This window comes from Rhinatrema bivittatum, chromosome 2 (genome assembly GCF_901001135.1).
Source record: "Rhinatrema bivittatum chromosome 2, aRhiBiv1.1, whole genome shotgun sequence".
Taxonomy (NCBI): Eukaryota; Metazoa; Chordata; class Amphibia; order Gymnophiona; family Rhinatrematidae; genus Rhinatrema; species Rhinatrema bivittatum.
The window spans coordinates 640,984,866-641,056,954 of NC_042616.1; positions in this window are offsets into that span (position 1 = coordinate 640,984,866).

Sequence of the window (72,089 nt, forward strand, 5' to 3'; positions counted from 1 at the left end):
TATATCAAGTCCACATAAACACAAACAAAGAATGTGATGTCCCATAGGAGTCCTTTCCTTTCCCTGGTACTATTTAATACATTTTAAGGCCTGTGAAGGAGTCTATAGGAAACTCCCTCAGACTACCTTAAGGGACTGGGCACAGCTATCTTGCTTGGTGTTCCTTAAGATACAGACCCACAAGGAATCCTGAGTGAAGGGAGGGGCTCTTCAGCAGAGTATAACAACTCAGGGTCTAGAAGACAAACAGGTCCTGGGGAGCTGGTAGGAAGCCACTCTAGGAGAAAATCTGCTTTGTGTAATGTTTATGTGCTATCTGAACTTTAAGGTGAGTTGCATCATTTGTTTTGCCTTGTACTTCACTTTCCACTGTAAATAAATTGCACAAAGGGAAACAGCCAGAGTTTGCCTCCTTATCCCTTCTGACTGCTTCCCAAGCCACTATCGCCCAGTTACCACAAGGCCCTTTGGGAATACACTTTAACAGTCTGGGTTAGGTTTCCATTTCTAAACTTATGATGTACAGCTTCATATTACTCTGGGGCCAGACAGAAATCAGATCATTGACAAAATTAATGCTTGTATTTCAGCCATCTGGGACTGGGCTTTAACTAATAACCCCAATAAAATGGAGGTCCTAGCAATGGGTAAGTCTGCATCTTTTGATGAATGGGTTTCCTCTACCTTGTAAGAGTCTTTATTCTCATATCACAAAGGTCTTATGTATCATTTTCTAACCTTTGCACTGAATTAAGAAACTTAAGCTTTGGTTTTGTAGCAAGGATCTAGCCACAGTAACTTTGAGTCTGAGTTACTTTTGATCTTCCCATTAAAGTTCTTACTACTGCTACTAATACTAATTTCTAAAGTGCTACTCAGTATACTCAGTGCAGTACAAAAATGCATAAGAGACATTCCCTAATCAGTAAAGCTTAAAATCTAGTCAAAATCTGGGGATAGGAAAATACCTACAGTACCTGAATGTAATCCACTTTGAAGCGCTGAAAAAAAAAGATGTGAAAAGTGGAATATAAAAATAAGTAAATAAATAAAACAAGCTTCCAGGGTAAAACAGACTTTGGGAATTTAATTTGTTAAAAACCAGATTTCTGAGATCAATTCACATAAATTCATAACAATTTTAATTTTACATTTATTAACCTTAGTTATTATTACATTTCAGCATAATCAACCCTTAAAATTGCCCATAAAATCACACACCCACTGATACACACAAAGGGGCGGATTTTAAAAGAGTTACATGCGTAAATCCTCAGGATTTACGAATGTTACCGCTCCTGTGCTCGCCAAGCCTATTTTGTAGAGGCCTAGCGGTGCACGTAAAGCCCCGGGACACGCGTATGTCCCAGGGCTTTGTGAAAGGGGTGGGGCATGGGTGGGGTGTGGATGTGACGCCGATCCAGGGGCGGGACCGGGACCGAGGCCAGAGGCAGACATAACTTACAAAATAAAGGTAGGTGGGTTTAGGTAGGGCTGGAGGGCGGGTTAGATAGGGGAAGGGAGGGGAAGGTGGGGGGGAGCGAAAGGAAAGGGGGGATCGAAAGGAAATTTCCCTCTGAGACCGCTCCGATTTCAGGGTAGACTCAAAATCAACATCAGATAAGATAATTGCCCAGATAATTTCCCCGTTCCCTCCAAGGCCGGCCTTGGAGGGAACGGGGAAAGCCATCGGGGCTCCCCTAGGGCTCGGCGTGCGCAAGGTGCATAAGTGTGCACCCCCTTGCACGCGCTGACCCCAAATTTTATAATATGCATGCGGCTGCGAGCGCATGTTATAAAATCGGGCATAGATTTGTGCACGCTGGGTTGCGTGTACAAATTTACGCCCGTGCATACCTATTAAAATCTGGCCCTTAGAGTAGGTTAAACCCAGGGCTTCATTTCCATCCTCTTGCCACTAGAGATCCTCTGTGTTCATCCCGTGCTTTTCTGAATTCCATAGATATTTTTATCTCCACCAGCTAATCCAGAAGGGTATTCTAGGCATCACCATCTTTTCTGTGAAAAAAAAATGTTTTAGGATGTGATTTGTAATTCTCACAAGAACTTCGGTATATCAAAATAAAAAAAAAATAAAATAAAATAAATAAATAAATGTTGATTTTGAGTCTATCCCATGATTTTCATCATTTGATTCTGACTATTGTTGATTATACCACCCGGGTTCAATCCCCGGCCCTTTCCACCATTGCCGAACATACTGCTGGTATGGAAATATACCAGCAGGCCCCAGAACACAAACCTGGGACCTTGAAGGCCAGATGCCAAAGAAGAAAGCTATAAAACTGTTTTTGCAGGAATTCACGGACACCAGAGACTCAACAAATTAAGCCACAGAATGGGGCAGGAGATATCGCAGAGGGTACGCAAATAGTCTGTGGAAAAGAATGCAGGGGGGAGAAAGATAAGGGGAGACAAATAACAGCTGCCTGTAGGCAGACAGCAACTCTGATTGTTTCTAGTGAAGTGTAGAAGATTCACGTTCTTTGGTGATTCCCCAGGGCTCGGACTGATCAGCCGTGGCCTGGGAGTAATCAGTTTAAAGCCAAGGTCCTGTGTGAATCTTGCTGAACGGTGCACCTAAGGGGTTTAGATTCACGTTCCCAGCAGAGGCTGGGTCCTGAGTGATTCTTGGTGATAGTTTAGATTCACGTTCTCAGCAGAGGAGGCTGAGTCCTGTGTGAATCGTGAATTGAAAAAAGGCGCCAAAAGTTTTAACAATGCAGCAATTGTTGTTTTTCTTGTGGGTACCCAGGGTTAAAATACTGCAGAAAAGATTGCAGTGATATTTTTCTTGTACTTATTGTGTGGTTTGCTATTAGCGTGTATATATTTTTTGTGTCTATTTTGCATTTGTTACTATATCCAGTTACTAGTGCGTAGGAAACGTAGGCAGGATTCCGTTATGGCAGACCGGGTTTCAGATGACCAAATAGGACAATCTAGTACGCTACATACCTTATATGTTGATAGTGCTGATGCATGCACGGCTGTCCAACATGTTATTAATTTATTTCCATTCGTTAAAGATTTGATATATATGATTAATAAGAAATGGCTGAAATATTCGTTGAAAGACTCCTTTCTCTCTCCATTACTTAACTTTCTAAACGATAGAATAAAAGAGGGACAGTCTGAATAAACACTTACATGTGTGGAATCTGTTCTCTGTTACTGGAGATCTTTACCATGCAGATGTGGAAATAAAAGCACGAAATAAAATTATTACTGAGATTAAAAGTGACCATACCAGGAGGTCAGACAATAATTGGGGAACCTCCTCCATATGTGACTACGTGTGTTGTATTTAAAAAAGCCAACTGTGGAGAAACACTATATATTCCTTTAAAAAAAAAAAAAGTCTCCACAATAGTAAAAGTCATTCTAAATATGAGATTTCATTTTCATCATGTGACTTTCTTCTCTAGCCTCAAGGTCACATTTGCTCTGTTCATTGGGGTTTTCCCTCACAGTCAGAAGCTTTAGTTAAGTTATTCCTTTCATTTTTGAAATCAGACACATGTTTAGAAATTAGAAGCTCACTTGGGTACCTGGTATACAGGTCTATGAAATCATCTTTTGGATGCCTGCCTTGAATGAGAAACCTATTGCGTGGTTTATCTGATCCAAGCAGAAAAGAGGTTATCTGAGCGCTCTGGGCAATTATCTTATCTAGGGAACTGTAATACAGTACGATTAGAAGATGTGAGATTAATAGCCTGCCTAAATGTATATTTCAGATGGGCTTTGCTTCTAAAATATGAAAGACTTTATGTTATACTTAAAATCTCAGTACCAGCATTTTACATACTGGGAGCCTGATCTATCAAAGGCTTTTTTGAATAATTACTGCGTGAGAGAAAATCTTTGATAGCTCAGCCCAAAAAGGTGACCCTCAACTGCAGTCCTACCTTAAGAACATTTAACAGCATTTGAAATTCAAAGCATGTCACATGAGAGGAGCCAAAAATCTTAAATCAGGAAAAAGTTGGTTATTGAATGAGATCCTAAAATGATCATCTTCAATAGCGATTTATGCACCTATCTTAATAATACTTAAAACAATGCTATCTGCTTGATCAATTTTGATCCAATTTAAGTGAAACCTACTAGGGATGTGAATCGTTTTTTGACGATTTAAAATATCGTCCGATATATTTTAAATCGTCAAAAATCGTTAGGGCCACGATACAATACCAATTCCCCCGATTTATCGTCAAAAAATCGTAAATCGGGGGAAGGGGGAGGGCAGGAAAACCGGCACACTAAAACACCCTAAAACCCACCCCCGACCCTTTAAATTAAATCCCCCCACCCTCCCGAACCCCCCCAAATGCCTTAAATTACCTGGGGGTCCAGCGGCGGTCCGGAACGGTCTCCTGCAATTGAATCATATTGTCTTCAGCCGGCGCCATTCTGCGCCGCCATTTTGCAAAATGGCGGCACAAAATGGCGGCGGCCATAGACCATTTTTTAAATAAGGGATCCGCATAATTCTTCTATGAATTTTACAAAAAAAAGCACGTGCGTATATTTTACATGCAAAATAATTGTAGTTTACGCGTGGAGGAAGATAGTTTATCAAAAACCAACTCTCAAAGAAATGTTGAGACAGTGGTAACAGCCATATCAGTAGTAACCAAAAACAGCAACTGTTAAACCACACAGAATTTAGAATCAATATGAACACCAAAGGTGAACCAGATTTTTTTCTCTCTCATTTAGCAGACCTCATACATGGGCATTATTGTGATGCTAAATAGCATGATACTTTATGCACCAACAAATATAATCATAGGTCATAGATGAGTATTTTTTAAATTTGCTTCGTGAAACAGTCCAATGTACAAAAAAGTTCCCAATATATCAAGATATCAGAAACAATTCTTAAGGGAGAATTTCCAAGTTCCAGCAATTTTTACTTAACTTCATATAGCGCGAAGAAACGCCATGTTCTTCGTGTAGGAGGCTCAGGTGATGGAAGCCCGACATGGACCCATGTTTCAGCTGTGCCTTCGTCAGGGGGCCAAAATTAGCTGCAAAAAATGAACAAACATAAATGTACAACCAATACTGAGATTTAGAAATACTTGCAGAGCGATATCACAGTGATGGGGCACCAACATGTTGAACGCGGATTTTCTTGCCGGCCTGCCGGTAGTGCGTTTCTTCTGCCGGAGGGGACCGCTCTCACGCCATTATTTAAAGAACCCACAGCCAATCCAGAAATGCCACATGGGCAAACAATGATGTCAATAGTTGCTATGGGCTCCCCCATACCTTTAAATCAGGGAATACCATTCCACAGCTGCATTTAAACCATGGGGCTGTACAGTGTATAAGTAGAAAATCCATTGTTGCTCCTTCAGGTTCAGGAGATTTTGTGGATCACCCCCCTCACAAAAACTGCTGAACCTGAAGGAGCAACAATGGATTTTCTACTTATACACTACAGCCCCATGGTTTAAATGCGGCTATGGAATGGTATTCCCTGATTTAAAGGTCCGGGGGAGCCCATACATTTAATTGTACATTCAATGGGCAATTTTACAAGCAGGTCCATGGGACTGACACCATGGCCCCTAGTTTGGCTAATTTGTTTATGGCCAATTTTGAGGTTACCCAGCTATACCCATCCACTAATTTCCAATATGTATCACATTGGGTCAGATATATCAATGACATTTCTTTCCTTTGGCATAGCAATATACAGAATCTACAATTATTCCTGAATTGGCTCAATTCTCTTGACAACAATTTATTTTTTTCTATGAATTGTCATCATGACTATATCAGTTTTTTGGACATTCTGATCATCCGACAAGAGGACCATTTTGTGACTTTGTTGTACAAAAAAACCAACTGATAAAAACATGTTATTACATTTTTCCAGTTACCATTCTTTCAGTTTAAAAAAGAATCTACCTTTTGGACAATTTCTACATCTCCGCCGTCTATGTTCTGAGAAATCAGATTTTTACATTCATGTGCAACATTTAGCCACCCGCTTGTTACAAAGTGATTATCCATCTCGAATCATTAGAAAAGTGTTAAAAAGAGCATCCAATGCTCATTGACAATGGCTTCTATTGGATAACTCGGCCGATTCAGAAGACTTTCCCTTGGTTTGCATGCTTAGATTTTCTACTAAATCTTTCAACATTGCATCCATTATTTGTAAATATTGGCATATTTTAAAGATACACCATGTTTTTTCTGACCTCCCAATAATCGTATACAGTTGGGGCAAAAATTTGAGAGATATACTGATGCATTCTTTTCTTCCACCGGACATCAACATGGAGTCTGACTTGCCACCCGGTCATTGGCCTTGCAAGAAATGTTCCTTATGTGCTCAAATTATGTCTGGTCCATCTTGGACGGACAATTCAGGGAGAACTCGATTGGCAAAGTTCTATTCCGATTGCCAAACTTCTCATGTCATTTACATCATTGTCTGTCCGTGTGACAAAATTTATGTTGGTCGGACAATCCAATCCGCACTAGGCTTATCGAACATCGCAGTTGCCTCTTGACTGAGAAAACTCAAGCTCCTATTGTAACACACTGTCTTTTAGAAAAACATAAATTTGTGGATCTTAAATGGAGAGTGATAGATTGCATTCATCTATCAGGGAGGGTGGGTGATCCACAAAAACTCCTGAACCTGAAGGAGCAATAATGGATTTTCTACTTAAACACTGTACAGCCCCATGGTTTAAACGCGGCTGTGGAATGGTATTCCCTGATTTAAAGGTCTGGGGGAGCCCATAGCAACTATTAACGTCATCGTTTGTCCACGTGGCATTTCTGGATTGCCTGTGGGTTCTTTAAATAATGGCGCGAGAGTGGTCCCCTCCAGCAGAAGAAACGCACTACCGGCAGGCCGGCAAGAAAAGCCACGTTCAACATGTTGGTGCCCCATCACTGTGATATCGCTCAGCAAGTATTTCTAAATCTCAGTATTGGTTGTACATTTAAGTTTGTTCATTTTTTGCAGCTAATTTCGGTCCCCTGACAAAGGCACAGCTGAAACACGGGTCCGTGTCGGGCTTCCATCACCCGAGCCTACTACACGAAGAACATAGCGTTTCTTCGCGCTATATAAAGTTAAGTAAAAATTGCTGGAACTTGGAAATTCTCCCTTAAGAATTCTTTCTGATATCTTGATATATTGGGAACTTTTTTGTACATTGGATTGTTTCACGAAGCAAATTTAAAAAATACTCATCTATGACCTATGATTATATTTGTTGGTGCATAAAGTATCATGCTATTTAGCATCACAATAATGCCCATGTATGAGGTCTGCTAAATGAGAGAAAAAAAATCTGTTTCACCTTTGGTGTTCATATTGATTCTAAATTCTGTGTGGTTTAACAGTTGCTGTTTTTGGTTATTACGGAAGATATTTTATAATATATATAAACACATTTAAACACTACTTTGCCAAAATCTCCACCAAATCACCTAGACTTCCACCAGTTCTCCGTCCCTGCTAAATGTGGGCGCATATTCCTTGGCTGCTACTTAGGCACATAAGTCTCGCTTATCCAGCTAAATAGCACTGAATGCACTTTGAATATTAACCTTGTTATTTCTTTGTATATATCAACAAAATTCACCCTTTTCTTTCAGAGCACACTATTAAAACCCTTATCCACTATTTTATCACCTCTCACTTGAGTATTGCAACTCCCTCCTCATAGGTCTGCTGCTCAACTGTCTTTCTCCACTACAGTCTATTCAAAATTCAGCTGCACAACTTATCTTCCTCCAATGTTATTATGACTAGAGGTTTGCATTCATTTTAAACAAAATTAATATCACAATGCAACACATGTGGGGGGGGGGGGTTTCCATTTAAAAACAAATACCTCAAAATGCTTTCATTTCTGTCAGCTTTTGTTTGATAAAGTCAATGAAAAATAAAACCTTTTGTGAAATTTCCTTCCCACCATTTTCTCCTAAACGTCTCCACCCATTCTAGACCATGCTCACTTCTCTGATGTAAGTTAGGGCATGTGTGACCCCCAGATACTCTAGACCTGCCAGCTCACAATTTGAAAATAGCACTGGCTGGCCCTAAGGCCAACACTATTTTGTTTTATGGTCAAACAGCATACAGCCATGAAACAAAATAGCACAAGCCATAGGGCTGATAGCAGAGCAGGAGCAACTGGCAATTGCATTTGCTCTTTTCTACATCAGAGACTCCCAAGGAAAGGGTATATGTAGTCCAGGGATGGTGGGGTTGGAGGGATTATTTCTTATTGCATTTTCCTTTGTGTTGTGGCAAGCAGACTGCATACTGATAAGCTCTAGATCCTGGGAATGCTGTCACGAGGAGGAACCTCTGAGTTTTATCCATTTTCCTAAATTTGCAGTTAATCTTTACTGTATACATTTAAGAAATATAAGGGCCTTGTTGGACATCAAAACTTTGGAATAAAGAGACATATAGCAGCATACACAAAAGTCAAAGGATCAGCATGCAAGTCCATTCTAAGATGTAAATCTTATTGAATGCTGATAGCAGTAAGGAAGAACTGGCACATATCAAGCTCACAGAACAAGAATATACAGGCCACAAGCCCCAGGAATTTGTTTCAATAATGCTTCTTCCTGGGATGGCTGTTTTCTTAATAAACATATAACTGGTGACTAGAAAGAAAGTCCTGGACAATTCTAGGGTTCTTTTAAATTGTAGTCGATCAGTTGGTACAGTGGACTGCAGTTGAAAGCACCCAACGTAAAGAGGGACCACTCTTTTCAGCAGCACAATTCACTTTTATTAGAATCCAGAGTTATGGCAGACTACTCCAAATTTGTGGTTCTGAATATGGGCTGACTTTCATCTGCAGGAAAAGTTTTTTACAAGGGCACATTTATTTATTTATTTTATGTATTTATAGTTGTATTCCACCAATACCATTTATAGTTGTATTTATAGTTGTATTCCACCAATACCATGGTCCTAGGCAGTTCACAATACAACATAGATGATCGATGGTTAAAATAATAATTCAAAAACAAATAAAGAAAAGAACAAACCCTCCCTTTGCTTTCTCACCACACTTCCCACAATACTCAGGAATGTAAGACCTTCAAAATATGAAAAAAAAGGAACTTTCGTGGTTTGAAATGAGTCAGTTCAACACCCTTGTATAAGAAAAAGCAGAGGCTTCCATAACGAAGACTTATTCAAATGTTAGTCTGAAGCATAGCTTTAAACATCTTTGTGCAGAAGACAATTCTCAGCTTGTATGGGATGGAGTTCCAAAGCTCTGATGCTGCCACAGAGAAGGCACGCTCACGTGAATTGGCAAAACATGCTTGACGTACTGATGGCATATCAAGCAAGACTCTCTGTGAAGATCTCAAAGCACAAGATGGATTGCATAGATGCCGTAAGGCATTCACTCATGGAAATGAATCCATTGCCACCAGCTTGTGTACCAGCATCAGAATTTTGTATTTAACTCTGAATGTAATTGGGAGATAAATTAGATCTTTCAACACAGGAGTAATCTATTCCCTTATTGATTGGCCTGAAATCAACTGAGCTGTGGCATTTTGCAAAATTTGAAGTGCCTTCAGAGCATATTTTGGTAGGCCGACATATAGACAATTGCAGTAGTCAAGTAAAGGCATGATTTACACCTGTTCCACAGAATGAACATTAGATGCAGGTGACAAGGCTTTAAAGTTCTTTACCAAAAATAATTTGTACACCCGAGATCATACAACCAATTTAATTTGATTGTTGAAAGAAAGGGCAAAATCAATCATGACCCTCAAGCTTTCGGCAGAGTGTGCGACTTGAATGATTACATCTTCAATCATAGTGGACTGAGGAGGAACAGTCGGGCCAAAACAAAGTAGGACTAATACTTCTGTTTTTGACAATTTCAAAGCCAATTTATGTGCTTCTAACTGTAGCAACACAACAAAAATCATTTGAATGTACACAGTTCTCACTTATCTGTGCTGAGCACTTCACAGTCCAAACATGAGTCATCCCTGAAGTTATTGGAGATATCGCCAATCGTCGTCTCTTAGGAATGGCACGAGGATTTTAAAAGTGTGCCGCTTATTATGGCCTTTTTTTGAGAATTTTAGATCCTTCTCCTTTCGCACAGACAACTAGTAATAAATGGACCTTAAATATAGATAAGACTAGGATCATTAAAATAAGCAAATGGTCTTCTACACCTTTTTCACAAAATTTGCAATTTGAAGGATACATGATAGAAATTGTCAATGAAGCACAAAGTGTGGGTGTGACATTTGATTCTGGGCCATACTTTAAGGCTCACTTAAGAGCTGTAGTGTGTAACTTGTTTTTCAGGTATCATATGCTGCATAAAATCAAACTGTACCTGAATCAAAACAACTTTCACAGAGTCCTTCAGTCTAGTTCTATCGGGTCTGGATTACTGCAATGTAGTCTATCTAGGTCTTCCAGCATCTAACCTGTAAGTCTTACAAGTAATTCAGAATTTGGCTGCATTAGTCTTTTTAGGATCTAGTCATTGTGATATCACATCAGTTTTGTTTTCCTTACACTGGTTACCAATTTAATGGAGAAAGATAATTAAAATCTTGACATTAATCCATAAGACCATGAAGATGGCCATGAGAAATGCCTACAATATCTGAACGTAATCTGCTTTGAAGCGCCTTAAAAATAGCGGAATATAAATCAAATAAACAGTGAAGCCCCACGGTGTATCCGTCCACTATTGAAAATTTACAGACCTCTTAGGAATTTGAGGTCCGTAGGATGGTGTCTTTTTGATATATGTTTTGTAAAGTTGTCTGAATCATGTGAAAGAATGTTTGCTGTAGCAGGCCCTACATTATGGAATAGCTTACCAGACACTCTCAGGAAGAATGGGTGTTTTAAAACCATTAAAATAGCCTTAAAGACACATCTGTTTAATGAGGCGTTTAAAGGTCTGTAGAGCAGCAGTGAATTCCTCGGTAATAGAGGAAATACTAGCATTTGAATAGGTTCATAAATTATTTGAGATATGATGAATTTAAATTAACTTGTTTTTTTTGTTTCCTTGCAGAGACGTCAGAGCTTAGTTTGTTGAACGTTTTATTTTACATGTTCTATTTGTGAATGTGACTTTGTGAGCTGCTTATAGTATTAGAAACAGAGAAACTTTAAAGGCAAAAAAAGATGGTCTGGCCCATCTAGTCTGCCCATCCATCCAATTTATTTAGCAACATTTTCATAGAGATCCCCTGTATTTATCCCATGCTTTCTTGAAATCAGAAACTATTTTTGTCTGTACCACCTCCATTGGGAGGCTGTTCCATGCATTCAGCACCCCCTCTTTAAAGAAATATTTCCTAAGATTGCTCTTGAGTCTACTCACTTTTACCCTTGTTCTAGCGCTGCCTTACCATTGAAAAAGGCTCACCTCAATGCATGAAAACCTTTGAGATATTTGAATATCTCTATCATATCTCCCCTATCTAGCCTTTCCTCTAGGCTATACATGTTTAGATCTTTAAGTCTATCCCCATATGCTTGGGAACAAAGATGACCATTTTAGAAGCCATCCTCTGGACCGACTCCATCCTGTTTATATCCTTTTGAAGGTGCGATATCCAGAATTGTACATAGTATTCCGTGAGGTCTCACCAATGGCAAAATCACCTCCCTTTATCTGCTGACCATTCCTCTCCCTATGCAGCCAAGCATTTTCTGGCTTTGCCCATCACTTTATCCACCTGTTTGGCCACTTTAAGATCATCAGATACAATTACTCCCAGATCCCCCTCTTCCTTTGTGCTTAGAAGAATTTCACCTCCTATACTGTACTTGTCCCTTGGGTTTTGCATTCTAAGAAGATTACTCTGCATTTTTTTAGCATTAAATCTTAGCTGCCGGCCATAGACCATATATATATTTTTTATTTACTCTTTATTAAGTTATTAAATCAAACATTTACAAAGATTACTTTGTTACAGAAACATGTTGCATTAACTCAAGACTGAAAATTTTCAGCAAATAAAATATTTTCAAGTAAAGGACCTTGATTAATACATCCGTTAGACCACTATAATGGGTGGGGGGTGGTGTACTGCACAAAGTAGGGAGATACAGGAAAACAAAATTATAGAATGAAAATAACAGACATCATGCTTCAGGTATTTCTACTTAGACTATTAGAATCACCACTCATCTGATGTTCCAGCTTCTTAGCATCAACAAAGGCCTTCAGCTGCTCTGATTGAAAAAAAATATAACTCTCCCTTCTATACTTAAGGACACATTTTCATGGGAACCTAAGTATGAAGGAGGCCCCAAGATCTAAAACCTCCTGTCTTAAAGCTAGAAAGCTTTTTCTTGTTTGTTGAGTCTCTTTTGTCAAATCTGGAAATATACCCAGACAGGATCCCATAAAAGGTACATTAATCTTTTTAAAATATGCCCTCATAAGTACACCCATATCGTTTTCATTGAAAAAAGAAATCAATAAGGTTGATTTTTCAGCAATTTCATAGGTGGATGATTCAAAAAATTCAGTCGTTTTCAAACATATTCTGAGTTGGTGGTATGTGCTGGTTCTTTCGTACAGGGAGAAAGTAGACCTTTTCCAGGGGTGGAGTCTTATCTGCGGAAATCTCCAAAATATCACGTATATACTGATTCACGGTTATCCTAGGCAACTCTCCTACAACCCTGGGAAAATTGATAATTCTCAAATTTAAATGTCTTAGTGTATTCTCAATTTTCTCCATTTTTCTTTTAATCATCCCACAATCCTGTATCAATACAGTCTGTACGTCTTTAACTTGTTTCAGTCCTGTCTCCAATTCAGTTATTTTTCCAGAAACTTCTTTTTTATAACCATCAAAGCTGTTATTTAAGGTGTCTGGCTGACTGCATACCGAATTAATTTTAAGAGAGCAGTCTGTTATGGCCTTTGCCATTGCCGATGATAAATTCCACAAGCAGTCTAAAGTGACTACTTGTGGCTTCTCCGCTATTACCTCTCTCAAGGTGAGGGGGAGGGTGTCCTGTTCCGAGGTCTCACCTCCGGTAACCGGCTGCTCTTCTCTCCTTCCCGAAACTCTCTCACCCAGCGAGGTCTCTCCATGTTTCACAGAGGTCTGCACGCGCTCTTCCAAAGGCACCGCCCCCTCAAGCTGCACACCGGGAGTTAACCCTTCGGGGCTCTCAGGCAGCCACGGCGTCGATGTTGCTCGTGCCGCTGGTGGTGATCAATCGTCTAGCGGACTGAGGGAAACCTTTGAGGTCGAGTCCCCAGCTCCCCTCTGGGACATGACAGCCGGAACACTAAGCCCTGTTGCCCCAGAAGCGACGACGCACTGCATGATTGTCCTCTGTCCAGCTGGGATCGCCGAGGGGCAAGCTCTGGGTCTCCCCTTATGTTTAGCAGGCATTTTTCCTCTCTTCTTCCACAGAAGTTACGATGAAATAGTTATAAAGTCAAAAAAGATGCTGGAACAGGAGTGCTATGCATCCGCAGTGTCCGCCATCTTGACTCCACCCCCCACCAACATATATATTTTTAATAAATAAAACTTACAATGGTAGTCAAATTCTCTTAAAGGTGAATTTTCAAAATTATCGAGTGAATTTTAAATCCCTCCCCGAGCGTAAAATCCAGGGTTTATGCGTGCATCCGGGCCTTGAGCGCAACACTCGCATTTGAGAAGGCGCCCAGCCATGGGCGTAACCCCTGTTACACACACAAAAGCCTCACCTCACAAAAGGGGCAGTCCGGAGGGCTGGTCCAGAGGATAGGGCGGAGCAGAGCTGAAGGTGGCTGGTACAGTGGCCATTTGCCGCTGTGTTGGGGGATCACATGCCAGCAGGCTGCCGGCGTGCACAACTTACACCAGCTCAGGAGCTGGCATAAGTTCTTAAAGGAAAAAAAATAAGGTATAATCTTTTAAGGGGTCAGGGAGGTCAGGGGAAGAGGGAGGGAGTTTGGACAGGGGAAAGGGAAGTTCCCTCCCAGTCTGCAGCCGTCCATTGCTCCTACCATGTGACAGGGGCCGGCCAATGGCACCCGCTGGCGCGCGCAGAGTTATACCTGCCTCCGGCAGGCGTAACTTTAACAACAGAGGTAGGGGGAAGGTTTAGATAGAGCCGGGGGGGTGGGTTAGGGAGGGGAAGGGAGGGGAAGGTGCGGGGGAGTAGAAGGAAAGTTCCCTCCAAGGCCGCTCTGATTTTGGAGCGGCCTCGGAGAGAACGGGCAGCGCGCTCAGGGCTCAGCGCACTCAAGTTGCACAAATGTGCACCCCCTTGTGCACGCCGACCCCGGATTTTATAAGATACACGCGGCTACGTGCGTATCTTATAGAATCCGGCGTACTTTTGTTCACGCCTGGTGTGCAAACAAAAGTACGCGCGCGCGTAGATTTATAAAATCTACCCCTTAGTTTTTGGGTACTTGCCAGGTTCTTATGGCCTGGATTGACCACTGTTGGAAACAGGATGCTGGGCTTGATGGACCTTTGGTCTGACCCAGTATGGCATGTTCTTATGTTCTTACGTGTTATGTACTCTCTGAAGGCAAAATCTGGATAAAAATGGAGACTGTACCATTAACATTTGGTCTGATTATTCTTTTTTCAAAAGACATTGTGTGAATTGAGTGTTTTAGGAGATAATTAACCAATGCATGTGCACATAATATTTGGTAAACAAGTTATTTATTGATATAATCTCAAGCATTTTAAAATGCTAAGGCATGCCTTTTCCCAAAGAATCTGATAGTCATTTACACTTGTGAAAGGATTATTAATTGTAGGTGTAAATAGATGCATCGTTTTGGCACTGTATACCCTAATGAAGTCACATTCCATGCTGATATGTGATGCGTGCCATTTGAAGTGGATTTTTTTTGTTTTCATTTTTATTTGTGAGTTACATTAGCATGGCCATCAGTTTCTGCCTACATGTCACTTCATGGCTAGTTGCAAACATAATTATCTTGAGATTGTGACTCATCAAGAATCTCCACAAAGCAACATGACTGTAGAAGTTGTTTACTGATCTCAATGTTCTATAATTACAGTGCACATAATTACCATTTAATGATTGTCTTAAAAAAAAAAAAACTGGCCTTGCAACAGAATGGAAAGGAAATGTCATGGCCAGATAGAATCAATCCCATACAGTAATTACATAGGAAGGTAAATGCCTGGAGCTAGAAGTTTATCAAATCTAAATACCTTGATGCTCAAATTTGTATCTGAACTGTTTTACAGAATGCCTGCAGCTGCATAAAAACCTAAAACTAACTCATTTTTCATGGCCTTATATGTGCAAAAATGTTTAGATTAGTAGCTGCAGTTAAATAGTATCTTGTCAGATTAGTTTAAAACCATAAGAGCCATAGCTATTCTATGGCCAATGTGGCCATAGCTATAGGCACCAATGCTCTAAGAGCACCATAATATTGTGCTACCCCATGGGTCCAGAAATTATAATTACCCTGGCTACCTGTTGACATGGGGGGCACTGGTGAGCTCCAAGGAAGATGGCCACTTAATATTTTAGCTCTTCAGATCTCCCTACTATTTTTCAGCTTTTGTTGCACCTTTCTACCACTATTGGTTTTTTGGCTTGCCACCAAATCGAGAAACTGAAACAGTATTCGCAGTTGTTTCAATGACTAAGAGGACCAAGCATGATCCACCCCCTCCTGGAGAAAATGCCAGCTGGGCAGGCCATTCTGCTTCAAGATTCTATACTCCGTGAGCTACAGCAACTTAAGGATATGCTCCATCAAAATACCGAGACTACTTGTGCAATTAAGTTGGAACTCTTGGATCTTGCCTCTAATGTGGCTGCTCTGGTGCCAAGTTTGGACATGGTAGAGCAGCAACTTGACTCTTGAGAAGCAGCTGTTGCCGACCTTCAACGTGTTTCACGGCAACTTACATTTCTGCATCTGGATTTTAAGGATCTTTCTAATCAGAATCTGCGCAATAATCTTCGCATTCTTGGTGGGCCTGAGGGTCGCGAAGGCTCTGACATGCTGCCCTAATCTTCGGCAGCAGCTTATCCCTAGTCTGGATCTCCACTTTGAGCTGCCACTGGAAATTGAGCAAGCCCATAGGATCCCTTCACGGCCGATTCCCCAAGCCTCCCACCCGTGGCCCATTATATTGAATCCTACGATATCAACATGTACTGAAAATCTTGGTGGCTGCCAAGACTAAGTCACCTGTTACCTTTGATGGCATGCAACTTCTTTATGTTCCTGATGTGGCTAAGATCACCACTACCCTCAGGAAGGCTTTTTTGGATCTGTGACAGTGGCTTCAGGAGGTGGGTGCACAATATGGCTTGCTTTACCCTGCCAGAATGCGAGTCACCAACAATTCGACCCGATCGTACAATGACCCAGCTGTGCTGTCTGCCCACCTGGATGAAGATTGGCTGACTTCTCCAATGGTTAATTGAACATTCCCCAGTCGCCATTATTTTTTTCTCTTTTTCCCAATTAGCACACTCTGTGCCTTGGCCTCCATTTTGGGGGTGCGGTGTGGCAGAATGGCATTTCTTTTCTTACTGCTGGATCGGTCTTTCTCAATTTTCTTTTTTCCCAATTAGCTTTTTTATTTTTTGTGGCTTTTTGCTTTTTCTGTTGGACTTACATTATTCTGAAACTCTGTCGCTGGATGGACCTCACCCCTTCTGCCTGTTTATCTTCTGATATTTTTCATCGTTTACTGTTTTTCCATGTGGCACGCTCTCTGCATTTCTGACTAGCGTGGTAACCTTTCAGGACTTTATTTTTCATTTTTCCCTAGTTGTAACTTTTTGTGCATTTGTGCTCTCATTTTCCTTTGGTTACCAGACTGTAATATTCTACGGATGTTTTCCTTTGTCCTTGCTATTTTGCCTTTATGACACGATGACCTCTCTGTTTTTGTGGTATTTCTTTCTAACTTCATTGAGTGTTCTTTTGTATTTGCTGAGTTGGGTAACTGTCTTCATAGTTCATTTTTCTTTTTGAGAAGATTGGAGCAGCATTTTTCCTTGTCCCACCACCTCCTTCTCTCCTCATTCCCCTGCATTGGGGAACATGGAAGCGCTCTCTTTTTTGTGCACTTTTCTTTTTCTATTTTGTTTTGCTTATGCTTCCTCTTTGTACCACTCAGAGCTTCCCTCAGACTTTTATGCTATGGTTTTTCTGATTGTATGCATTTCCCTGGATGCTCTTTTTTATGGTTGGCTGATTTGCAGTTTTGTTCATGCTTGTCTCTGTTCTCATGGTGACTGATTTAAAACTTTTTACCCTGAATGTTAAAGGCCTGAACCACTGTATTAAGCACAAGAAAGTTTTAACTCACTTGAAATCCTTATGCCCTGATCTTGTTGTTTTTTTGCAAGAAACCCATTTATCTTCTGCAGCATTGCTTAAATTGTGAAAGGATTATGTGGGTCAGGTCTTTTTCACTCCTGCGGCTCATAAGAAGTGGGGGTGTTGAGATTTTAGTACATAAAGCATTACCCCTGCAACTTATTCAGCAAGAGTCTGCCACTGATGGGCATTGGGCACTCAACTGTAATTGTTGAATGTTTATGCACCTAGTACAGATGTTTCCACCTTCTAGGCTGACATCTGTTCCTTGTTATGTAATTATGCTGATGTTCCAGTCATTGTGGGGGGATTTTAATCAGCCTATTGATTTTGTTATGGATCGTCAATCTACAAGACCTGCTACATCTACTATGTCTCATACTGCTGTTCACATTTTTATCTTGGCCTTTCATCTGGTGGACCCCTGGAGACTTTTATATCCCACTGCCAAAGATTACAGCTTTATTTCCTTTCCCCATCATTCTTACTCTTGCATTAGAATATAACAACATGCCATACTGGGTCAGACCAAGGGTCCATGAAGCCCAGCATCCTTTTTCCAATAGTGGCCTATCCAGTCTATAAGTACCTGGAAAGTACCCAGAAACTAAGTCTATCCCATGCTACTGATGCTAATAATACCTAGGGATATGCATTCGTTTTTCACGAATTAGACAATGTCAACGATTTTGTCTAATAGAGATGTGCAATTGTTTTTGCTGAATTGGAATATTTCAAAATGGCGCGGGCCGTCCATTGCTCCTTCCATGTGACAGGGGCCGACCAATGGCAAGGTAGCCCCTGTCACATGGTAAGGGCAAAGGACCACCGGCGCCATTATGTTTACTGGCTGCCGACGGCCCGAGAGCGGGAGATCGTTCCCGGGACCCCTGCTGGACCACTACGGATTTTAGGCAAGTTTTTCGGGGGGGGGGGGGGTCCGGAGGGTGGGGGGTTGTAAATAACTAAATTTTAAGGGTTGGGTGTTGTTTTTTTGGTGAAAATTGCTGAGAAAAAAAAATGACCCAATGGAAAACGAAGTTTTCCACAGGTTGGCCGACACATAGCCCGACTCGAGATACAAAAACAAAGCACATGTCTATTGTCTAATTCATCATGGTTCGGTAGCACCAATATACGAAGTGATTTTTGCTGAAATCTCTTAGTGCGCATTAATACCAATTAGTGCACTGTTTTTTCCAGCTAACGAACTCCTCTGAATTGATACTTTTTAATTTTTTAGTTACAAAAGTACACCGGATTTTAAAAGATACGCACGTATCCATGCATATCTTTTAAAATCTGGGGTTGGAGCGCGCAAGGCTGCGCAAAATCGGCAGCCTGCGCACACCGAGCCGCGCAACCTGCCTCCATTCCCTCCGAGGCCGCTCCGATTTCAGAGCGGCCTTGGAGGGAACTTTCTTTCCTGCACCTCCCACCTTCCCTTTTCTTCTCCTAACTAACCAGCCCCTGGCCCTAACTAATTCCCTGGAACTCCCCTGGGCCGGAACCATGCCTGAGCCCCGCCCCCGGAATGCCCCGGTGACGTTGATGCAAGATAGGCTCGGCGCACGCAGGGGGTGGGAGGGCCAGCTTTTCAGGAGTTACGCGCATATCTTACGCGCGTAACCCTTTGAAAATCTGCCCCATAGTGTATTTAGATTTTCAGAAGAAATTTGACAAAGTTCCCCATGAGACACTCTTCAGGAAATTAAAAAGTCATGGGTTAGGAGGCAGTGTCCTATTGTGGATTGGTAACTGGCTAAAATATAGGAAATAGAAAGTTGGTCTAAATAGATTTCCAAATACAGAAAGGTCATTAGCGGAATATCAGAGGGATTGGTACTGGGATCTGAGCTGTTTAACTTTCAAAGTAATGTGATCAAATTTGGGGATACCAATAAAATAATTTATAGTTATTAAAACAGCAGCAGTGTTAGGATTTCGCCTGCTGCACAGCCTTATCCTACCTTCCTGTCTCCTGCAATGATGCCTCTCTACCAGCAGAGGCCCTCAGTAAGCTTCACCTCTAGTCTTGTCAAGCTTTTCCTCCTTTCTGCCTTTGCCACACTTCTGCCTCAGTCCTATGTAAACCTGTCTTGCCAGTCTAGCCTCGTCTTCACATGGTGTAACTTTGTGAACTGACACTTGTTCTATCTTTCCTTATGGCCTGTGGGGCTTCTGCCTTGCTTTGCCTTGCCTTGCAGTCTTCAGGCCTTCATGCCTGCTTGCTTCTATCGTGCCTTGCGGCCTACAGGCCTTCTGTCCTTTCTTGCCTTCAGCCCTTCAGGCCTATCCTGCTTTTTTCTCTGCCTTGAGGCTTTTGGGCCTACTACATCTACCTGTCTTGTTGACTTCAGGTTTACTTGATCTTTGTTGTCTTATTTGACTTCTGCCCTAGTCTGTCACCTTGGCTTTGTCTTGTCTGCTCAAAGTATATTGTCTTGCCTGTACTAGAGTTTTATCCTTGCCTCATCTCACCCTTTTCTTGTCTAGTTCCAGGTCCTGCTTAGTATCCAGCTTTGCTTTGTCCTGCCAGCTAAGCCAGACTCCTTTGTCTTCAGCCTTGCCTGTCCGGCTTTGCCTGCCCAGCCTTGCTCGCCTTGTCTTGCCTTCATCCAAGTCTGCCTTGTCTAAGCCTTGTCTAAGCCTTGCCTGTGAGGACTCTCCACTATGATATATTCCTGCCACAGAGACCTACAGGCCCCCAGAACCTAAGGACCCAACCTGTAGGGGAGGGGGCTGGCTAGGCCCCCTCCCCTACAGGTTGGGTCAAGTCCTACAGGTCTTGGGACAAGACAAGCCCTTGTCTTGTCCCAAGTCCTGCTTTGCAGTCCCATGTCGCTTCCCAGGTGGGATCCCAGACTCCAGGGCCCATAACAAGCAGATTGTTAGGAACTGCAGAAAGACCTTGTGAAACTAGGAGACTGTATATCTGAATGGCAAATGAAATTTAATGTGGAAAATACAAAGTGATTAATATAGAGAAAAAATTATCCCAACTATAGATATGCTGGGTTCTCTGTTGGGAGTCACCACCCAGGAAAATGACCTAGAAGTCCTCGTGAATAATAAATTAAAATCCTCAACTCAGTGTGCAGAAACAGTAAAAAAATGAAATAGAATGCTAGACTAAGCAATCACTAAGCAATCAGTTTCTTTTTTAAACATCACAAAATACATATTTGCACTAGACCTGAATTGTTTTACCAGTTTTTCAACCGACATTTAAGCTTTATTCATCACATAGCTATATTATTAAAATTATGTTACCGTTCCATGTTGGCACATGTATAACTTGTAATCTATCCCAATTAACCTTGAATATCTTTTGGTGCCTTTATGTAAACCGTTGTGATGGTGAAATAACTTAATGACGGTATAGAAATGTTTTTAAATAAATAAAAAATAAAAATAGACTGATCCAAAAAGGAATGGAGGATAAAATGGAAAATATCATATTGCCTCTGTACTGATTGATGGTGTGACCACACTTTGAGTACTATGTGCTCATCTCATCTCAAGACATAACAGAACAAAAATGATAAAGTTTGGGATGGCTCCTCTATGATGAAAAGCTATGTAGGTTAGGTATCTTCAGCTTGAAAAAGAAATGGCTGAGAGGAGGCATGATAGAAGTTTATAAGATCATGAAGGGGTGGAATAGATGAATAGAGGATTATTTAGCCTTTCAGATAATGCTAAAACAAGAGGATGCTCCATGAAACTAACAAACCAGCACATCTAAACAAATCAGAGAAAGTACTTTTCACTAATAGATGAATTTTAAAAGCCCGGCGTGCGCCAAAAGCAGGAGATACATGCACGAGTCAGGCCAGCACTAACTGAGCAGCTTTTATAAGCCGCCCGCGTACACGTGCATCTGCTGCTGTGCGCACAAATAAAAAGTTTAGGTAAAGGGGCGGGGAATGGGCGTGGTCTGGGCAGGCCATGGGCTTTCCAAGGTTCACACTTGAAATTTGCCCTAGGGTGCGCTGAGGTCCCCTGCTGTGTAACTTTACTTCTGCTATGGATGATGTATAAGCAAGTCAGCGGGGTTTTAAGGATCAGGGCTAACAGGGGTGGAAGGGAGGCTACTAAATTAGGTGGGGGGTGTTGGAAATCCTATCCTTTAACTGGGCAAACTGGGAAAAGCACCAATGGCGTCGGGGTGTGTCCCTTGTAAAGCTTCCTCACTTAATCAGTAGATGCGGGATTTGTGCACACAGCCATTTAAAATTGAGTGCACATATACTCATGTCTGTCCAGGCTATTATATAACATCTGCACATATACTCACATATGTTATAAAATGACCGTAACCCTGAACATGTGTGCCCATTTAAAAGTTACTGTTTTAGTGCTCAATCAAGTTATGGAATCTGTTGTCAGAGGACTTGGTCATGGTCGTGGACCCTTGGGCTGATTGGTACAGAAGATGGAGTGCTGTAGAGGTCCACAGCGACTGTCCCAACCAGGAGGCGGTTCGGAGGCTCGGTGCTGGCTGACACACTGGACTAAGGTGAAGTCCTTTGCGACCTAGGACTAGATACCCACTGGACGGATGGACGATGTTGGACCTGGGCGGTAGAAGACTCTTCACCCTGGAGACCGGTACTCCTTCGGGAGGAGCCCTTAGGAGTCCAGCCTCTGGGACTTTTGGAGATTCACCCTGGAAGCCGAAGTCCCCCCAGGAGGAGCCCATAGGGACCCGGCCGCTGGGACTTAGGCGACTTCCTGACGATGAGGGTGGTCCGGATGCAGGCGCCTCCTGCAGGTCGTGGTTCCGGACGGCTGGCACCTCCAGCAGGTCGAGGTAATCCAGAAGTCGATCCAGGAGTCGAAGACCAAGAGCAGTCCGCAGCCAGTCCAGGTGTTGAAGCCAGAGAATGATCCAAAGCCGGTCCAGCGGTCAGAGCCAGAGAACGATCCCAAGCCGGTCCAGGGGTCAGAGCCAGAGAACGATCCAAAGCCAGTCCAGGGGTCGGAGCCAGAAGAGTCAATCAGCGGAGGGAAGGCAGAAGCGGGACAAAGAACCAAACAGGAACACTGCACAACACACCAACACCAGGAACCTTGTTGCAAGGTGCTGGAGGATCCTAGATGCAAGGTACTTATCCCTGATGGCGTCTGACGTCATTCCCAGCTGTCCAGATGATTTTCCCGCGCTGGCCCCTTTAAGGGGAGCTCCTTCCCGTGCGCGCGCGTCAGGGGGCGGGGCCAGCCGCGCCGAGCCGTCGGCATCTCTCCCGAGGAGGGAGAGACGCGCTGGAGGGCCTGCAGGCCCGGGGAAGCACCAAAACAGCCCGGGCCGCCCCCAAGATAGGTGGAGGGATCGGGGCACGGCCCGGGACCGTAACAGTGATTAGTATAGCGGGGTATAAAAGAGGTTTGTATAAGTTCCTGAGTAAAAGTCCAAAGAAAATTATTAGCCAGATAAACTATAGAAAGCTATTGCCCTCCTTGGGCGTGAGCAATAAGATATAGATTTATACTTAGGGATCTGCTGGATACTTGTGACTCAGATTGTCTACTGTCAGAAACAGGACACTAGGCTCAATGGACTTTGGTTTCATCCAGCATGGCATTTATGGGTTCCTATGTTTTTGCAAACAGAAGATAACTGAGAGGGCTTAACTGCCCAAATTATTTTCTATTCTCCAGCTCAGATAAAAATCTTTCAAAAATAGTGTCTGGTCTAGATTTAATGTGATGATACATTTTTATGCCTGCACCTCATGAAGATTTAATCAGTTTTGACACATAAGTAATGTAAAGAAATAATAATTTATTACTCTCTAGAAAAGGTAATAAGTAATATATAACACAAGTTTCTTGACACACAGCTTCTTCCTACCCATGATGCACTGCGTAGATGAAATGACATAGAATGGCAGCTGCTTTCTATGGAATGACACTTTTCAAAACATATGCATCAGATCCAAATTTCACATACATGTATATTTACAGAAGACATGCTAGACATAAACACAAAACCCATCATGTGTATGTAGCTCTTTGCAATATGATGTGCTGCATAGACAAAATCACATGAAAATATTAAATAATTCATTTCCAGTGCAATGTATAGCACTAAATATCCAACACATAATTTCAAATTCTTTTCATGGATGCTGTTATCTGTTGGTTAAAAACATTTTGATCTCTGCCTATAGAAATAGCATCACGTGTTCCCAATAAACTGTGCATGTTTCTGTGACTGCAGTCTAACCATCTGGTGAAGCTCCTGCAATCTCACAATTTGAACAAGACAGCTGGATCAGCAGCAGACAGTTAAATAGTAAGCCAGAGGCTCCCTCCTCCCCAACCCTGGCACAGGTTAGTGGAAACATTGGGCACTACATACATTTTCAAATAATAATTCAGTCTTACATAAACAGTTCAGAGATAGGAAGCAGGTTTAGTAAGTTAGGAAATAACAGCTGATAAAAACCAAGTCATCTATCCAGTTTGCCCAGCAAGCAAGCACTAAAACAGTAACTTCTGCTGGAGGAAAGGTTACACCCTTGACTTCTTGTTCAGGGATATAATTGCCACTCTGTGCAGGTTACCTTTTTCAGAAAAGTTACTGTGTTACTCCAGTGCTTCATTTCTATCCTTTTATTAATTTTATTTGCATCCAACTTACTGTATATTCCGCAATTTGCACAATGTTGAACACAGAATTACATAAAAACATATATAAATAAAACAATGTAACATAAAAACCTCAGAGAACAACAATAAAACATAAAAATAAAACATTTCAATCACTTTTTAAACCATCACCAACCCATCACTGCCATCTGTCCTGGACTAATCTGAGTATCACAAGGAATTCCTCTGAGATAGATATTCATACCAAATCTACTGTAGGTAAGTTAGCCGAATAAGATTTATACTGCTAACTTACGAGGGATATTCAGCAGCATGTCTATATCATTGAATATTCCCAAACAAATTGTTAATTAGCCAGATAACTCTTATCTGGCTAACTTTAGACTCCTCCTGGGTTGACATTCCAGGCATCCACACCCTTTCCGTGAATAAATATTTCATAATATTGTTCCCGAATCTATCATCCTGGAGTTTTATGTCATGATTCCTAGTTCACAGAAACCAATAAATCTCTCACAATATTTTTTAAAGGGGGATACTAGCCATATATGCACAAGACAAATAAACAGAATGGCTAAATGTCCCAACAATGTGCAATTGAATTAAATCATCATGTGTTACAGATTTTTTATCTCATTTGATGGGCCTCATATGTGGGCATAGGTAAAAGTGCATATTAGCAGAGACTCTTAATGCCGGTAATATAATCATAGGACCAAAATGGTTTTTTTATATGCTCAGTGAATTTACCATCCATTTGTGATATGTTGTTCAAAATGTTTTTTCATAATTTATCATTAAATTAGTAATATATTGTATTAAATGTTACTTAACTGAATTGTGCAAAGAAACACTTTTTTGTCCAGAATCAAGAAGCTAGAGATTTAAAAGCCCGACCCAGACCGTGTTTCGGTGTCTGCCTTCTTCAAGGGGCCTTGTTCTATTTGAGTTAGAAAATATTGAAGTGAGCCATGATCAGCCCCGGTATAATTTATCTAAAGATTAGAACCAAGCACTGTTTGAATTGAAAAAAACTTCTTCAGTAGTTATTAAACAAACTGACAAAGGTGGGGCAGTGGTGCTGATGGATAAATCTTTTTATGTTGATACAGTTAATAACCATGTATCGGACACTAACAGTTATCAATTGCTTTCCCATGACCCTGGACCTGCCTTATTGACCAAAATTGAAGAAATAGTGGAAGATGGTTTTATTACAGGTTTTCTGTCTGCTAAGGAGTGTCTTTTCCTGATTAATATCATGTACAAAGCACCCACACTTTATATGATCCCAAAAATTCTTAAGAGTATCATTAATCTACCTTGTAGACCTATTGTGAGTACTATTGGCTCATTGTTAGAACTAGAGATGTGAATCGGAACCGGAATCGGTTCCGATTCCGGTTCCGATTCACATTAAATGTTTTTTGTGTGGCCCGATCGCGGTTTTGTTTATCGGCTGTACCCGAGCCGATAAACAAAAAAACCCACCGACCCTTTAAAACTGTTCCCTTAGCTTTCCCCACCCTCCTGAACCCCCCCAAAACTTTTTACAAGTACCTGGTGGTCCAGTGGAAGTCCCGGGAGCGATCTCCTGCTCTCGGGGCCGTCGGCTGCCACTAATAAAAATGGCGCCGATGGCCCTTTGCCCTTACCATGTGACAGGGTATCCGTGCCATTGGCCAGGCCCTGTCACATGATAGGAGTAATGGACGGCCGGCGCCATCTTTAAAAATGGCGCGGGCCATCCATTTTATACATGACAGTAGCTGTACTCGCATTATTCTGACTCTATGCACTTTTTTTGGGGTTTTTTTTCTTAGCCAGCCTCTTCACACATAAAATGTCACTGCTTTAATGCTGTTTTTACTTTGATCTGCTGTACTCGCATTACTCTGACTCTATGCGGTTTATCTCTTAGCTAGCCTCTTCACACATACAATGTCACTGCTTTTATGCTGGTTTTACTTTGATCTGCTTTATCTTTTATAAAATATTAAGTTGCCCAGCACTAGTCAAATTTCACATTTTTTGAGTCTCTCTGTTACTTTATAAGTTAGTTTACAAGTTCACTGACCTTTGGATTATTTTTATAACCCTTATTTTTCAACTCTTACACTAAAAGTATGTTATTGTTTACAGTATTTTATTTTTTATTTTTAAGAACAGTAGTTTGCACATTACACTTTCATTTCTAACAGTATCCATTCACAGGCCATGTCTACCTTAATAAGTTTGCACTGATAAAATAGCTATAAATTATATTTATCCTTTTTGAATCCTTCATAGTATGCGGCACCATTTGAGAATGGAACTGGGAGAAGCTTAAGCGCTACATTATTTATTCAAGGTGTGCTTTATCTACATAATAATAATTTTTTACATTCATTTTTCCAAGTTTTCTTCTTTTTCCTTTTTTCCCCTTTTTTTCTCCTTTTAATCTTGGATTTGATTAATTGTTTTCGGTTTTACAGATACGTCTATAATGCGGATGTTGTTGGAATTAACTAATAGTTATTCAGTGTGCTCTCATTTAAGGTAATGATTTTACCTTTCCTAAAATACATACAGGTCTCCTATTTTCTAATAACAATAGTTTTTAGATTGATGTTGCTCACATGCTTTTTTTACTCAGTTATTAGTCTGTATGTTTTTTTACTTAGTTATTGTTCAGTTATTAGTCTGTATGTCTTTTTTTATGTATGCTATATTTTTTTATATGCATGCTATATTGATTTTGACATGTTACTTTGATTTTTATATTTTAATGTATGTTCTAATTATTTATTTATTATTTATGTGAGGTTCTTTTTACTATATTTTAACTTTATTGACTGTTTGTTTTAAATGTTTTGCATTTTATTAATTTTTTGACTTATTTTATGGCAAAATCCATATGGCAAGAACTTATTCTGATTGTTTAACATCCCATGTAATTTACATCATTACATGCCCCTGCCACAAAATATATGTGGGCAAGACTAAACATCCGATTCACATTCGTCTTACGGAACACTGAAGCTGTTTGTCCACTGGTAAAATTCAAGCACCTATTGTTCAACACTGTTTACAATATCAGCATCAATTCATGGATCTTAAGTGGTGGGTGATTGTCAAAATATTTATGTCATCTAGGGGGAGCGATCCACAAAATATTCTTAATTTTCATGAACAGCGATGGATTTTTTATTTGAACAGTATGCAGCCCAATGGCCTGAAGAGTGAATGGTACTCTGTCATCTAACATATCTACCTATATAGCAACCACTGACATTATTACCTTGATTCCACGTGCCATCCATCCATTGGTCTTTTGTGCTTTAAAAATGGCGCATGTATGGCACCTTTGGTAGAGGAAACGCATTACTAGCTGGAAGAAATGCAGTTGATACCTCTAAACGTTAGTACCACACTGTTTGACTTGTTGATTATCATGTAATATTTCTTTATCATTATGTTTACCTTAATACTTGCAGATGAATTCAGCCCCTTGAAGAAGGCAGATGCAGAAACATGGTCCATGTCGGGCTTTTACATCTCTAGCCTCTTGACTCTGAATAAATAGCATTTCTTTGCACAATTCAGCTAAGTAACATTTATTACAATATGTTACTAATTTAATGATAAATTATGAAAAATAATTTTGAACAGCTTATCACAAATGGATAGTGAATTCACTGAGCATATAAAAAAAATCATTTTGGTCCTAGGATTATATTACCGGCATTAAGAGTCTCTGCTAATATGCACTGTTACCTATGCCCACATATGAGACCCATCAAATGAGATAAAAAAATCCGTAACACACAGTGATTTAATTCAATTGCACATTGTTGGGATGTTTAGCCATTCTGTTTATTTGTCTTATGTTTCCTAGTTCTACAGCTTTCTGTCCATTGGAAAAAATGTGTCTCTTGTGTATCTATAGCCGCAATAGCGGGAGAGAATTGGAGTCTTAATGTAGGGGGTTCATTCTTCTTGGGATGGGGAGGTGGGACAGGGGCCTCCAGAGCCACAGCTTCTCTGGATAATCTCACCTTCTAATTACTTGCAGAGTCACATTTATAGCTTTGGACAATTGACGCAATCAAGAGGGCATGAACCTTAACTATTACTCAAAAAACAATTTCACACCCATGGAACTTCCCAAAAGAGGAATATTCCATACTTTGCAGCTATAGTGAAGCATAGTGGGCTTTACAAAAATATAACAATGTGTTTTGCCTGATAACAGCCTCTTTCAAGGCATTATCACTTTTACTGTTCCAACATCTGGCAATTCCTTAATGGTTTCCACCAAGTCTGCAATCCAGATAACCAGGAAATCAATATAGATGTTCAATTCTTGGTCCACATTGAGAGCCTTGAAGAACAGAGTATACTCAGGTACCAATGAAATTATCAAAAAGAATCACCTATGTCTAGGCAGCAGGAAAAACACCTAAAAGAACTCTGTGCAGCCAATAGCACTGAAACCACGCTGGCACACAATGCAGCAAGGCAGACTCAGACCCTCACTGAATTCACAAGCTTAGAAGAACAACTGCTGCTAAATGGACTCAAACTGAGATAGAATCGTGGGTAAAATTGCCAGAAAAAGGAAAAGAGCAGATCTATAAGAACATAAGAAATTGCCATGCTGGGTCAGACTAAGGGTCCATAAAGCACAGCATCCTGTTTCTGACTGAGGCCAAACCAGGCCACCTTTACTCATCAGCCCTAGTATAATAGGGGCTGATGAGTAAAAGTGACCGGCGCCATCTTTAAAGATGGCGCCGGCCAGCCAGTGCTCCTACCATGTGACAGGGGCTGGCCAATGGCACGGATACCCTGTCACATGGTAAGGGCAAAGGTGCAACGGCGCCATTTTATTTTTAGAACAGCTGATGCCTGGGAACGGGAAATCTCTTCCCGAGGCCCCCCTGGATCTCTCCTCTCCCCGAGGCCCCCCTGGATCTCTCCCCGAGGCCCCCCCTGGACCACCAGGTAATTTTAAAAGGTTTTGGGGGGGTCAGGAGGGGGGGTTCGATTTAAAGGGTCGGGTGGGTTTTTTTTTTTAGCGGCACGGGCCTCACTTTAAAAAAAAGGGTCGGGAGGGTGGGTAAAGGGTCGGGTGGGTTTTTTTTTTTATCGGGCCATCGGTGCCATTTTAATTAGTGGCAGCCAAAATGGCGCCGATGGCCCGAGAGCGGGAGATCGCGCCGGGACCCCCCCCCCCCCCCCACTAGACCACCAGGTAACTTAACATTTTGGGGGGGTTCGGGAGGGTGGGGGACGGTAAGGAATTGGTTTTAAAGGGTCGGGGTGGGTTTAGGGGTTGTTTTGGTGTGCCGGTTTTCCCGCCCTCCCCCAAATAATTCCCGTGCCCTATTTAACGATACAATACAAATGCCCCTGACGATAAATCGAGGGCATTTGTATTGTATCGTGCACTCTAACGATTTTGGACGATTTTAAAATTATCTGACGATAATTTTAATCGTTCAAAAATGATTCATATCCCTAAATGCAACACCTTGCTCTTGTCCACATTAAATTTCATCTGCCATTTGGATGCCTAATCTTCCTGTCTCATAAGGTCCTCCTGTAATGTATCACAATCTGCTTGTGATTTAACTACTCTGAATAATTTTGTATCATCCGCAAATTTGATAACCTCATTCATCATATTCCTTTCCAGATCATTTATACATATATTGAAAAGCACAGGTCCAAGTACAGATTCCTGAGGCACTCCTCTATTTACTCTTTTCTACTAAGAAAATTGACCATTGAATCCTACTCTCTGTTTCCTGTCTTTTAACCAGTTTGTAATCCACGAAAGGACATCGCCTCCTATCCCATGACTTTTTAGTTTTCTTAGAAGCCTCTCATGAGGGACTTTGTCAAATGCCTTCTGAAAATCCAAATATACTATATCTACCGGTTCACCTTTATCTACATGTTTATTAACCCCTTCAAAAAAATGAAGCAGATTTGTTAGGCAAGACTTCCCTTGGGTAAATCCACGTTGACTGTGTTCCATTAAACCATGTCTTTCTATATGCTCTATGATTTTGATCTTTAGAATAGTTTCCACTATTTTTTTCCCAGCACTAAAGTTAGTCTCACTGATCTATAGTTTCCTGGATCGCCCCTGGAGCCCTTTTTTTAATATTAGGGTTACATTGGCCACCCTCCAGTCTTCAGGTACAATGGAGGATTTTAATGATAGGTTACAAATTTTAACTAATAGATCAGAAATTTCATTTTTTAGTTCCTTCAGAACCCTAGGATGCATACCATCCAGTTAAGGTGATTTCCTACTCTTTAGTTTGTTAATCTGGCCTACTATATCTTCCAGGTTCACAGTGATTTGGTTCAGTTCATCTGACTAATCACCCTTGAAAACCATCTCTGAATTAGTATCTCCCCAACATCCTCGTTAGTAAACACGGAAGCAAATAATTCATTGTCTTTCTGCAATGGCCTTATCTTCCCTAAGAGACCCTTTAACACCTTGGTTATCTAACAGTCCAACTGACTCCCTCATAGGTTTCTTGCTTCAGATATATTTTTAAAAGATTTTATTATGAATTGTTTCCTTTACAGCCAACTTCATTTCAAATTCTCTCTTCGCCTGTCTTATCAATATTTTATACTTAACTTGACAATGCTTATGCTTTTTCCTATTTTCTTCTGATGGATCCTTCTTCCAGTTTTTGAAGGATGTTGTTTTGGCTAAAATAGCCTCTTTCACCTCACCTTTTAACCACATTAGAGACAAATGCATTTTAGCTAGGTCAAATCACATCATTTTCTGTATAGGTTGCCCTATAATGCAATCCATTATCCTTGGCATGTCCTCCTCTCAACCCTGGTTACTGCATTTATTTTTTATAATAAAGGTTTGGTAATTGCCGTGAGCTACAACATGACTGGTGGGGGTTGGGAGATGGGGAAGGTGCAACTTTCAGTATCTCACTTGATATAAAGTTTGGGTACATTTGTACCTGTGGATCTTGTAGCTTATTTTCAAAGTAAAACAACCCAGGTCATTTCCTTTCAAAGAAAAATAACCCAGGTTATTTCCTTTCAAACTGCCTTCAAGGTACTTGGGTCCTTTTCACCTGATATTTCTATTGGTAGAGAAATGGAGGGAAATCACTAATGCATAGATACAAATATGTGATGTAACACTTTTCTTCAGAGGGGGGCGTTTTTTCCAAGGGTATACAAAAATAATTTATATATCTGGGGGCTATCTTCCCCTGCCACTTGACCCCTCCAATATTATTATTACCCCAAGAGTAAGACCTTTCTGCGAGGGTGAGAAGGGGGTGAGGGGGATATGGAAGCTAATGCTTATGGCCCATAAAAGGGTGAATCCCTTTTCTGTGTGCAGCTGTATAGTGTGGTGCTGATGCTTGGTTGGGACAAAAGATGCAGGACACAGGTCTAGGTGTTCAAACAGTAAAACTTTATAGATTTCTTCATAAGTAATCAAGTTCAAGGTGAAATAGGTAGTTTTACAGATGAGTGTCCTTTTCCTCTGTGTAAGTGCTGATGACTCAGGTTCCTGGGGAAATCATAACTCTTCTAGAATGAGAGGTTCATGGTCCCCTACTTTAAAAGGATCCTATTCTGTCAGGGAATCCTCTTAAAGATTTACACAGTCCTACCTGAGTTCCACCAGTCTGTGCCTGGGTCCCTGGGGGAAGATCCTGTGGAGGGTCTTCACTTCTGCTCTTCTCTCTCCTTAATCGTTTTATTGGACAACTCTGAAGCAAAGGCCTTGGACAAAGATCAGGCACCCTCCCTAATCTCCAAATGAGAGGAAAGGGTGACCAAAAGACCTCCTCCCAACCAAAAGTGAATGCTTTACAAAATATCCAAACCTTCTGGGATATCATTGTGACTGCAGTTCTTCTCCGGCCTTCACCAAGAGCACCAGAGCTACAAACCTAGCAAAACAATTCTCAAAGTATATATTTCTATAATTGGAAGAGTATCCAACCTGGTAGGGCGTGCACAGCTACTGGGTGAGGGCTGGTACTGAGTGAGGGCTGTAGGCCTCATTAAAAAGAAACCACTCAAAATGAGCTCCTCTCTCCTCAAAACTCCAACTCAAATGCCACACTTGATCTATCCCTACGCCCTAGTTATAAGCAGGGTCCACCCACTCAGCTGCCTCTAGAGGAAGAGCTGCAAAATAGCATTCCCCCTAGTCTAGCTAGTTATCATCTATAAGGACTGGGTGACATCTAGTGGTCAACACAAAGAAAGTATCTGCTCGCTTGATGACTGTGTGCCTTTTTTTTTTAAGTTAATCTTTCAGTGACTGCACTGAACTTCACTGTGTGGATATGAGGCACTCATCTTTTGATGGTAACTACATCTTTTACCTCAGTAATCGATATTAATTTTGGAACAATGCTTGCACGTGTGGACAGTGGACATTTTTTTCCTCCAGTATGGTGAATGTGTCCTAACTCTAGGGGTCCCATGATATTCCTTCTCCCCAGCTAGCTGATACCCTGCAAGCACCCAAATATGGCAAGAGTGCCATGGATGGAACAGGAGTTACAAACATTTCCTTTTTTAGAATCAATATTTATGCCTTTTTTTTTCTGTTTTATATAGGGACTATCTCTTGGGGTAGTTCTAGTTTTATAATTCATATCACCAGATAAAATGTAGTCCAACTTTATGTTCATTAATTTCTGGATGCTTGTGAAAAATGAAAAAAGTATTTTACAATTCATTTTGTCTGTATCACTTTTTTGTTTGCAATATAAAAAGCCAGAGATATTGTAATCTGGAATGTTGATATCATTAAGGTGAGCAGGATAACTGGTACATTGAAATTAGTCCGCATCTGCAGTCTAAAGTTTATCCCCTTTTTCCCATAATACTGCTACTGAATGAAAAATTATCTAATTTAGTGGTTTTATATGCTGGTCATTTTGTTCTTCCTATAGGTCAGGGGTGGGCAATTCCGGTCCTCGAGGGCTGCAAACCGGTCGGGTTTTCAGGATATCTCTAATGAATATGCATGAAAAAGATTTACATATGACTGAGGCAGAGTGCATGCAAATCTCTCTCGTGCATATTCATTAGGGATATCCTGAAAACCCGACCGGTTTGCGGCCCTCGAGGACCGGAATTGCCCATCCCTGCTATAGATCCTTTTTTTTTCAGGTTGTCCGAAATACATTTTTATGAGATACACTTGTATATATTTCTTCTATGAACCAAAGCACATACAAATCTAACAATAGACTTATTAACAGTGGTGATTTTCCTTTAAAAAATAATACCTGGTCAGGACCCCGATCCAGTCAGAATCATTTATGTATTTATAATTTTAAGTTGACATTGACCATCTTAAAATAGCTCTGATATTGTCTCTGGCTGAGGTGGGGGAGGTAGCCCTCCAATGATGCAGCTGTGCAGGAGATGCCAATGATGTAATGAGAAAATAATAATACCTGGTAAGTAGCGGGAAATGCTTGAATCAAAACCTTATAAAAGTATTCCGCTGCGTGAGTAGGCTCATGCCACATTTATATAAATATAGAATGAGTGAGCATCATACAGCACCCTTCACGACTTGTGGCTTTTTTGTCAGAGCCTTTTCAAGCGCTGGGGCTTTTTAATCATAGGTCACGTTCTTCATGTGTGCTCGTATGAGAGCTGTAGTAGTGCATTCCCCTAAAAAGGAGCTATACTGTGTGCACTTATCTTTAAAGAAGTTATCCACAATGCAGCGATACTTGATCCTTCCGACACCGCAATGTTTCGGAATTACTTTACTCCTTCTTCAGTATCGCTGCATTGTGGATAACTTCTTTAAAGATAAGTGCACACAGTATAGCTCCTTTTTAGGGGAATGCACTTCTACAGCTCTCATACGAGCACACATGAAGAACGTGACCTATGATTAAAAAGCCCCAGCGCTTGAAAAGGCTCTGACAAAAAAGCCACAAGTCGTGAAGGGTGCTGTATGATGCTCACTCATTCTATATTTATATAAATGTAGCGTGAGCCTACTCACGTAGCGGAATACTTTCACAAGGTAATGATGTAATGACAGCAACAGCCTCATACACTGGTGCTCTCCCATCCTCGCCTGCCATCTCACCTGCTTTTCTGATGGCCTTGTATGTTAGAATGGGAAAGTACTGTAATCACGAAAAGAAAATTTGCCTTAGCGGCACCCAGCCTATCCTTACCAGTATCTCTCTCACATCCTAGCCCATTCCCATAATCTCTCTCTCTCTCTTTTACTCCCCCAGCACTCTATTTCCCATAAACCTATCCCACCAGTCAGTTTCTCTCTGGCTTCCCCACTTCTTCATTCCCACTTCTCCATTCCCACCAAATTCTCTTTTTCTCTACCAACCCATGCCTACTTGTTCCAGCCCATTCAAGGTGTCTCTCTCTCCCTGCTGCAGCCCATCCCCATCAGTTTCTCTCTTTCTCTTCCTTCCCCATCACCCATCCTTCGTCCCCATATCCCACTAGTCAAGTCAGTCTCTCTTTTTCTCTCCCTCAGCCCATTCCCTCAACCCTCTCTCTCTCTCTCTCAACCCCCCCCGCCCCCCCCCAAAAAAAAAATCAGGCTCAATCACAGTCCCCTCTACTGCTGCTGATCCTCCCCTGCTTTACTCCTCTGTCTTCAGGAGCAGTGGTGCATGCTTTTAGACCCATGATCAACCACTTGCTCTCTGATCTTCTAAGGTAGTAAAGGCTCTTGAAGGCTGTGCTAGGCCTCTTGCTCTTTCTTCTTCCTCCATGTCAGCAATAGTGATGCAGGTTTCTTGGGGCCATGATCAATCTCTTCCTCTCTCTTCTTCCTTCCTTCCTTCCTTCCATAAAGGGCTGTGATAGACTTTCACTTCCTCCATGGCAGCAGCAGCAGCATTCCAGGCTACCCAGAGCAGAGATCAGCCCATACACTCTCCTCTTTTTGTGATGCAGTGCAGGCTTCCTGGCACCATGATCCGCCCACATGACTAAACACTTCTTTTTCAGGCAGTACATTTGCTAAAAGAGCCCACTCATTTTGTCACCAGACACATGTAAGAGGAAATGTGGAAAAAAGGATTTGCATCCACAAAAAAGCAGGGGAGTAGCTTGCTTGTTACGGTGGTTACTACCCCAAACCAAATAAGCCTGATACTTCACTTGGAATACATATCCAGCATAGCTCTCTGCTTCAACGGTGGGAAGAATGAAGAAAAGATTATTTATATTCAGACAACAACCAACAAGGAATGAATTACATAGTCTGGGTAAACAAATAAGCATGGGTGTAGCTTGCTTGTTACGGCGGTTACTACCCCAAACCAATTAAGCCTGATACTTCACTTGGAATACATACTTTTGTATATCATGGCATTAGTATTGTACTGTTGCGACCCCAGTCGCCTGCGCGGCGACCGGGTCCTTACCTGGCCTCCGGGCTCCCCAACCGCACCCCGAGCTGCGTGGCAAGAGGCCTTCCTGGCCGCATGGCAGCGGCGTCTCCCTCGTGGAGACGCCGTCGCGTCCTGTAATCGGCCCCTCCCCCTGCTGGGGAACGCGCGCGCGCGAAGAGCCAGCCTTTGTAGGTCCAGCACCCGGAAGTGCTGAACCGCCCCTCTCTTGACGTCAGACGCCGGCAGACTATTTAAACCGGCACCTGGCTCCTCAGCTTTGCCTTGCAACGTGGTCACTCTTTGGAGAGAGTAGTTGCTGTTCCTGAGTTCCTGTGTTCCTGATCTTGGTTTGTCTCACGATTCTGCCTGATTGCTGCCTGTCCTGATCCTGGTTTGTCTCACGATTCTGCCTGACTGCCACCTGTCCTGATCCTGGTTTGCCTCTCGATTCTGCCTGTCTGCTGCCAGTCCTGACCCCAGTCCGCTCCAGGTTTTCCTTCACGCCAGTGACTCTCCTAAGTCCCAGCGGTCCGGGTCCCTACGGGCTCCTCCTGGGGGGACCTCGGACTTCCAGGGCGAAGCCACCTAAGTCCTAGCGACCCGGGCCTTAACAGCTTCTCTGGTAGGGTCACGGGTTTCCAGGTGAAGATCCATCCCTTGCTGAGTGTGTCTGCCTTCCGACCGTCATCTTGCCGGTCGGCCCAAGGATCCACACCCAGACCGTAACATGTACATCATTTTATTTACTGTATATGATTACAGGATTTAATTGAATAGTTCTGGTATTATAAGGTCACTGTATTATGTTGTAAATTTCTTCTTTTTCTTTTTTCTTTCTTTATTCATTATTCTATTTTCTAAGTGATTGAGTGTAGTTCGCAGCCCAGCATGTAGTTAATTTAATAGCATTTTCATTATTTTTAAATTATTCCATCATTCTAAAAGGATTAGAGCATTCACTTTTATGATTTATTAGTATGAACTTTATTTAGTTGCACTCTCCAAACTAAAACATAATACTTTTTTTGGATCAGTGGCTCATGCAGCAGCAATTATTTTAAGTATGACAGCCCTCACATCCAATCATGTGCAGAGACAAAAAATAAACAATGAAAATTATTTTTTTTCAGTATCACTAAAAACAAGTGCAAAACAGCAAGTGGTGAAAAAGAATCATCAATCACAGTTACAGTAGCTTAAGCATTGGCTGTGGAGTCTAATGTTATAGAGGAAAACGCAAACATCCCTGGACTAGTGTTAGAGACCCTGACCCAGGAACATATGAGCACAGGACAGATCTGACCCCCAGTGAGTTTTTTCTTTCTCTGGCCTCGCTAGCGAGGGTGCTACTATCTCTCCTAAGTGGAGAAGTATCCTGGAATGGCCCCCAGTTTTTATGCTGGAGGCCATTTGAACCATCACCACTGGCTTAGATCTCTTTGTTTCTAGATCTGAAACTTGATTGACTGCAGTAATTACTGCAGTCAAACCCAGTTCAAGATAGTGACCATCAATGAACATTCTGTGAAAATTAATTATTTGGAAATTCACTTCACAGATTGCATACTACTACCCTGATCCTTACTAAAGACAACTTGATTGTCTATTATCCATTAGAAGATTTGGAAAACTGGGCAAGGCATTTCATTTTAAGATTTTTTTTGACTTTCTGAGAACTGCTACCATTACTCTTGTGGATATGCTTAGGAAATATTTCTCTAAAGTTTGTAGGGTTTTAAATAATGCTATAGTGCTATCACAAAGATACATTTAGGGTTTCTTTCTTAGGGGCCAAATGTTCAGTCGATATCTGGATGAACAAGATAGACGGATAAACTTATCCAGCTAACTTGTTTGGGATATTCAGTGGTACGGCCACACCACTGAATATACACAGGTAAGTTAAAGTTAGCTGAATACGTTTATCTGACTAATTTTAGACCTGGAGCAGGTCTAACTTAATTGGTGAAGTATAAATATCGCTAATTATCCAGCTGATTCACTAAGGCATTTCACCTATTTTGTGTCTAGGGGAAAATGCTTTGATGAATCCCTTAGCTGGATAGGTAGCTCATCCTCGATATGCCCTGGCGCGCCCTCTGAGTGATGGATTTAGTGTTGGTCTTGCAATAATCATAGAGAAAGATGAAAAGGCCTGAAAGGAATGCCAGAGGGGATGGTGAAGGCCAATACTTTAACAGATTTTGAGTTTTCTTGGGACCAATATGGAGGACAGTGGTAGGGAAAAGATAACATAAAAACATGATATGTTATGTAGTCTGCCCATTCAGCCACCCAACTAATTTAGCATTACAATTCCCATTATTCTCTTAGAGATCCCCAGGTTTGTCTCAGGCTTTCTTGAATTTAGAAACTATTTTTGTCTCCCCAATCTCCAATGGGAGGCTGTTCCATGCATCCACTATACTTTCTGTAAAGAAATATTTCCTAAGATTACTCCTGAGTCTATCCCCTTACACGTTCATCGCATAACCCCTTATTCTGGTGTCTCCTTTCCTTTGAAAGAGGCTTGCCTCTTATGCATGGATACCTTGGAGGTATTTAAATGTCTCTATTATATCTCCTCTATCTCGCCTTTCCTCTAGGGTATACATGTTTAGATCTTTAAGTCACTCCCCATATGCTTTAGAATGAAGGCTATTGACCATTTTAGTAGAAACCTTCTGGACCAACTCCAATTGGTTTAGAATTGTACACAATATTCCAAATGAGGTCTCAACAAGGACCTATACAGGGGCAATATCACCTCCTTTTTTTCTGATGGTCATTCTTCTCCCTGTTCAGCCAAGCATCCTTCTGACTTTTACCATCACTTTATCCACCTGCTTAGCCACCTTAAGATTATCAGATACAATAACCCCACATACTGCTCTTCTTTCATGCTTGGAAGAATTTCACATTCAATACTTTATTTCTCCCTTGGATTTTTGCATAACCTTACAATTTTTATCAATAAATCTTGCTAGACCCTAGACTATTCCTTAAGCTTCACTAGATCCCTACTTATATTTTCCAACCTTCTTGGCTGTCTACCCTGTTGAGAATTTTGGTATCATCTGGAAAAAGAGAAAACTTTCCTGACAATCCTTCCTCAATATCACTCACGGAAATGTTAAAAACAACCAGTCCAAGGACCAACCCCTGAGGCACACAACTAGTAACATTGCTCCACCCCCTCCTCGGTGTGTACTCCATTTACCACTACCTTTGTCAATTCACACTCAACCAGTGTCTAATCCAATCAGTCACTTTAGGGCCCATACCAAGGTCACTCAATTTTTTTATAAGTCACCTATACGGAATTGTGTCAAAGGCCTTACTGAAATCCAAGTATACTGCATCTAGTGCACTACCTTGATCCAGCTCTTTGTCACCCAATCAAAGAAATTGATCAGTTTTGTCTGACTCTGGTTAAAACCATTCTGCCTCGGATTTATTGGATTCCAGAAACTGTATTATCCTCTGTTTTAGCAGTGATTCCACTAATTTGCTTACCACAGATGTCAGACAAACTGACTTGTAGTTCCCAGCCTACTCCTTCTTACTTCCACTTTTATTAATAGGAACCACATCCACCTATCTCCAGTCCTCCAGAACTACTCCTGACACTAAAGAAGCATTGAAAAGATCAGCCAGCTATGCTGCCAGAACTTCTCTAAGTTTGCTTAGTATCCTAAGATATATCCCATTCGGACGCATCATCTTTTTTACTTTAAGTTTAGTTAACTCCTCATGAACACACGTTTATGAAAATTGATTGAGGTTTACCTTGCTTCCAAGCTTATTTGTGTTAATTTTATGTGGTCCTACTCCTGGCCTTCCCTGGTTAAGTTCGAGTAAAAGACATGTGTGTGTATATATAGAGGTGAGGAAGGAGTTGATGCTGTGTGGTCATCTAACCCAAGTGGATGAACCACTTCTGGACAAACTAGATGGGCCAATTATGTCTTTTACTGCCACTATTTACTATGCTACTATAAAGATTAGAAATGCATTAGGGCAGGGGTGGGTAAACTATTATGCTTGGCCATATTTGTAGCTATCACATGCTCCAGGGGCCAGGTTCCCCACGATGAAGGGGGATGAAGACTCAGTGTCACCCTACAGCTCCGGTGGTACCTCTATCTTACTTTTTGAAATGACCATTCAGCACCACCGTATACTTCCATTGTTTCTTCTTGACCAGGGCCCTACCAGAAAGCAGCAGCTGATAGCAGTTGTAGGAGTCCAACTGCAGCTCAGGGAAGCCCTCAGGACCCAGGGCAAGCTCCAGCACTTCAAGATGGAGTAAGAAGGGGCAGTTATCGATGGGAAGCAGGAAGAAGCTGTCACTGTCACCAGAAGATGAGAAGGACAAAACCATGGGAGAGAGATGGCTCTGCACCTCATCTCCTGATGCTGGTGCAGCTGCTCAGAGATGTTCTCACATCAGCATGCTGGAAGCCTGGAGGAGAAGGGAAGTAAAGTCTGTTCACTTGGCCATCACTGGTCCCTCCCAGTACTGCACACGTCGAACCATGAGAGTGCTGATCCTGCCTGCTAGTCAACACTTGTGAGGCACAACAGTGGTGGCATGCACCTAAGGAGAAAGGGGCCAGATCCATTCTCTCCCATTTTTCCATTGGTTCTTTATGGTGCTACTAAGGAAAAGCTGTGAATAATCTTATGATCAGTGGCCCGTGGGTTGTCCCATGGACTGCCACTCCTACCTTTAGTCTGGTCCTGGCCATTCTGAAATGAGGTGGGATGCTGCCGATGTGTGGCAGATACCGCTGCTACCTCACCTCATCATGCTGTTGCTTAGGCTCGCATACGCAACATACTGGAACTTAAAGGGACTGTGGGGGGAAAAGCTCACTACCCCTGAAGATGACATCACAGTATCTGGCCTAAAAAAGGCCCTTGCCTTCCTTCAGTCCTTGCCTCAGCAACAGGTCAGTGTGTTTCCTTTGGTAGTGTGAGTTGCCAGCTTGTCTACGTTCTTCAGTTCCTGAGCCTCAGTTCTTTAGTTTTTTTGTGTGCCTTGCCTCCTGTGTTACTCGTAGTCCTCCTGCCCTGCCTCTCCATCCAGCCATCCCCATGGACAAATACTCGTAATCAACTTCAGCCTGATTTATGAACATTTTGTATGCTTCCGCCTCTGATCCACACAGTCTCGATACGCCTGGTCCCAGTCTGCTACATCAAAGAATCTCCATTATCTGAAGAGGCGCCTCGTAAAACCTGCTGTCCCTGGTACCTAAAGTCTCAATATGAGGGGAATGAGGGCTGGTAGAGGTGAAGCTCCAGCTGAGCTTATGCCCTATCCTGGTCCTCCCTGCAGGTTGTGCTGACTCTACCTCAGTCCAAGGGTCCATGCCTGTAACAGGTTGCCATGGCCATTGACCCAGCAGACTTTTCTGCTCTGCAGGCTATCTCTGGCTTATTTCAGAAGATAAGAACATAAGAACATGCCATACTGGGTCAGACCAAGGGTCCATCAAGCCCAGCATCCTGTTTCCAAAAGTGGCCAATCCAGGCCATTACCCAAAAACTAAGTCTATTCCATGTTACTGTTGCTAGTAATAGCAGTGGCTGTCAACTTAATTAATAGCAGGTAATGGACTTCTCCTCCAATCCTTTTTAAACACAGCTATACTAACTGCACTAACCACATCCTCTGGCAACAAATTCTAGAGTTTAATTGTGCGTTGAGTGAAAAAGAACTTTCTCCGATTAGTTTTAAATGTGCCACATGCTAACTTCATGGAGTGCCCCCTAGTCTTTCTATTATCTGAAAGAGTAAATAATCGATTCATATCTAGACCTCTCATGATATTAAACACCTCTATCATATCCCCCCTCAGCCATCTCTTCTCCAAACTGAAAAGACCTAACCTCTTTAGTCTTTCCTCATAGGGGAGCTGTTCCATTCCCCTTATTATTTTGGTCACCCTTCTCTGTACCTTCTCCATTGCAATTATATCTTTTTTGAGATGTGGCGACCAGAATTGTACACAGTATTCAAGGTGTGGTCTCACCTTAGAGCGATACAGAGGCATTATGACATTTTCCGTTTTATTCACCATTCCCTTTCTAATAATTCCCAACATTCTGTTTGCTTTTTTCACTGCCATAGCACACTGAACTGACAATTTCAATGTGTTATCCACTATGATGCCTAGATCTCTTTCTTGGGTGGTAGCACCTAATATGGAACCTAACATTGTGTAACTATAGTATGGGTTATTTTTCCCTATATGCATCACCTTGCATATTCACATTAAATATCCACATTAAATTTCATCTGCCATTTTGATGCCCAATTTTCCAGTCTCACAAGGTCTTCCTGCAATTTATCACAATCTGCTTGTGATTTAACTACTCTGAACAATTTTGTATCATCTGCAAATTTGATTATCTCACTCATCGTATTTCTTTCCAAATCATTTATAAATATATTGAAAAGTAAGGGTCCCAATACAGATCCCTGAGGCACTCCACTGCCCACTCCCTTCCACTGAGAAAATTGCCCATTTAATCCTACTCTCTGTTTCCTGTCTTTTAGCCACGAAAGGACGTTGCCATCTATCTCATGACTTTTTACTTTTCCTAGAAGCCTCTCATGAGGAACTTTGTCAAATGCCTTCTGAAAATCCAAGTACACTGCATCTACCAGTTCACCTTTATCCACATGTTTATTTACTCCTTCAAAAAAGTGAAGCAGATTTGTGAGGCAAGACTTGCCTTGGGTAAAGCCATGCTGATTTTGTTCCATTAAACCTTGTCTTTCTATATGTTCTGTGATTTTGATGTTTAGAATACTTTCCACTATTTTTCCTGGCACTGAAGTGTGGCTAACCAGTCTGTAGTTTCCTGGATTGCCCCTAGAGCCCTTTTTAAATATTGGGATTACATTAGCTATCCTCCAGTCTTCAGGTACAATGGATGATTTTAATGATAAGTTACAAATTTTTACTAATAGGTCTGAAATTTCATTTTTTTAGTTCCTTTAGAACCCTGGGGTGTATACCATCTGGTCCAGGTGATTTACTACTCTTCAGTTTGTCAATCAGGCCTACCACATCTTCTAAGTTCACTGTGATTTGGTTCAGTCCATCTGAATCATTACCCATGAAAACCTTATCCAGTACAGGTATGTCCCCAACATCCTCTTCAGTAAACACCGAAGCAAAGAAATCATTTAATCTTTCTGTGATGGTCTTATATTCTCTAAGTGCCCCTTTCACCCCTCGATCATCTAACAATCCAACTGACTTCCTCATAGGCTTTCTATGGCCAACTTCTTTTCAAATTCTCTCTTAGCCTGTTTTATAAATGTTTTACATTTAACTTGCCAACACTTATGCATTATCCTATTTTCTTCTGTTGGATCCTTCTTTCAATTTTTGAATGAAGATCTTTTGGCTAAAATAGCCTCTTTCACTTCCCCTTTTAACCATGCCGGTAATCATTTTGCCTTCTTTCCACCTTTTTTAATGTGTGGAATACATCTGGACTGTGCTTCTATGATGATATTTTTTAACAATGACCATGCCTCTTGCACACTTTTTACCTTTGTAGCTGCTCCTTTCAGTTTTTTTCTAACAATTTTTCTCATTTTATCAAAGTTTCCCTTTTGAAAGTTTAGCACGAGAGCCATGGATTTGCTTACTGTCCCCCTTCCAGTCATTAATTCAAATGGCCTTGGAAATTTTAGCCACCGATATTAGTCATCTTAATGCTCGATTAGATGCCCTGCCTATGCCTGATGATTTGCCTTTGCCTTTGCCTGAGTGGCACTAGCTCCACTTCCAGTAACTAGCCGACCTTTCCTCAATAACCGGATCCACCCCACTATACTAGGGATCCTATGCAATGCTGTAGTTTCCTGAACCAGTACCGCATGCACTTCATGTTGCAAGCACTATTGTTCCCTGATGACTTGACCAAGACCACCTATATCCTTTTGCTATTGGATAAGAAGGCTCTAACATGGCCTCACCTCTTTGGGAACTTATAACAATTTATGGATCTGTTCAAAACAATCTTCGATGAGCTTGGACATATGACTACCATGGGCTCCAATTTACTCCGACAAGGCTCCAGGACTCTGGCAGACTACATCATAGAATTCAGGACTTTGGCCACAGAATTGAATTGGCAGAGAGATAGCTTTTTTGCCCTATTCTTGAAAGGTTAGCACCTAGAATTAAATACAAACTTGCCACCCAGGAACTGCCCTTCTCTCTGGAAGCACTCATTGACCTTACAGGAAAGATAGACAGGCACCTCCAGGAAAGAGCCCGAGAGAGCTGCTCGACATTTAAAAATACCCTATGGATTCTACTTTCCCAACCCTCACCTGCATCAGATACCACTATGCCAGTGAATCTTCCACCAGAAGAGCCCATGCAATTGGGCCAATGTAACCTGATTCCAGAAGAAAAGAACTGATGCAAACATTAAGTCTCTGCATCTATTGTACAGCCCAAGGTCATCTTAGCTCAATGCCCCAAGAGAGTGAGAAGTGTACAACACCCTGAGTCTGTTGGACAAGTAACCCTAGAGCTTACAGCATTGACACCACAGTTCATCCTGCCTTCATATTGGAACAGTCTCCAGTATGTTTCTCTACCCAGGCTCTGGTGGACTCCAACTCCAAAGAGAACTTCATACAGCAAGAACTTATTGAGCAGTTCCAAATACCTACTGTGCCCGCATGTCTGCTCTGGTACTCTTGTCCATCTTTGGAGACCCTCTTCCTGGACGGGTGACCCAATCCACTGTGCCTCTCATGCTATGTATTGGGCCTTCGCACACGGAAGTCATAAGCTTTCACACCTTATCTAGACGTGTGAGTCAGGTTAGCCTGGGTCTGCCAAGGTTACGGAGACATCACTCACAGTTTGTCTGGTCCATGTCAGAATTCATACATTGGGGACATGAATCCATCAAATCCTGTTTGCACTCCTAAAACTCACCTCACCTCACCCTGCAATCAAGGCCTCTGCTTTTCTGACTTTTTCAACTCCTTGCCAGAAGTCCAAAGGAACTCAAGCCTCTTTACAGTATCTTCAGGAAAATACACTTAAAATAATCTGCGTGGAAACCTACAAGAATAATTGGGACAAGAGAGATTCAAATGTGAAAGTTTAGAACAGGAATTCAATCATGCCAAGGAAAAGCTGAAATATTTAATCACCAGGAATAACAATACAAATCTTGTGCATTCAACTTTAGCAAGAAAAGGAAAAGAACTCCATATTTCTGTGTAGTCCTACCAGTCCAGATTCTGAAAAGAAGGTAGCCAGCCACTCCCATGTACTGGGGTCTATCTTCTGCTAAAGTAACCCTGAAGAGACCATCCCTTCCTCTACAGCTCAGCTTCAGTTCCAGGAATTGCATGAACTATGGAAGAAAGCCAATCATTTGGTTGTAAAAGCTATCATCTGAGCCAAAAATCCAATAGGGATCTGAAGGAATTTTCTTGGTCTGTACCCCTGAAAACCCAAGGTCTCAGGAGGAGGGCTTAAGAGGGGGGCATACTGTTATGATTGGTGACCTGTGGATTGTCCCACCGATTGCTGCTCTTACTTTTAGCCCGACCCCAGCAACTCTGCAATGCGGCGGGATGCTGCCGATGTGTGGCAGATGCCACCGCAACTACACCTCACCATGCTGCTGCTTAGGCAGGCTGGAACTTAAAGGGACCATGGCAGGAAAAGCTCCTCTGCCCTTGAAGATGATTTCACAGTCTCTGGCCTATAAAAGGCCCTTTCTTCCCTTCAGGCCTCACCTCAGCAACAGGTCAGCCTGATTTGTTTGGTAGTGTGAGTTGCCAGTTTGTCTGCGTTCATTAGTTCCTGCTTGTCTTCACTCCTGTCTTCAATCTCTGTACTTCACTTCTTCAGTGTGCCTTAACTCCTGTGTTACTCCAACTCCTCCTGCCCTGCCTCTCTGTCCCGCCTTTCCCATGGACGGATACTCGGTAATCAACTTCAGCCTGATTTCTGTACATTCTGTGTGCTGCCCGCCTCTGATCAAGTTGATCTCAAGATAAACCTGATCCCAGTCTGCTACTTCGAAGAATCTCCATTGTCCTCAGAAGCCCCTTCTAAGACATGCTGGCCCTGACACCCAAAGGCTCAACCCAAGGGGAACAAGGGCTGGCAGAGGCAAAGCTCCTGTTGGACCTCTGCCCCATCCTGGTCCGCCTGTTGACACCAGGGTCCTAGAGGGCTCCTCCCTGCAGGTTGTGCCAACTCTGCCTTGGTCCAAGGGTCCACATCCCTAGCAAATCCCTGTCACACAGTGGTTGACTCTCTCGCTCTCCTTCTGTGCCTGCTGAGGGCTATTATTAGCTCCAACCACCTCTTACTTCAGGAGAGAGGCTTAAGACCTCTGCCCACATGCTCTTTGTGATGCTGGAAGCTACTTCTTCAGAGCTGCCATTTTAGCTGGCCATTTAGTTTGTGAGTGGGCCAATCCTATAAATATCTTTGTGAGGTAGGCAGGCCACAAAAATGGGGAGGTGGTCCAGTTTGTCTTGCATGTTATAGTTTTCCCACTCGGGCAATTCTGTAAGCCAAACCTGTTTTTCAAATTAAAATACCATAACCCCTAATGAGAAAAGCAGCACTGAGCCTTTATAAATTGGTTTTAAATGGAAACATTTAGATGGTCTTTGTAATAAAACAAGGAAGTAAACATTTTTTGTTGTTATTTTCTAATAATAGTTAATAAAAATGACTAATTACTGTTAGATGTCATATTTAAAATGCTTCAAAAGTGACAAAATTGCTCCCATTAATGTTGTAGCCCTTCATTACTTCTACTTCAGGCAATAGTACATTTATTATGGGATCCAAGAGGTGTGTATGTCCTTGGGAGAATTGGTCTTGGGCAAGCCTGCTGATGGAGTGGAGGGCATGGTTGTATTGACTATTGTGCATCTTCTTCCTGCACAGAACAATTAACTATATTCAGCTAATTTTGAGTATACTTTTATGCTGAATATCTCATGAACATCTGCTTTTATGAGAATTTCAATTCAGCTATTTTCCAATAATCAACCTTTAGAAATAAAAAATAATTTGGGTGAACAAAGTCCCATAATTTTATTGGGCATTGGGAAAATCTATTGCCAATGTTACTAATTTAGGAAGGTCTGTTCATTGATCTCTCTTTGAATTCAATGGCATGGATCAACAATGATAATGGCAAGTTCTTTGTACACACAGAGCATGTCTATCTCTTGGGAGCAGTATACCTTGTACAGCAGTTCTTTGTACACACACAGCATGCCAATCTCTTGGGAGCAGTATACCTTGTACAGCAGTTCTTTGTACACACACAGCATGCCAATCTCTTGGGAGCAGTATGCCTTGTACAGCAGTTCTTTGTACACACACAGCATGCCAATCTCTTGGGAGCAGTATACCTTGTACAGCAGTTCTTTGTACACACACAGCATGCCAATCTCTTGGGAGCAGTATACCTTGTACAGCAGTTCTTTGTACACACACAGCATGCCAATCTCTTGGGAGCAGTATGCCTTGTACAACTGTTCTTTGTACACACACAGCATGCCAATCTCTTGGGAGCAGTATGCCTTGTACAACTGTTCTTTGTACACACACAGCATGCCAATCTCTTGGGAGCAGTATGCCTTGTACAGCTGTTCTTTGTACACACAGAGCATGCCAATCTCTTGGGAGCAGTATGCCTTGTACAGCTGTTCTTTGTACACACACAGCATGCCAATCTCTTGGGAGCAGTATGCCTTGTACAACTGTTCTTTGTACACACACAGCATGCCAATCTCTTGGGAGCAGTATACCTTGTACAGCTGTTCTTTGTACACACAGAGCATGCCAATCTCTTGGGAGTAGTATGCCTTGTATAGCTGTTCTTTGTACACACACAGCATGCCAATCTCTTGGGAGCAGTATGCCTTGTACAACTGTTCTTTGTACACACACAGCATGCCAATCTCTTGGGAGCAGTATACCTTGTACAACTGTTCTTTGTACACACACAGCATGCCAATCTCTTGGGAGCAGTATGCCTTGTACAACTGTTCTTTGTACACACATAACATGCCAATCTCTTGGGAGCAGTATGCCTTGTATAGTTCTTTATATACACAGCACACAACATGCCAATCTCTTGGGAGCAGTATACCTTGTACAGCTGTTCTTTTTACACAGACAGCATGCCAATCTCTTGGGAGCAGTATACCTTGTACAACTGTTCTTTGTACACACACAGCATGCCAATCTCTTGGGAGCAGTATACCTTGTACAACTGTTCTTTGTACACACACAGCATGCCAATCTCTTGGGAGCAGGATGCCTTGTACAGCTTTTCTTTGTACACACACAGCATGCCAATCTCTTGGGAGCAGTATGCCTTGTACAGCTGTTGTTTGTATACATACACAGCATGCTAATCTCTTGGGAGCAGTATACCTTGTACAGCTGTTCTTTGATGGTATACAAAGAACGCATGTAGTTTCAGTGACTTCAGTGACTTCATTTCTATGCAGAAGTGAAAACCCAAGTCCTTAGCTAAAAAAGATAGCATCCATGATGCCTTTCAGGCATGAAAAATGATTTTTGAAGCACAGTATATTCTTACTATTGTCAAATGCATTAAAATGTTTCCTTTATTTCAATCTTTCTGAGCTATGGATTAAACTAATGGATCTTCCACTCAACCATCTTTGCCTTATCTAAAAATACTGTATTAGAGTTGCTTATTAATGTTTCAGAATTAGAGATCTGGGTTGTTTTTAGGTTAAATACATTTATATCTCATAATCTTCAATTACAGTGTAGCATTTCTCTTCCACCAGTTCATTTGTGATGACATCTATACTGATTCATTTCTCTCACAATGATGCATGATTTGTCAGTTTTTATTGTAAGAGTCATGGCAGTATCTTTCATGGCTGAATCATGTGTGCCCTCTTTTTATTTGAGGATTGGTGATGATGCATAATGTAAATGTTTAATGTTTGGTGTCAGAGAGCAAATATTTTATTTCTAACAACCGTTGCAGGTTCGTGCCACTGGCCACTCTCCCAGTCACAATCCGGCTGGAATTCTCTGCTTACATAAAACATTGAACCACTGATTAAGCCTCTGGGGGGTGCTTTTCCATGGCTCTGCTGCCCGATTCCTCCTCACAGCTTCCTCAGTTCAACCCTTGGAGGATCCCCCGACCAGGAACTCCAGTCTCTGTTGTCTGTATTTTACCCTGTTCCTTCCAGGGTGTCAAGGCTATGGGTTCAGCTTCTGCTGAAAAGTAATGCAAGGTGAACCCCCCCCCCCCCCATCCCCTTCCACCAAGTAAGCTTTCACTGAAAAATGATGCAGGATAAACTCCTCTCTCATCCCTTCTGCTGAAAAGTAAGTACTAACACAAAGCTCGCCTAATGATGGGATGGAGTAGAACCATCTCAAACCACAGCTGTGTAAAAATATACTCCCCCTCCCCCTTCCGCCGAGTAAGCTTTCTGCTGAAAAGTGATGTGGGGCAGACTCCCCTTCCCCCCCCCCTCCTCTTCTGCCAAATAAGTGGAATAGGGTGAACCTTCCCCCTCTTTTCTATTTCTCCTCTCATTGAATAAAAAGTAGAAAAAGATGAAACCTTTCCCTCCCCCTCTCGCTAAAAATCAGAGGGAGACCTCTTTCCTTCCATTAAAAAAAAAAGAAAAATGGGGGGAAAAAAGCAAAAAGGAAATAAGAAAATTATTAACAAGCTGTAAATAAAACATCAAAAGTCTGCCTTAGTTTCTAGGCTGCTTTTTTTTTTTTTTTTTAAATATCTTAGTGTTCAGTGTCCCCAGTAGGGGGCGCTGAGAAATGTTAATAAAGAAACAACTAGAAAGGGGCAGGGTGGCTTGGCAAGTTCCTCCCCTTACAGTGCCTCTGTGCCTTCTGGGTGTTAGAGTCCACCTTCCATTCTGATTTCTTTTACATATTGGATCTCCTTCCCAGGTTTTCCTTACAGCCTGCCTTCTTGTATTCACCATGGAAATATAATGCCCATCACATAATTCTGTACTTTCGTATACAGTAGAACAGTGGTATTCACTAGGGATGTGAATCGTTTTTCTGACGATTGAAAATATCGTAAGATATTTTCAAAGTCGTCAGAAATCGGGGGCTCCCCGAAACTGATAGGAAAACCCCACAAAATTGTTTGTGGGGTTCTCTTATCGTTTTGGGGGAGGGCGGGAAAAATGGCACACACAAAAACAACCCCTAAACCCACCCTGACCCTTTAAAACAGATCCCTTAGCTTCCCCCACCCTCCCAACCCCCCCCCCAAAAAAAAACTTTTTAAAATTACCTGGTGGTCCAGTGGGGGTCCCGGGAGGGATCTCCCGCTCTCGGGCCGTTGGCTGCCACTAATCAAAATGGCGCTGATGGCCCTTTGCCCTTACCATGTGAGAGGGTATCCGTGTCATTGGCCGGCCCCTGTCACATGGTAGGAGTAATGGATGGCCAGCGCCATCTTTAAAAATGGCGCGGGCCATCCAGTCCTGATTCACATCTCTAGTATTCACTCCCAGCTTTCACCGGGTCACAAACAGTTTGGGTTTTCAGCATGTCCTAAATAAATAGGCATCAGATAGATGTAATGGAGACAGTGTGCATACAAATCTATCGCATGCAAATTCATTAGGGATGTCCTGAAAAATGTACTTATTTGTGCCCTTTGATGGCTAGGAGTGAATACCACTGATGAAAATGTGGCTTTAGAACATTTTGCGAAAAGTGCTACATATAAGAATTGGGCAAAAGTTCCCCAGTGCTTTTTGCACAAGCTTTTTAGCTTGCACATTTTCTACAGATTTCTTTTCCTTCTAAAAGTTACTAGAAATGAAATCTTTGACTAAAAATTGTACTACTTCTAAAATATTAGGGGGCTGATGCAAAAAAAAAGTGCTGTAAACAGGTGCTGAGTGTTCAGTGCCTGCTTTCCTATGTGCCCCCAGGCACCTCTCCTGGGAGCGCCATGCAATATTTTAATTAGGGGGTCGCACTGTCAAGAAGGTGCTAAGGTAGATTGTGTGCCCCTAGCTCCTCCTTGACAGCGGGAGCCCAGGAGTAGGGATGTGAATCATTTTTTGAAGATTTAAAATCGTCCGATATTTTTTAAATAGTCATTAATCATTAAAGAGTGTGATACAATAGAAATTCCACTGATTTATAGTGAAAAAAATCATTAATCGGGTTAGTGCACACTAACGGGAGTTAGGACGCAACCTAAAAACCCACCCCGACCCATTAAAACCGCTCCCTTAGTCTCCACCACCCTCCTGACCCCCCCAAAAACATTTTAAAATTACCTGGTGGTCCAGCAGGGGTCCCGGGAGCATTCTCTCGCACTCAGGCTATCGGCCGATAAACAAAAAACCCACCCGACCCTTTAAAACCGCTCCCTTAGCCTCCACCACCCTCCCGACCCCCCCAAAAATGTTTTAAAATTACCCGGTGGCGCCGGCCGTCCAGTGCTCCTACCATGTGACAGGGGCCGGCCAATGGCATGGTTACCCTGTCACATGGTAAGGGCAATGGGCCATCGGCGCCATTTTTATTAGTGGCAGCCGACGGCCCGAGAACGAGAGATCGCTCCCGGGGCCCACTGGACCACCGGGTAATTTTAAAACATTTTTTGGGGGTTCGGGAGGGTGGTGGAGGCTAAGGGAGCCGGGTCAGTAAATAAGAATTTTCTAAAAGGGAGATGCAGGTCAGATAAAATGATCCTGTGGGCTAGTTTTGACCCATGGACTATAGTTTTCCCATCCTTATACTACCACATCCTTGTTGGCACTTTAAATGGTCTCACAACCAAGAAAGACCCTTACTACAAAACCACCAATATTGTCATAAACAAAGGAAAATACTGTAAGTATCTTATTCAAAACAGACTTTTTAAAATTGTGCAAGCAAACTGACTTTCAGACCTTGTGCATTTTTGCCCTATTTTTGCTGGAAACTTAAATTTGGTCCTAAATGCTGTCATTTGGAAGCTGACACACCACCACTGCCACCACCACCATCACTCCAATTAAAAGTATAAAGGAAACTTTTCTTAAAGAGCAGTATAGATTTGGGTTTAGATTTCTTTTTCTACCTTCTAATTCAAAATCAAAATGGAACTCTAGCAGTTAATTATAAACAAAAGGTTTGGTATTTTACATTCAAAACAGACACCTATAGAGTCTATAACTTACTAGTACCACATAGGAAATGGAGCTGTTTTTTTTTTTTTTTGGACTTTGATCAATTAGTATCAGATACATTGGAGAATTGACAGTACAAAATGTAATTACTTCTTGTATTTATGTAGCATTTGAAAAGGAATGAAATTACATTTCAGCTTCGTGATGGATTTCATCCAAGTGTGCAGAGCAAAATTTGAAAGGCATTCTGATGGTTATCCAAGAGCATAAAGCATAGATGATTCACAGCAGTACTGCTGCTATAAAGAAAGTAAATTAGCAAATTATGTCCAGAAATTAGGAAAGGTATAGCAGAGTCTCTAAACAATTCATCTTTGAAAACAACAACAACAAAAAGGCTGGCTGAAAGAAAACTCAGCACTGCTGCTTCATTTACAGTCTGGCATCCTCATCCTGACGCTCAGGTAAGGCCTGATGTGCAGGGTTATTGCTGAAATCTTCCTTCAGGGCACAGAGGAGCCAAGTGCCATGTGGTTAAGTATGGGGGGAAACCCATGTGATGATTCCATATTGCGTGTCACTTTGGAGAGAAATAAAGAGAGACTCTTTTGATTATGCCTCAGCAATGGCATGTAGCACCTGTTTGGTGTGAACAAGGGACATCAATACCCTTTTCTCAACTATTCCTAACTTTAATCCACCCAGTTTAGTTGCTTTTCCAATCATGGCCTCCCTGGTAACTTAAAACTTCTTATCTGTGTTTTGTCTGTGTGTCTTTCCTCTTGGTCTTGTCTAGACTGTAAGCACTGTGAAGCAGGAACTGTCTCTTATGTGTGTCTATTCAGAGCTGTGTCCATCTGGAATGCACTATACAAAATGAAGATAATAATAATAATAATAATAACAATAATAATAGGGATGTGCAGCAGGGACGGATTCGTCCCATTCGATATTCGTATTTGTGGGGAGCCAAATCCGTTGCATCTGTTCTCGGGGGACCCCGACCCATTCATTAGTTATGTATGTATTCGTTTCCCAAAATAAACCCCATCCCAACCCTTTAAATTTAATTATCTAGAACCCCCCACCCTCCTGACCCCGCCCCCCCCAAGACTTACCAAAAGTCCCTAGTAGTCCAGTGGGGGTCCTGGCACGTTCTCCTGTACTCGGGCTGTCGGCTGCCGGTATTCAAAATGGCACCAATAGCCTTTGCCCTCACTATGTCACAGGGGCTACCGGTGCCATTGGTCGGCCCCTGTCACATATTAAGGGCAAAGGCTATTGGCGCCATTTAAATACTGGCAACCGACGGCCCGAGTGCAGGAGATCGCTCCAGGACCCCCGCTGGACCACCATGGACTTTTGGCAAGTCTTGTGGGGGACTCCTGACCCCCCGAGGACTTGCCAAAAGTCCCTGGTGGTTCAGTGGGGGTCCTGGAGCCATATCCTGCAGTCGGGCCATCGGCTGCCAGTATTCAAAATGGTGCCGATAGCCTTTGCCCTTACTATGTCACAGGGGCTACCGGTACCATTGGTCGGCCCCTGACACATGGTAGGAGCACAAGATGAGGCCGGCTGTCCATTGCTTCTGCCATGTGACAGGGGCCGACCAATGGCACCGGTAGCCCCTGTGACATAGTGAGGGCAAAGGCTATCGGCTCCATTTTGAATACTGGCAGCCGACAGCCCGAGTGCAGGAGATCGCTCCAGGACCCCCGCTGGACCACCAGGAACTTTTGGTAAGTCTTGGGGGGGTCAGGAGGGTGGGGGGTTTATTCGTTAGATACATTGTATTCATGGGGGTTCGCCATATGTTTCGTGACCCCACGAATACAACGAATAGGGACATATATGTTGCAGATTTCCAAAATGTCGAAAATGAATGCACACCCCTAAATAATAATATAACCTCAGATTGGGGGTATGTCCTAATTACAGAGGTATCAGGAATATTAGTGGTCCTGGTCATCAGATCATGTAGTTGACCTGGAGGGTGAATTCTTTCACTGGAAAGGGTGAACCCCTGTGTAGATAGGGTAGTGTTTCTGTGTTGTCCTGCTTGGAAAACTGGCTCAGAATAACCTGCAGGTACTCTCGCTCCCAAAACTGGCACCTTCAAAAAGAACAGACATACAGTCACAATTAGGGTTCCAGATAGAGCTGTGTTTATTTGCAGTAGAACATTTTCAGATTCAGATTTTTGCCTAATTGTGCACGCCTCAATTTTACCCCTATTTGACTACTGCAGTGCTATTTATGAGGATCTTCCTGGTGCTTCACTGAGATCTTTACAATTGTTGCAAAATTCCGCAGCACCTCTGATTGCCAGCATCAAGCGTTTGGAGCACATCACACCAGTACCTTTTGATTTATATTGTTTGACTGTTTCCTACAGAATTCAGTATAAGATCTGTCTGGTGGTACATAAATTGAAAAGTTCCAATTCTATGCCATGGGCCAGCCCACACGCATGCTGAGGTCATCTCAAAGGCATCTCTTGAATGTTCCATCCAGTCATCAGGCTCAGTTATCTATCACTAAAGACTGTGCATTCTCCATACCTGCGCCAAATTTATGGAACTCTTTGCCTGAAACTGTTCATCGCATTGAATATCTAAAAACTTCTAATGCAGATCTCAAAACCACATTATTTAGGTTGGCATTCAATTTCTGACACTAACTTTTCCCAGAACCTCTTCACCTGTCTGTGAACTTATGTTTTTTGTTTCTGTTTTATATAATGTGTGTGTTCTATTCTGTACATTGCCAAGGGCTATGGCATAGGTTAAGACATTTTAAATAAAGATATTTACAGATCCTATTCACAAGCATTGTCTCACTGAAGACTGATAACTTCCATTATTAAACAGTAGCGGCAATCAATATGTCCAATAGGCATCCATTCAGATTTACCAGGCCCAAGATAGAATGCAGAATCTTAGTTGTTCCAGGAGGAATTAAGCACAGACTGAGGTCCCAATAACATGGGCTGATGTTCCTTTATCTCTCTTCTTTAAGTTCTTAGGACTTTAAACTTGAGGGAGCCTGACCCTCCTTTAGGAACAGCAGAGATAAGTTATTTACAATTGTTAGATGATAAACCAAGACAGAGGTCCCGGAAAGGTGAAGATTGTGTAGGGTGTACCTCATATTCCTCCCAGGGGATTGGAAGCAAGCTCAAACGGAGACTGGATGAAATTCCTTATGCTGAGTCTGAAGCATAACAGAGACAATGCTTCCTCTGATCTGGACTCCCTAGAACTGCTCAGAACTCTGTAGTCCTACTTTAGGGGTCTCTCAACATAGAAACATAATTTAAAGGCACATGCACTAATTTGCTACAGATTATACTAGGGCTATCTGGAATGTTCTGGATTACCTATTTTAGTTCGGGTTCCAATAATAAAGGATTTAAACATTTGGCCTTGCAAGAAGCAAGCAGACTGTATCCTTTCTCCTGAACATTACTAATCTTCAGTTCTGTCTCAGGGCCAGATCAGTAGGGCTGGAATAAGAATGTGGACAGCTGGTGAAGACAGAACATTTTGTCATCAGTTTTGGCATTTTATGTCATTCAACTTTGTCTGCCAAAAAAAATATTCAAATTGAGCAGCAAGACAAATAACATTGCCTATGTATGCAGTCCGACTTGGTCAATTATGATGTTCCAGTTCAGAATGTTATTTTATAAATTATTATTAGCAGAAATGTGATGTGTAAGATGCTGAGGCAATCCATTCATTTGGCTGAACATCATGGGGAGAGGCAATTTTCAAAAGGCATTTACCCAGGTAAATTGGACTTTATCTGGGAAAAATGGTCTGAAGGAAAACCACCCTCCTCAAGTGTGAATAAAAGTTCCTCAGGGGCTCCACAGTGTGCCTACATTTAACCACAGGGGAAAAAAAAATAAGCGTTTCCGTGAGCACTTTAGGTCATATGAAGAAAGCAGCACCCATATATTCAATTTTGAAAAGTATGCAGAATATTTTGACTAACCCGTCTTCCCGTCGCTGCCTCACATCTTGCCACCTGCACAAAGAGCAGGTGCAAAGCACAAGGACACGTTCTCATTTTAAAAAAAGAAAAATGCCACAGGCAGATTCTCTTAGAAAATCTGCAGAAGGAATGCACATTAAAACTGCACCCACAGTGGTTTTATAACACATTAAAATAGCAAACCCACTATTATTTATTTATTTTATTTATTTATAGATTCTTTTATACCGAGGTACGTATAGCTATACATCACCTCGGTTTACAGGGAAACAATAAATTAGCAACAGGCTTTACATATAACAGTTTACACAGTGGAACAAATATCAGAAACAGGCTTTACATTAAACAGCAACAGGCTATACAAATAATATAATAACGGCATTCAATGGAAATCTGCTAACTTCATTAGCTATAATAACCATAATATATTAAACTTCAGGATTTACACAGGATCAATAAACTGTCGAAGGCAAGGTCTTATGTCACATTAGAGTCCATATACCTAGTTTGTAAGACAGGGGGAGAGGTAAGAGGGATCAGGTAAGGGATAGAAGGGAATAAGAAAAATGGGATTGCTGAGTTTTAGGATGTGCATTCATTTTGTTCCATTGCTTTTCATGTAACCCCCTCTCTGGTTTAGGGGCCAGAAGGGCAGGGGCACACAAGGGAGCATGTTAAAGGGTTTCTCCTTTAACTTTCGCCTTCTCCGACTCAGTCCAAGGACCCTGGGAAAGGGTTCTTTCCAATGGATGGGGGAGGCCGAAATCCCCCAAGGCCCAACTTGGCTTGGGTGACTCTCAATTTGTTGCCCTGGGGGAGTAACAGGTCTCTATCAACTTTTAAAGGATGTGTGTGCCATTAAAAGATGTTGGAGGCTTAGTTGAGTATCCAAAAAAAAAAAAAAAATTACTGTCAGAGTTCTTAAATAGAAAATTGGCACTGTTCACATCAGTACTTGGCACAGATGGAATTTACAGTACTGGGTAGGTAAAACCTTTACCCTTAAGGGCTTGGATAAGTAAGATTCTTTGTTGGGAAGGTATTTCTTAGTTTGGGTGGTAAAACACTGAGGGCAAAAAAGATCACAGTCTTTGTATGGTCTCCCCAAAGTGTCTCTCTCCCAGAGTGTAGACTCTGGTTCGGTGTCCTTAGAATAGAATTATAGGTCTTACTCAGAGTTTTCCCCTTCAGTTGTCACAGTGGGATTTTTCTTAGAAAAAGTTCTATAGCAGGGAACACAGCTTTTCTCTACAGATATCCCCTCTTCAGGTAGGAAGGGTGGCTACAAACTTCCTCTTGGGAACTCAGGAAGAAAATCTTCACAAAAATGTAGAAACTCTGGAAACCTCCTGCAGTGGGTCACCTCTGATCCAGTCTCTTCTGTGAAGACTAGAGAACAGTGAAGTCTTCCCTGCTCTAAGGTTAAATGGTGGATACCCCCAAATCCTCCAGCCAGGGGTACCAGGGCTGTCACTGAAGGAATCCTCAAAATTGACAATAAAACATCCAAAAATCTTAATCAAAAAGTAAAACCAGCACCAAAGAAGGCACTAGCCCCATTTCCACTAAGGTATTGGCCCAGGTGGTAAAACTCAGTATCCAAGCAGGGGGCTAACTTAAGAAAAACCCTCCTAATTTCTCAGTCTCCTCTCCAAAACACCACACTGTGAAATGCTGCACACTGCTTTATACACAGCAGGGGGCAGGCCATTCCAGCAACCTCTGTGGAGGAGCTGATCTGAATGGTGCAGCCCTCCTTCCACTACCTTTCCTATCCTAGCTCACAGGATTTAAGACAAGTGCCATATCATAATGACCCCAAAGGGTCATCACATATGCATATACATTATTTATGCCTAATATAAAACCTTATCTATGTGAAGAAAATTGATTTTGAGATCTTATGCAAACACATATTTTACACGTATTGAAACAAAATGAAATAAATGTTCCAACAACAACAACAAAAAAATAAAAACAACAAAACCAAGAAAAACAAAATGAATACAATGTTTCTTGTGCAGCACTACACACTCTTCAAGGATTTCCATATTTCAGGGACAGTAGATATCTAATTGTTCTTTAAACTAAATATTTTTGTCTTCATGGCAGTCAGTCAGACTTTTCAGAACAATGAAGCCCTCATTCGACATAGCAGATCTGGCCATATATTGGTAAACAAAGAAAATAAAGTACAAAATTATGCCTGCCATATAAGCACAGAGAAGATAATTTTATAAGTGTGAAAGGTGGGGTAAAGTCTGCATGTACCTTTTATATGCAGACTTTAACCATCACATTTTGAAAGCAAAGGGATGTGCACAAGTTTGCTTTAAATATTTGCATGTAAGTACCTGCCCGGGATACCCACAAAATCACCCACACAAAGTTACTCATCCCTCTATCAAGGGAGTAGCGTGCAAGTGAATTTATGTGCATGCTTTCCCTGTAAAAAACTGCCCAATGAAAAGTACCCCCAGAGACTTGGACCTGCTTATTTTGGTGGGTGCTTTTTCCTGCCAAAACAACTCATGTAGCTTTAAAAATGTAAAACTACGCATGTTGCCTCCACTGGCTTAACCCGACCCTGGAAAGACTCTCATGAAAATGCAGGTAAAAGTAGGTGTGTTTTTCCACATCGTACCCACTTTTAACCATAAACAGGGTGGGCAATATTCAAATAGCCCATTTATCCAGCTAAATAGCCAGTTACGCCGGTAAATCACTTTTGAAAATTTCCCTCATAAAGTTTTCATATTATTCATCACTATTCAACATGAAACAATTTAGTCTCTAGGTCTTACCACTTCTCTACGCATCTTGCTTTAAATACAACTGTAGCACTTCTACTGAGAAGAGTTTTGAGAGCTAGAAAAAAAAATCAATCATTTTAGGTGAGGAGTATGGATAGTGGTGAAGCACCACTAACAGCATCATTCACGTTGCCAGTGGTGCATGCAAGAAGGCTCGGACGTTCCTCTTTTCTGTGAAAAGCCAGCACTCCCCCCCTCCCAAAAAAAAATGAGGCATGTTTTTGAAGGATGGGTGAGGGTTTGGGGAGGATCTTTGTCCATTGGAGAGATGATGCCTATTGTGGGTGGGGGATTACTGCCTATGCATTGGGAGTGGGGATTACCAACTATGTGGGGAAGTTACTGATTATCGGGGAGGGGTTACTAATTAACTTGAGGGGGTCAACTGACTATCATAGAGCTTGAGAGAGGTCACTTTCTGTTCACTAGGGTTGAAGGGGAGAGGATCTCTCCCATGTGAACTGGCTGAAAGAGAAAAAGCTGATTAGCACAAGGGATTTCAGACCACAGCATGTACAGTAAAACGTTTAACACCTGGTATGTGACAGGTGCTAAATGTTTGCCTTTACTGAGCCCATGCTAAATAGCAAGTGGAGTGCTGCAAACCACGCTATCTACATTGGGTCCAGTAAAGCCCTCATATGCATATAGGTAAATACTAATTTTGCTAACATGTCAATGGGGAAACATTTTAATGTATATATAATGAAACTGCCCACACTGGTGCTTTTTATCCATGAAGTTTTCATCAACAATCAAAGAAAAACTATGAGGGTAGTTTTGCTTTGATTTATCCCCTTGTAAACGGTACAGCAGAGATTTGGGTCTGCATTTTCTAGGGGTGGTTTAACACAGGCAGTTTTGAAAATCCAAAGCTAAGTGTGTTGTTGCCTCCCCCAACAACACCACTTGCGGGAACTAGGGCCAATGCAACCCATTCTGCAAGCTGTGCACTTGCCCGGGGCTGTGGCTCTGAGGGGGTTGGTGGCCTGGAGACACCAGTGGACAAAATTAGTGGAGGCCACAGGACTGCCTGGCAGAATCTACCCCGCAGGCGACCAAAGTAGAAAAAAAGCCCCTTGGCAGACTGCGGCACAGGAGACCCTAAGGGAGGTTTGCCTGCTTAGATTTAGGCATCAAATTGGATGGGGGTAACCCAAACTCCTGCCTGATGTGATGAGGCAACCCACAAATTCCCCATGCGAGTTGGCAATAGCAGTGTTTCAATGAAGCCTTTTCCTACTGTTGCGGGGCCAGCCTCACGGTAGGAGCTGCAAAATCTCACTGCTTCTCTCGTGAGACTGGTTCTGTGGCAGGAGGAGATGGCATCTATAATATTCTGCTGCTGCTGACTTGAGCGGGGAATCCACAGGTTGCTACATCAGATCAGACAGTGGTTACGATTACCCAGGCCCAATCCAATTCCTAAATCTTTGCAGGCAAGCCTCCCTTAGGCTCTTCTATGTCGAGGACGGCCCAAAGCCTTTTCTCTACTAAGGCCACCAACAGAATGGATTCTGTCAGGCAGCCCCGCAGCCTCTACTCCATTTGGTCCAGGAGGAAGAGCCTGAGAAGGGGAAAGAGGTAGGAAAGTGACTGCATAAGAAGGCGGGAGAAGGAAGAAAGTGGGGAAAGCATAAGAAAGGGTAAGAAAAGGGGTGGAAAGAGAAAGGAGGAAATCTAAGAAATGAGGAAAGAGGGTGAGAAGGGGGGAAAGTTGAGATGGTGATTCACTAAGGGTGAGAAGAATCTCAAGAGAGAGACGGAAGGGAGAACAATTGAGGTAGTGTGAGAAGAGGGAGACTATCTACAGGGAGGCAGGGAAGACACTCTGCATGGAGAAGAGGGAGGAAAGTGGGGGAAAGAGGCTAGAAAGTGAGGGAAAGGGGAGGAAGAACCGAGGTGGCAAGGGAAAGAGCCAGGGTAATGAGGATATGGGGTGCCCGGTGACCCCTATCCCTCCAGCAGCTGAAGTGGAGTTGAGGTCACCTTACAATCTCAACCATATGGAGACCAAAGTGAAGAGGCGGGCCCAAGGCTACTGAGGGAACAAGAACAAGAAAAGAAGGCGAGGCCCATGTGTGTGTGTGTGTGTGTGTGTGTGTGTATGTGAGACAGAAAGAGCATGTGAAAGAAATAGTTTGTGTAGGGGGAGTGTGTGAGCAAGAGAGAGCATGTGTGTGTGTGTGTGTGTGTGTGTGTGTGTGTGTGTGTGTGTGAACATATGTGTGAGAGGGAGCATGTATGTTTGTGGATGCTTGCGTGCATGTGTGGGAGAGAGGGACTTGGATTGTCCACTGTTGGAAACAGGATACTGGCCTTGATGGACCCACTATGGCATTTCTTATGTTATATTGGTCTTATGTTTTAAGCATGAGTGCGTGAGCATGAATATGTATGAATGAAAGTGTGTGTGAACATATGAGAAAGAGGAGAAAGTATGTGTGCCTTCCCATAACCACTAATCCACAACAATCTCAGGATGACTGGAAATCAAAATTTCCCAGGTATGGAGAGTGGGAGGGTTTCTTTTTGTTTTTTTTTAATTCTTAGTTTTAAATAGTTGCTGTTATTTGTTGTGCTTGCAGTTTTAAAATATTTTAATGGTGTTTGGGAAATTTAAAAATGAATTTATATGAGTTTTTAATTTGATTTTTATTCTTCTGCTGTCTTGAGATATTTATTTTTGTTATTACTCTGGTTTTACTTTTATGATTGTTTTATATTTCTTATTTTATGGTTTGATATTTTATGATGAATAGTGATGTTTCCGTTTTTCCATTGTGTACAGTATTCAGAGTCTGGCTTGCTGTGGTTTCCAGTTCAGTTTTTATCTGCACATTTTTATTTATACTTTATGGTCTCTTTTTTTTATTCTATATTTGGTGATGGTCTGTCTGTGTTCTGCACGTGTGACCAAAGTAAAGTATTCTACTAGCGTGTACTTTATGTGTAGGGCTCTATAGCAGCCTGGCTTTTTCTGTTTTCCTAATAAGATGTTTTGTTAAAATATTTGCAGCATTACTTTTTCATAAGTAAGATTGTTATTGTTTGAGTGCTGGCAGTTAGTGCTGATTCGGTATAGGAGGTTTACTATATTATAATTTTTGACTCGTGGCTTTCTGAAGGTCAAACCCACATCCAACACATGTTATAGTAGGCCTAATATTCACAAGTATGTAAGGGAGGTACAAAACTTTATTAACAATACTGTATCCAAATCACATAAAATGTGTCATGTTACACTCTACTCATACACTCATATTCAATCATTCATTACAATCACATTTAACAGTGTTAGGACAGGCACAAATAACCTTTTGTAATACAATGTCACATGTACATATCTAATCCCTGTGGCATTATATGCCACTTACAACCCTTACAGTGACAATTTATAGCTGTCAGCAGTACAACATTTGTTCTAACATACTGCAAAATGTTTTAATCATTAAAGCCACAAACGGCTTCTATTAGCATCACATTTATGGCTAGTACACAGCTTTAATTATTCAGTGCCCAAATCACCCTTCTTCTCTGTTCTCTTTTTCATAGTGAATCCCACCGATATATATCTTCTCTTTCAAAATCTTTTTCAAAATCTAAACCACAGGGATGTACATGTGACAGTGGATTTCAAAAGGTTATTTGTGCCTGTCCTATCACTGTTATTGACTCAAAAATAACTACTGTAGCAATAATGTTCATTTTCAGCAATGCATTTAAAGCATTTTAGGTAGAATGCCATATAGTGTCATTTAAAATCTTTGCATTTCAGGTTTGGCAGCAAAAGCCTGAGAGAAGAGCCAGGCCTTTAGCTGTTTTGTATGTCTCAGAGGTCTCCTGGGAGAGAGTTCCAGTGGGCAGGTGCTGCTCCCGCGGACGTTCTCTTTCAGTTGTCTGTTCTTTTGATTTCTTTTGATGATGGGATTGCCATAGAGGAGCAGAGTTCAGATCTTAGAGGTCCAGCTGGCTTGTACACTGATAGTCTTTCACTCAAATATATAGAACCTTTACCTCTGAGTGTCTTAAACATCAATGCTAGCATTTTGAATTTTGTTCTGTAAGGTATTGCTAACCAGGGTAATTTTTGTATCACAGGTGTGAAGTAATTGTGCTTTTTGCATCCTTCTATCATTCATACAGTGTATCATCTGAAGTTTGTTGAGGGCCTTATCCATTAGTCCCTTGTACAGTGCATTATGCTAGTCCAATCATGTGGTTACTGTTAGGTTAGTCTTATTAATGAGAGGGCACAGACTTTTCAAATTTTGTAGCTGAAAGTGGCAACTCTTTACTGTTGCCAGGATTTTCTGAAGCATGGTTAATTCTGAGCACTATGACTCAAGACTTTTGATCTGTGATTTTAACAGGAACTCAGCTCATAGGTTCCGAATAGGATTTTCAGGTCTGGCATTTGCCTGATTATTAATATTTTGTATCCAAAGAAGTTCTGTTTTGTTGTGATTCAGGTGGACTGTATTTTGTCCATTCTTGGATAGCTGCTAGGCATGTGCTAGGCTTATTTATAGTGATTTCTGGGTCCGAGTCCATTTGTTGTATGAGCTGGTCATTGTCTACATAGATATAAGCTTTAATGTTAAAGCTATCAGCTGTGCCAATGTTTTGATGTACTGTATATGTTGAATAGTACAGATGAGGACCTTTCCACTTAGACTGGCATCTGTTAATTGGGATAGAAAGATATGATCTATAGAGTGAAATCTTGCAGAGAAATCCAGTAGCATCAGTACAAGGGATGTGCATTCAGTTTTAGTTATTGTGAACACTAAATCGAATTAGTGCACTGCACATTAACATGATTTAGTGCTCACTAACTTGATTTAGGATGCATTGAAATAAAAACAAAATGAAAAAAACAAACCTATTAACAAAAATTAAATGAAAAAAATAAAAACAAATATTTTCTGGCTGCATATCCCTAACCAGTACTTTTGCCAAGTTTCTATCAATATCTTAAAGATCATTCAGCAAAGTGACTAAGGCTGTTCCATTCCGTGGCCTTTTCTGATTCCATACTAATACAGGCCCAACCAATTCTTCTCTGCTAGCCAGTCATTTAGTTCTACTCTTACTGACTGTTCTATTTGATTCCCCTAAGAAAGGAATATTGGTTACTGGACAGTAGTTTTTCAGGTTTGTTTGGATCCAGGCTTGGCTTTTTTTTTATCAGTGGACGCATTACCACTTTTTTTTTTTTTTTAGATCTGTAGGAAGTAGGATCTCAGTAAGAGAAGAATTTACTTTCTTGTTGTTCCAGGTTACTAGGCCCTCGCTTGCCAGCTTTACTAATTTATATGGACATGGATCCAGGGTGCAGGTTGTTGGGCACAGCCAGCAGTCAGCGCAATTTATGAGAGTAATGTATTCCACTTGGCTACAAGTAAAATGCAATCTCTATTTTCCACAGTTCTAAAGTCAGATTTTGCAGTGCATTAGCAGTCCATAATACTGTAGGAAAATTAAAACTTCCAATGTGCATAGCTAAAGTCACAGATGTAATTTTGCTAAGACAGATAGCATGGACATTTTTGACACTTTCAGAAAATATGTAGATTTACCTTTCCAAATGGATGCAACAACACTAAGGGCCAGATTTTAAAAGGGTTACGTGCATAAGGAACGCGTGTAACCCTTTTAAAACACCCCTGCACGTGCCGAGCCTATTTTGCATAGGCTCGGCGGCGCACGCAAGCCCCAGGACGCGCGTAAGTCCCGGGGCTTGCAAAAAGGGGTGGTCAGGAGCGTGGCCATGGGGGCATGGTGTCGGCTCGGGGGCATGTTCGGGGGCATGTGGGTGGTCTGGGGCCGTGGCTGAGTGCCCCCAACACAGCGGCCTGTGTAGGGGCCTGCCATGCCAGCAGACAGCCGGCACGCATAAGTTACTATATTTATTTATTTAGAATTTTTGTATTCCGACATTCTTGATACAAATATCAAATCAGATCGGTTTCCATTATAACAGAACAGGCGCGGCTAAGGCGTTACATTATAACAAGGTGTCCGAACAATAGAAGGTAACTGTTGTAACTGAATGAATCGAACAACGTTAATAAACATAAACAGGATAGCTAGACGTAACCAAAGAATTAAAAGGAACAAATCTGAATGTTACATGTAATAGCGAACAATGTTAATGGGCATGTCATGACTTGATGCATCTACCCGGGGTTCTTTGATGACATAAGAATTGTCCAAATCAGTCGTAATTGGTCCCTAAGGGAAGTGCGAGTGATCGTGGGTCTTGTAGTTAGCTGTTATGCCCTTTGACCGGTGTCCGAGTGTTCTTGAGATTCCGGGAAGGCTTGTCGGAAAAGCCATGTTTTTAGGTGTTTCTTGAAAGTTTGATGACATGTTTCTAGTCGAAGTTCCGGAGGCATTGAGTTCCAGAGGGTGGGCCCGGCTGTGGAGATTGCTCGTTTTCTTAGTGAGGTTTTGACCGGAGGGGCATATAGAGATCCTTTGTAAGCATATCTGATCGGTCTTTGTGATGAGTGGGGGCGGAGTTGTGTGCTGAGATTGAGGTGGGCGCTGCCGATAATGTCCTTGTGGATCATCATTAACGTTTTGAAGGTGATCCTGGATTTTATAGGGAGCCAGTGCAGCCGGTGTAGAATTGGTGTGATGTGGGCTCTTTTATTTGAATTAGTGAGTATCCTCGCAGCTGCATTCTGGACCATCTGTAGGGGTTTGGTGGTTATGGCAGGAAGGCCTAGGAGAAGAGAGTTGCAGTAGTCTAATTTTGTCAGAATGATAGCCTGAACTACTAAACGGAAGTCGCTGAAATGCAGGAGGGGTTTCAGATTTTTGAGAACTTGGAGTTTGTAAAAACATTCTTTAGTAGTGTTGAGGACGAAGGATTTTAAGTTGAATTGATTATCAAGTCATACTCCTAAGTCTCTGACGGAGGGGGAGTGGTTGATGGATGATTTTGCGAATTGTGATGCGCTTTGGGAGTTGATGAGCATGTGGTTTTCATCGGGCGAGATGATGAGGATTTCCGTTTTATTTGAGTTAAGTATAAGGTTTAGGCTGGATAACAGGATGTTGATAGACTGTAAGCAATTGTTCCAGTGTGTCCAGGTTTTTTGCAGTGAATCCGTGATAGGCAGAAGTATCTGAATGTTGTCCGTAAAAAATGTAGAACTTTAATTTGAGACTGGAGAGTAGATGGCAGAGAGGTAGCCGATAAATGTTAAAAAGTGTGGGGGAAAGGGATGATCCTTGCGGGACTCCTCGGTTAGATTTGATTGGGAGTGATTCTTTGTTATTGATCTTGACCTTATAGAATCTATTCTCCAGGAACGATTGGAACCAGATAAGTGCTTCTCCCTGAATTCCTATCTCCGATAGCCATTCCAACAGGATTGAGTGATTAACCGTGTCGAATGCAGCGGATAAGTCGAGGAGGGCGAGGAGGTATGGTTGTTTTCTTTCCAGGTTGAGCAGGATGGTATCAGATAATGAAGATAGTAAAGCTTCTGTATTTTGCGATTTCCTGAATCCAAACTGGAAAGGGGAGAGTATGTTATTCTCCTCCAGGTACTCAGACAGTTGTTTGTTTACAACTCTTTCCATCACTCTTGAGATCAAGGGGAGGTTAGCGATTGGGCTGAAGTTTGCGGGGTCAGCCGTTGAAAGGTTAGGTTTTTTTAGTAAGGGTTTCAGGATAGCTATTTTGAGTTGTTCTGGGACCTTTCCTTGAGTAAAAGAACAGTTAATGATGGCTGCTAACGCTTTGGATATGGAGTTTGGGATGGATAGTAGTAGATTGGAGGGTATTGCATCCAGTGGATGAGAGGAAGGTTTGAGCTTTTTGAGTATGGTTTCGATTTCCATTGTTGATGGGGTCTCGAAAGATGTTAAGCTGAACTTCTTGGTAGATGTTGAGGAGCTGGAAGGCAGTGTAGTCGGCTGTGGTGTAGAGATGGGCTTAAGGAGGTTGGTTATCTTCTTTTCAAAGTAAATGGCTAATTCCGTGGCTTTGTCAGATGCTTGTTCATCAGAGATGATAGGTGGGAGAGGTTTGGTGAGAGATGATACAAATGAGAATAAAGCTTTGGAGTCGAATGAGAAGTTGTGAATTTTATTTGCGAAGAAGTTTCTTTTTGCTTTGAGGATGGCGATCCTGTACGTATTGAGGTGAGCTTTATAATTAGACGTAGATACAGTAGAAGGAGATTTGCGCCATCTGATTTCTTTTTTTTGAAGTTCTTGTTTAAGGATTTTAAGCTCTGGGGTGTACCACGGGTGCCTGTTGGCTTGAGGTGGTTTCAAGGGTTTAGTGATGGTAGGGCAGTGAAGATCTGCAATCTCATTCGTTATCTTGAGCCAGGAGTTAATAGCTGAGGGAGCATCAGTGAGATCTAGTCGGTTGAGTTCTTTGGTGAGCAGTTTACTGAGACTGTCTGTGGGGCAGGATTTCCTGTATTGAATTGTGGTTGTCGGGTAGGTAGGACGAGGCTGGTCATTAATTTTAAGTTCGGTAGAGATAAGGTAATGGTCTGACCACGGAACAGGGATGCAAGTTGGGTTGGTGGCAGAGGATAAGCCATCGTTGAGAAAAATCAGATCTAGTGTGTGTCCCGCCTTGTGTGTGGGGCCTTTAACAATCTGTCTGAAGCCTAATTGATTGAGGGCTGTAAGTAGTATGTCACAGTTCTGAGATAGGCGGGAACTGTTTACATGGAGGTTAAAATCTCCCATTAAGATGGTCGGTTTGTCCCTTTTGAAATGTTTAGCTGTAAATTCAATTAGTGGTGAGGGGTCTGTGTCTAAGATTCCTGTTGGTGCGTAAACTAGGGAGATTTGTAGGTGGTCCGAATTAAATAAGGCGAGTTCGATATTGCTTATTTTTGTGGTTAGTTGCAGTGAGAGTCCAAGACCCTTTTTTGTAGCTAGCAGTAGACCTCCACCCTTTTTTTTGATTCTGGGAATTGAATGTATATCGTAGAGGTGGTTGGGGAGCTGGTTTAATAGAACTGTGTCTGTGTTTTTCAGCCATGTTTCAGTAATGGCGCAGATGTCAGGGTTGTTGTCCATCAAGTGGTCATTGAGCAGGTGAAGTTTTTTTGTGATCGATTGGGCGTTGAATAGGGTTAGTGTGAAAAGGGTAAGGCCCAGCATTTGGGAGATAGGGGAGATTATGATTGGGATCAGTCTCTGTTGTCGAATGCCTAGAGACCTGCGTTTGTTAGTTGTGAGCTTGGGGGTGTAAGGAATTGTAGGTATAGGGATTGGGTGCATCTTGATGTGTTGGGTTGTATCCTTGCGTGATTTTTTTTTTTTTTTATATTGTATTTGAGGAGTAGCCTGCACTAGATCGTGAGGGTTTGCTGCTGCTGCTGATGGTCTCTGGTACAGAGGTGGGAAGTACTGGAGCTATCTCCTTGGGTATAGCTAGTAAGTTGTGGTCCGCTGATGGCTGAGGTACTATGTAGATCTCAGGGAGTTAGTAGCAGCGATAGGTAAGTAGGAGGATAAGAGCGTTGGGCCTGCCTTCAGGGTCTGCACGAAGGGGCGCACAAAGGGGCGGGCCTTTGTGCGCCCAGAGGCAGTAGTAACTTTTCGAATAAAGGTAGGGGGGAGTCTAGATAGGGCTGGGGGGTGGGTTAGGTAGGGGAAGGGAGGGGAAGGTGTGGGGGGGTGGAAGGAAAGTTCCCTCCAAGACTGTTCCAATTTCAGAGCGGCCTCGGAGGGAACAGGCAGCACACGCAGGGCTCGGCGAGCGCAAGGTGCACAAATGTACACCCCCTTGCACGCGCCGACCCCGGATTTTATAAGATACGCGCGTCTATGCGTGTATCTTATAAAATCCAGCGTACTTTTGTTTGTGCCTGGTGCGCGAACAAAAGAACATGCGTGCGTAGATTTATAAAATCTACCCCTAAGCTCATAATACAGCAAGAGATCATCAATGGAGTCTACTCTGTTGAAGGTCATGTGACCAATGGGATACTTCTGGGCTTGGTGCTAGGGCCAGTTCTTATCTTGAAGAAACCAGGATCATCTAAAAATAACTGACAAATATCATCCAATCTCCAGCCTTCCTTTCTTATAAGTTAATGGATAAAAGTTGTTTACATCTAACTCTTAGACTTCCTAGAAGAGAGCACTGCTACCAATCAGGATTCAGGAAAGGCCATGGAACAGAATCTGTCCAGTTGGTCATCATTAACATTATCTATCTGCATGCAGACCAAGGTTGTGACTCCCTTCTAGTCCTGGCAGCTCAAAGAATGCATCTGGCTCCCAGCACATCCACCATTGCCAGAGTATTGTTTTGACAGAAACACTGGGTGGAGAGTGGGTGGGGAGTGATGACTGGCTGAGAGATTTTACACCTTTTCAGTATTCATTGGGGCAGGGGAAAGTCTTGAGAAGAGTTGGGATTGGGCCACCATCTGAGCCTCACTTGGGTGGGTGATAGGGGATCAGGCCACTAGGCCTGCTTGGCTTCTCTCTTTTTTTTGTGTGTGTGTGAGCACTTAACCTGCTATATACAAGTTAAGGTAAGCATACCCTCGTAACTTTGAAACCTTAACCGTGATATTCAAATATAGTCGATTAGGTTTCAAATAGGGGTATGCACAGCAAAAATAATTTTGTTTGTCACGTTGTTTTGGGGGAATGCATTTTCATTTTTTTATATTTTGTGGGAATTTTTTCGTTATGGAAAATAGTGCGTGCTGTTTGCAAATAGCACGCACTATTTTCCAAACAAAAAGCAAAATAACTCCCCCCTCTACCGAGTGCCAGATCCCAGGGGTCTCTGGTGACCTATCCCATCCCTTACCACCTCTGTAGATAGCCTATGTTCCCCCAGAAAGGTAGTATTAATGAAAAAACCCTGTTCCCATGTCCCTTCCGAAACACCTCTCTTTTGTTTAAATAATAGCCCCCTGGCTGCCAAGCCCCACATCACCCACCCTAGCCCACTATACCGACCTTCCAAACCCCCCCCCCCCCAGCTTACCAATATCATCCTGGTGGTCTAGTGAGGATCTCAGGAGCTACTCATCTGCTCCTAGGACCCCACTAGACAGCACAACCCTAGTTTCAGTTTATCCGGGGAGGTTTATCCTGATAACTTTATTCATTGATATTGAATAGGTTGTTTATCCTCCTGAGTATCCCTGATAACTTATCTGACTAACTTTAAGCCAGATAAGTTATCTATCATGACTTCCACATTATTCAGTTTTTCTTCTTCTGTTTTATGCTTTTTATTGTATTTTGCTTAATGACTTTTATGTGATTTTACTGTGTTTTCTTTTCTTTATACTATTATTTTGGTTTGTGACAAATTATGTATGTTTTTTTGTGAACCACTTTGACCTACCTTCATTAAATAAGCAGTATCTAAAAATGTTAAAATAAAATAAATAAATAAAACACATATTTACTGAGGTTTTTTTTGAAAATTGATCTATATGATTATGGGGATCTTTTTGCAATGCAGTACACAAAGAATTAGATTCTGGTGTGGAGGCTTCATTGAACATAAAGTCTGGGACATTTTTCAGGGAATTAATTTTCCTCTTGTTTATTGCTCATTATATCACAACTGGAGATATTTCACCTCAAAAAATCTTGACCAGACTACCTGCTCCTACTGCTTCTAATCTATCAGACTACCTGCTCCTACTGCTTCTAATCTAATCGCTTGCGCGCCCCTAGCGCCTTCTTGACAGCAGGAGCCCACGAGTAGTCAGCTGTCAGCGGCCATCCACTGGTTACGAAAAGAGGCGCTGAATTTATCGGCATCCATTTTCCTGATTGGCGCACAACCACAGGTTCGGGAAATGGACGCTTGTTAACTGAGCGTCCGTTTCCTGAATCTGTCTGCTGGCACTATTTTTTAAACATTTTTTTTTTACTTTTTTAAAGTTTTCCTACCTCCTATCCTTCCTCCTATTTAATATCACAATAAGTGGGAGAATGTACAGAAAAGCAGTATTTCCTGCTTTTCAGTACAACTTTTGGGAGTGTACCTTTTTTTAGATGCACATTTTTTTTATTTTTTTTTTGCATTTCAGGTGACTATCTAATAGCCTCATCAACATGCATTTGCATGTGATGAGTGCTATTAGTTTCGCCACATATTGGATGCCTGCTGTGGAGGCGCTAATCCCCTTATTGCATCCAACTGAGGGTTAAACAGGGAGCTCGGCTGAGTGCATTGTATTGCATCGGCCCCTTTAACTTCTACCATGAAAGGGGCTGAATTTATTCTTGGATAAATATAATTTTATTTTTTTTTGTACTCTGGACGATTTCTATTTTTGCACATACTGAACTTTTCTATTTTATTCAGTTTGCAATTTTTGTTTGGAACACAATACTTTGTGTGGATTCAGTTTGTTTGACTTGTGATCCCCTGGGTCTTGCAGGTGAATTCTGTCCCCTACAGCACAGATGTATTCGTCTCTTAGATGCTGCATGGAATTGTTCCGTGCTCAGCAATCTCTGAAGAACCCCTTGAGAAGAGGTTACATTTGAGAGGAGGCCTATAAATACATCAAGACTATGTTTTCTTCTTTTTTTTTAACTTTTATTTAAGTGATCTCATACCATTAATAAAGACTCAACAAAATACTTAAATGAAATTAGTTGAAAAAAAAACCAGCAAAGAAGAAAGACTGACGATGATACCATTTTAGCATAAGCCAATATTTAAAGATGCAGGCTTATGAGACTACTTAAGTCCCTTCCTCTGGCAATCTTGGTAACATATCTCTGTTTAAGAGAATTATGGCAAACATGTGATGTGATCGAATTTGCTGTGCATCAGATGGGACAGTAAGTTAATGCTTTCTGTCACATTGCAAATTTTTGATATGGTTTTTCTATAGATTTTCTCACAGTGACTTTTGTCTTTCTGTTGAAATGATATAACACATTTGAGTAGGGTCACTGCCTGTTGCTACATGCTATAATTATTCTGGTTCTTTCACTTGTTGATGTGAGATTAAACAGCTATGGTATCACTTATTTAGAAGTGTTGATTCTCTTCAATAAGTATTTAGTTCCCTGTAAATATACGCATGACAAAGCCTATTTGTTATACTCAGGTCTTAGTTTCTCACATGCTGTAGTCAATTTACTTTAATAAAAACTAGGGGTTGCAAAGGAGAGGGTTTTTTAAAAATCTTTTTTATGTAATCATTGTAGAAAGCAGTCAGATTTCATTACAAAACACAGACTAGATGACTCCAGGGAGCTGTTGCATGTTATGGTCTTTCACCTCCAATCTAAGTCAATGGTTCAAATGCAGCTCTGGTCAGTAGGAACTTAAAAGTGGGTCTGCATGAAATCATTTGGGGATGGTATATCACATAAATCTCCTCACTATTCCAATCTGGCACCTTTGTTGGCAGTGTCAGCAGACAGGCTAAGGTTTACATTAGCACATGAATTGACTTATGCTCTCACATACAGGGGGATCCCTCCAGAGCATAGCTGAAGCACATTTACAGATCAGCAAGGGAAAGCATGCACTGCTATGACCTCCTGTGCTATCCCTGTTCTGTGGATAAAGGGTGGACTTTAGGTTCCAGTGATATCATTCTAGCAGCTTTTTATGTGCACTAAATTCACCACAAAAAAAAAGAAGCAACATAAATAATTTTATTGGAGAAAAAAA